Source organism: Lycium barbarum, chromosome 6, assembly GCF_019175385.1.
Source record: "Lycium barbarum isolate Lr01 chromosome 6, ASM1917538v2, whole genome shotgun sequence".
NCBI lineage: Eukaryota > Viridiplantae > Streptophyta > Magnoliopsida > Solanales > Solanaceae > Lycium > Lycium barbarum.
Window position 1 is genome coordinate 114363524 of NC_083342.1, and position 63772 is coordinate 114427295.

At 33.6% G+C, this 63772-nt stretch overlaps 1 protein-coding gene across 2 annotated transcripts; it reads right to left on the reverse strand.

The window, feature by feature from the left end:
* Positions 1 to 45622: 45622 nt before the first annotated feature.
* Positions 45623 to 50825, reverse strand: LOC132645640 (MADS-box protein SOC1-like). Of its 2 annotated transcripts, none has more exons than XM_060362736.1 (8): positions 50617 to 50825; positions 50166 to 50362; positions 47128 to 47212; positions 46969 to 47030; positions 46773 to 46875; positions 46630 to 46671; positions 46235 to 46276; positions 45623 to 45985 (listed from the first exon to the last, which is right to left on the reverse strand). In XM_060362736.1, the coding sequence occupies exons 2-8, from the start codon at positions 50345 to 50347 to the stop codon at positions 45857 to 45859; spliced, it is 645 nt and encodes a 214-aa protein (XP_060218719.1). In that variant the 5' UTR covers positions 50348 to 50362; positions 50617 to 50825; the 3' UTR covers positions 45623 to 45856. The 2 variants fall into 2 exon arrangements, with proteins under 2 accessions (XP_060218719.1, XP_060218720.1); XM_060362737.1 differs by lacking the exon at positions 50617 to 50825 and adding an exon at positions 50473 to 50560.
* Between the last annotated feature and the right edge of the window lie 12947 nt (positions 50826 to 63772).

Consider the following 63772-nt stretch of genomic DNA (forward strand, 5'->3'; position numbering starts at 1 on the left):
GGTAGGATTAGAATCCATATTCCCTTTAAGTAATATAAGTAGAAGCATTAATGGCCTCAACACCATTTATGGAACAAATTTCAGCTTAAACTTAGGCCAGGAGTAGTCAAAGCTGGTTTCAGAAATGCACCAATGGAAATGCTAGCAACAATGGCATTATCACGTTTAATTGAACAGAGAAACAATTGTTCACTGAACCCTAAAGAAAGGGAAACACCGGCTCAAGTGGTATAAACTTGGATTTAATTCTAGAATATAAGTCAGTTTCTGTTCAAAGAATACAGTGGAGTAAATAAAATTACAAACTCTTTCTTACCCTAATAATTGAGCGTAGCTCCAAGCAGAGGGAAATTGGAAAAGACATCGGAAACTGAAAAATGCGGTATAGAAGAGCTCATTGGTCACACTTAAATTATAGAGATGTGACCACTGACCAGTCTGTCGAACAGAAGGCAAGATAAAAATCGTAGATCAACTGTACTGCTGCTTTCCTTTTAAATAACTTATAATAGTGAAGTTACTGCTAATTAATGAGAAATAATAACATTAAAGCTTACTTACTAGGTGGTTATTTTCAATCCACAAGTAAAGTGGATAAAGAGAAGTATTACTTTGAAAGTACATATGTCACAAGCCATTACATTTAGGGTCGTTTGCTACAAGAGATAAGGATAAATAATCCCGGGATTATATTTGAGATGAATTTATCCCACGTTTGGTTGGAATAAAATGGTGGTATGACTAATCCTGGGATTAGTTATCCCGGGAATGTAATGTTATTTTATCTCTATGGAAGGGTGGAATAACTAATCCCCGGATAAGTTATCCTGGAATAACTTGTTTCAAGGGTCGTTTGGTTCAAGAGATAAGGATAAATAATCCTGGGATTATATTTGAGATGAATTTATCCCACGTTTAATTGGGATAAAATGGTGGTAAAACTAATCCCGAGATTAGTTATCCAGGGATTGTAGTGTTATTTTATCCCTGTGGGAGGGTGGAATAACTAATCCCAAAATAACTAATTCCCGGATAAGTTATCCTGGAATAACTTGTTTCCAACCAAACGACCCCTTATTCTCTTAAAAAGGTTAAAGTATGTATGAAGAACAAAAGATATACTGAACTACTAATATCTAATGGATTGTGATTAAACTAATGTTTTTAACTTACAATGCAAAGAGATATGAAGTTGTATAAATCATAAAGCTGTTGAAGTACGAAGTACGTAACTACTTGAAACGAAAAGCTTTATTAATGCACCAACAAAATTTTATACACATATATATACGTCGGTAGGCGTAGGGGTGTATGCAGCGAAAGACGATGGCATAAACAGACCATGATATACCGCAAGTTGCCATTCAGTGGTGCATTGATAATGACAGGGATAAATTCATCTTGGAACTGGATTAATTCTATGATTGTGGTTAATATGTTAAAGGGCAATATTTCACCTCCTTGGATGCTAGAACACAGTATTATGAAAATGAGAAGAAACCTGGAATCAAAACAGTGTATCATTCAGCACTGTTTCAGAGAAGCTAATCAAGTTGCAGATGCTCTTGGCAAACATGGTGCTATTACTCCACTTGATCAAGCTACTACCATTTATATATCACAGTATCCAAAGCCTTCCTATACAGCCTATTGGTCCTATCAGAATGGATTCTTTTGGCATACTTAGTTTCAGAATTAGACTGGCCAACTGTGACGGAATTAGGATTTTTACTAAGGGGGCCAAAATATAAAAAAGTAAATATACGACGAAATTAAGGAGGTTCAACACATACTATATATACATAAAAACGTTCTTTTTATGTATTTAAATAGTGTAATTTTTCGGCGAAGGGGTGTCGATTCGACACCCCTTGGATGCATGTAGCTCCGCCACTGCTGGCCAAGAGGAACTAACACCATCACCTCAAATGGTTAATATGATGGCACAACATCTGATCTGGGAACTTCAGTCCCATCTATTGTTATATAATGCTATTTGTGTAATTAGTTTAAATGTAGGACCCAACCTTCATAGTTGCAAGGTAAACACTTATTATGACTTTTGTGAGCCAAGCTTTTGTAAAGGAATTTGCTTGATAAATTCTAACATAGGTGTAAGGTGCTATTTCCCACTCCTACATGTTTTTACACATTGAATTCTAATATACAAGATAGGGGACATTGCCAAACACCCCAGCACCAACCTTAACCTGAGGTGAATCTGGCTTAAAATAAAAAATAAAAAAGAAGTTATTATTATTGTTAGCGTCTATAAATGCGAGAGAAAAAGTTCAACATAATCATTATAATTTGAACAGAAAAAAGATAATTTTATAAAAAAAAATTGTATTTTCATTTTAAATTTGTTAAGTGTAAAAATGAAGGTTTTATTACGTATAAAAATAAAGATCTTTATAAAATTTGACATAAATTTTAATAGTCCCATGCTGTTTAATATATTTGCTGTTTTAACCCAAATAAAAAAGATTAATACCATTTATTTTAGCTTTAATCTCATCTGTCCATTAGGAAAAAAAAAAAAAGGCATAGTAGTGGTAATACTTATGTATTTGATTGGGTTTCTAAAATTGAACAGTAAAGTCTTGCTCAAAATTGGTCCCCCACAATCACAAAATCTTAGCACAAAATCAGGAAAATAACATGCCAAAAGTAAGTGGACCCAAACAGGCCGTAACCACAGGGGGACGCTATACTTAGTGGATGGTGGTGACAGGTGTCGGCACGCCAGCTTTATTTTAAATAAGCTCGTTTATTACAATAGTTTAGTGTACTATACATCCTTTATACAGTAACCAAAAACACTTTATTTCTATAAATTAAGAAAACAATCATCTCGAGAAGCCATCATGCTTGCTAGCCAGTGCATTTGTGTCTATGTGTTTTTTAGTAATATTTGTTTTAATTTTAATTTCTCTTTCCGGGACCAGTCGATTATATTAATTGTCCAAAATTAGGGGAGTGTTTGACTAATTTAATTCCTTTTAAGGGAGGATTGCAAATATTCCGTGTGCGTACCCTTTTTGGAAACTTATCACCTTCAATAGGCTGGTGAAAACTTTTGAAAGATTATTTTACCCTCTTTTTCTTTAACTCCTACGTTTTCTTCTTTCGTCGAATGAAAAATTGAAATTCTTGAGGAATAAAGTGTAAGCACCCATTTGTCCATACTCCATAAAAAAAATTCACTTCTTTCGGAACAAATTTTAAAATAACGTGTAGTTATGCATTGGATTGGATTTTTTATTTTTTTTTTGAAGAAAAAAATATTAAAGACGAGTTTCAAATTTAAAACCAATTTTCAAGTGAATTTTATTTTTCCATGCACAAAATTTCAACATTTTTCAAGTTAAATGAATATCGGAACACAACTTGATTTCCAACTACCTTTCTTAACTTCTTTTTTTCAAATTTTTTATCAAATACCTTGTTTTTTTAGGGAAAGTAAATAGAGCGGGTTAATAGATTCAGGATGTGTTTGGTACGAAGAAAAATATTTTTCAGGAAAAATATTTTTTGACAAAATAAGTGGGTTTCTTATTTACTTTCTGGTGTTAAGTAAATAAGCAAAAAATATTAGCATTTTTATATAATCTAGCGAGCACTATTGAGGTTTACATGGGGCCTAGAGGTGTGAGGATGGTGGGAATGGCTCGAAGTTGTGATGGGTATTAAATAATAAATGTGAAATGCCACTTATGAAATTTATTTTCCCTAATTCTACTAGAGAAATCATTTTCTTCTTTTGTAAGGAACTTTTTTGTCTGAGAGAAAAGGTTTTTTCAAAACTTTTGACCAATCAAACGTAAAAAATTGAAAAGCATTCTCCTTCATAAGTTTTTTTTATTATTTTCTTTTTGGAACCTCCAGGGAAACCCGTAGCCGCTAGCCTTCACGTGCGCATTGGGTAACCTGTTCACTTTGTAATAGCTCGTAAGTCATACAAGAGATGTAAACCGCACTAGGCAAGCCCGATGCGAGGAGCTCTAGCTGAGAAAACTGCTGGTGAGGGGAATCAATCTCAAGTCTCCCATATGAGCTGAGGCGGATCTAGGATTTGAAGGTGGCGGGTGCCGCAATTTTCTTCATTGTACATCTTGTTAGGACGTGTATTTAGGTCGGGTCCATCTCTTTTTAGTTAATTCAGGTCAACTTAATAGGCTTTTTTTATTTGCAAATTTGAAAATTACATCTCAAAAATTAAAAAACGAACATAATTAGCATCTTAAACAATGAATCACACCCATTAACAACAGAAGTAAAATTCACGTTTTCAGCAAGGGACTTGCATCTCTTATGTATATTAAAAAACGAATTTGCACAAGTAAAATAACATCTTCAATAAGGGGACACCAATCAAAATAAGAAAAAAAAATAGAAAAACTCTTTAATAGGTAAATACATCCCATAAGTAAATGTAGAATTAGTTAAACTACAAGTTCTCAAAAATAAATCATAAATTTTATGTTTTTTCTAAGCAGTGCTTACGAAATTTCCATCACAATTTAAGTAGTAAAGCAATTTAAATTGAATTTAACAATTATAGAATAGCATAAATTTTTATAATACACTCCCTCCGTCCATTTTTATTTGTCCATCATACTAAAAAAATATGTCCACTTTTACTTGTAAGTTATATAGTTTGAAAAACCAAGACATAATTTACAATTTTATACCTGTTTTATCCTTATTATTAAGTACCCCAATTCATTTCTCATTTTATTTATTACTTATTAAGAGTATCCCAAGTCAAATATAGACAAGTAAATATGAACGGAGGGAGTAATAAACAAAAAAAAAAGAATTTTGATGTCAATCCAAAATTCGCATTGAGAGCCAAGTTTTTCAATTTAAATATTTAGAGATTTGAGATTAAGAGAAATACTTAATTTAAGAGATTTTGAAGTTTCTATTTGTGTGTTCTCGCTAGAGATCACAGATAAAATAATAGAAAAGAGGAAAGACAATATAAATAACAAAAAGATAAATAGAAAATTGGGAGAGTCGAAAAGGGAATTATTGGTACAAAGGAAGTAAAAAAACACAAAGAAAAACGAGAGTCGGAAAATGTTCAAGATAGATTCAAACTTGTGTCTACCAGCCGTGGCACCCAGGGGCCGATCTAGCCTATTAAGTGGGGGTTCAATTGAACTGCCAACTTTCAACACAGAGTATAAATTTATGTGTAAAAAATTATTAAAATTGTATATATAGTAGGTATGAACCCATAACTTTTAAAATATAATGAGTTCAATACTAAAATTCTTAAGATTGAACCCACAGAATCTAAATTCCGCATCTGCCTCTGGTGGCACCTTTATCTAATTTACGACTGGAGGCGGCAGGATCAAATATTTAACCTAATTTAAAAAAATTACAACATAAGTATATAAAAAATTTATTAATCTAGGAGGTGCCGTGCCACCCCCTCCGCCCCTGCATATGGGACACCCCTCACCCAACCAACTCAGCCAACCCTTGGGATGCCTTCATAAGCATTGCCACGTAACATTCTTATATTATTATACATTGCATAAAAAAAATTGTATTACACATAATTTTTGCATAATTGGAAAGTGCATCAAAAGGGACTTAATGCGCAAATAGGCAGGGACGAAGGCAGAGGGCGTGTGCAAAAGGCTTCAATATTAATTGATTGAATATAGCAAAATTATACTATATAAAAGAGCAACAATATATTTTTATATATATAAGTTATTGAATATCCTTATGATAAGATATTTTAACAAATATAAGTATCCTCACCCAAAAAACTCTGAGGAGAAAAATGAAGGTAACGTGGAGGATTTAGTGACAAAAACACAGAAATATCTTCTCAAAGCATAGGGGTCGTTTGGCGGAGTGTATAAGAATAGTACTGAATGTATGCTGAAATATTTTTATTCACTGTTTCGTTTGGTGTATTAAGGGCATTTCTGTCTTTAACCATGCTTATTCATGTATTAATAATTCTTATATTGCTAATATCGTTATTTGTTATTAATAAGACTAGTACTGAATAGAGTATTAATACATGTATTAGATATATATAGGTTGAGACTATATCAAATAAACAACTATAATAATACCAAAGTTACTACATGTATTATTTTTCCATTATTACATTCTACCAAATGACCCATAGTGATTTGTGATAATCGTACAAGTAGTGCATCTTCCGAAAAGATTCTCAACGTGTGTTTTAAAGGAAACAACCCTAGAGTATGGTCTTCCTAAGCGAGACAGTCTTAGCTTTGAAGTTTGCATAACATATTTACCACTTTAAACAAATCAAGAAACTCAGATTTATTCTGACTTTGTCAGTTAAGCACCCCCTCAGTTTATTAACTTTATCAGTTGATTGTGCTTTATTATAATCAAGTTCATGGGAAACAATGACGATTATGACAGTACCTTTTTAACTCTAAACGGAGAATATCTAAGTTGGTGGTCGGATAATATTTGCTTGAAATTGAAATGAAGTATTTGAAAGTGGAATAAAACACTTAAAAGATTATTTATGAATGAAAGAATCATTATTCACCTTAAATAATACTCCATTTTTCTTGTTAGATGTTTGAACCAACTTGTGCGCAGTGACACTATCTACTATGCCTTTTTTCATCAGCACAAAGATTATGTCACTCTACCCATCAAAATTTGAGTACTAAGTATGTTTATCACCACACTAGCAAACTATGCCCGTGCGATGCACGGGGTCAAACATGACTAATTTGATTACTTAATTTAATTAGTCTTTATGATTTGTATATTTTGCAAAGGATATTGCGATTCTCCTTAGTGAGTCTTTATTTTTTTTCTCTTATTTTTCCTCTTAATTTCTCAATTGTTGCTAAAATTTGTCTTATTTTGGTTATCTTCGTCTCTTTTTATATTTAGTAAGTTTTCAATTCAAATATCCTACATGTCAAGTTTATAATCACAAGATTCAAATGATATTTTATTATATTATACACATTTTTAATTTAGAACCACAAGATTCAAAAGTCTATCTTTATTTCTTAAACTCCGTGTCTAGTCAAACATAGACACTTAAATTGAGATAGAGGGAGTATATGCCAAATGAAGGAAATGAAAGGACAATTGAGACACTGCGGACATGTGGGTACTTAAAAAGTAAACACACAAGAGGTAGTATTAATGTTCAACTTCTAAAATGAATACATGTTAGTCCCGGCTTACAGTACAATTTCAGTTGCTTTTTGTACAACTTATTATTGTTGTGTTCGTCCACCTTGGGCTTTTATATAGAATATAAGAAAAATATAGAATAGAAAAATAGACATATATTTTTAGTAATGTGACCAAGTAATATGGGATGAAGAGAGTAATTCGTTTATTAATTCTTAAAGAACGTGAAAAGTCAAGTGTAGTAATGTGACCAAGTAATATGGGACGAAGGGAGAACTTCGTTTATTAATTCTTAAAGAACGTGAAAAGTCAAGTAATATGGGATGGAGGGAGTACTTTATTTATTAAATCTTAAAGAACGTGAAAAGTCAAAATTGAACAAGTAAAAGTACACGGAGGAAATAAATATGTGTCGGAGAATTAAAATTGAAGTGCTCAAATGTATACATGAGAAGAGAATAAATATTCAGCAAGGACATAAAAAGTCAAAAGTGAACAAGTAAAAGTGCACAGAGGAAATAAATGTGTCGGAGAATTAAAATTGAAGTGCATACACGTAATGAGAAGAGAATAAATGTTCAGTACTATGAAATATGTCCATGTAGGATTTATTAATTCTTAAAGAATGTGAAAAGTCAAAAATGAACAAGTAAAAGTGCATGGAGGAAATAAATTTATGTAGGAGAATTAAAATTGAACTGCATACGTCTGTACATGAGAAGAGAATAAATATTCAGCAAGAACGTAAAAAGTCAAAAGTGAACAAGTAAAAGTGCATAGAGAAAATAATGTGTCGGAGAATTAAAATTGAAGTGCATACATCTGTACATGAGAAGGGAATAAATATTAAGTACTATGACATATGTCCACGTGGGATAAAAAAGTAGTTGGTTAAAGTGTACAAGTTATATAACTTTTGGTACAAGCATTCATTGCGTGCACAATTTATAAAGCTTTTGGTACAAGCAGTCAATGCTGTGTTGGTCCCTCTTCCACACTTAAGGTCAAAAGTGAACAAGTAAAAGTGCACGGAAGAAATAAATGTGTCGGAGAATTAAAATTGAAGTACATACGTCTATACATGAGAAGAGAATAAATATTAAGTACTATAGCATATGTCCACGTGAGATAAAAAAGTAGTTGGTTAAAATGTACAAATTATATATCTTTTGATACAAACATTCATTGCGTGTACAATTTATAAAGCTTTTGGTACAAACAGTCAATGCTGTGTTGGTCCCTCGTCCACACTTACATATAATAGAAAAGTGTTTGAAGTAGATCCCATGAATTCTACGCCATTTAATTTATTAATACCACTAAGCCACACTGGTAAATGTATTTCACTTTAAATATTCATCAAACAAGTTTATCAATATTTCACAGGTACTTGCAAAATATAGATAACCAAAGTAGTATTTGCAAATAGTATAGATAAAATGAGGAGGCATATATATATAGCTTCAACTTCAACCTTTTTTCTTCTTTTGATAAGTAGTGATAATATTTGAGACAATTAGAACCTTTGTCCTAATTAACATATCAACATTGTTACCGGTTTAATTACAGCTTGAGTACGTGAACTTGACTTGTATTGAAACTTAATTATCTGTTGTGGTCATTTAAAAATCTTTTAACCAGGGTTAACTTGCTAGATGGACAGTATCAGGCCCTTCACAAATTACCTTGCTAGCTTTGGTTATCAATATATAGTGCTTAGAAAGGATGTCTTCTTTAATTAGATCACAAGAGAAGTCATTAGATGAGATATGTTGCAATCTGCAAGATAAGATCACACTCCAGGACTATATCTTCTGTCCCTAAACAAACTCAATCTAGACGGTACCCCGTTGAATTAAAGATAAGTCAAGTGTGTTGACATCAAAATACAATATTTGATGTGTGTGTGTGTGGGGGGGGGGGGGGGGGGTTGATTATGAGAGCCAAAAGATGAAAGGGTAACTGAGATAGGTGCAAGTTTTCATTGATTCTCAGCCCAATCAGCCAAAAATTTCCTTATTCAGGTATGACTCTCTCCCTATCAGCCTATCTCCCTAGTCTAGTCCCGTTACCCCCTCTGCGGAAAAAGTGTAAAAATAAAAATAACAGTTAATAAAATAAGTAAATAAACCTTTGTGTGTGTACTATTTTGGTGACATCATTACTAATGGAAAGGTCAAAATTGCCTCTCAAAAAAAGTATTCGACGCATGTCGGCAAACTGGCCCAACCTCTATGTCCTTCAAAACTGTCGGACCTCCACGTCTATTTTTAAAATTGGAAAGGATCAAAATTGTCTCTTAACTATTGAAATTAGAATAATTATGTCCTTCATTTGATTCTGATCCCTCTCACTATTAGCCAACTAATCGAATAGTCAAGCCCTTTTTTTTTTTTTGACTAACTCTTTTTAATATTTTGAAGTATTACCTGTATCGACTTATACTACTCCTTCTGTCCCAATTTTGAAAGTCAATTTAATTAAACTTTGAAGTTAAATCGGATTAGATTAACATTAAAACTTATATATTTGAAAACTGTATGAAAAGTACTATAAATTGTCACTTTTCTTATATCAATTTGATAAAAAAAATACATCTTACAATGATGGTCAAAGTTCACACAATTTGAATCACGGGAAGCGAAAAGTGTCACATAAATCGGGACAGAAGGAGTATTACTTTTCATATAATTTCCAAATTAAATATATAATTTTATTGGGACAAGGCACTATTACCCCCCCCCCCCCCCCCCCCCTCGAATTATACCCGAAGTTGCTACGACACACCTTACCTTTCCCTAGGTCCTATTACCCCCCCTAAACTTATTTAAAATGGAATAATTATCCCTCTAAAATTATTTTAAATGGAACAATTACCCCCCCTAACCAGCACATGGCAAGGAGAGTGTGTTTCGCTCTCTTTGAGAGAGTGAGAAACATAAAAAACGGGAAAACTTAATTTTTTTTCTTAAAAATCTGTATTTTCTAAAAATATGAAAATAAATCTAGTTTTCCAAATTTAGTTTTAAAAAACGGGTTTTCCACATTCTAAAAAAATAACTAATTTTTCCAAAATTTTATAAAATTTCAGTTTTTTCACATTTTGACAAGAAAAACACTTTTTCCAGATTTTATTTGAAAAATAAAAGTGTCATAAGAAAATGAAATCATTAAAATCAAGATTTTTTAAGACATTTTAAAAAAATAATCAAGTTTTCCATATTTTTAACAAATCCATTTTTCCATATTTTAAAAAAATTCATGTTTTCAGTTTTGTTTTTAAAAAATTTTTTCAATTTTTCAATTTAAAAAAAAAACGGGTTTTAAAAATTATATTTTTAAAAGTAAATTCAGTTTTTTAATCCATGTTTCAGTTTTTTTTTTAAAAGGGTTTTAAAAATCACTTTTTTTTAAAGAAAATTCAATTTTTTTAAAAAACAATTGACACGTAAGCCGAAAAAAAAAAAAAAAAAAAGAGAACAAATAAATACACATGTGGCAAGGAGAGTGTATGTCACTCTCCCAAATGAGAGTGGGCATCCGGGTTTATGGGGTAATTATTCCGTTTTAAATAAGTTTAGGGGTAATAGGACACAGGAAAGGTAAGGTATGTCGTAGCAATTTCGGGTATAGTTCAGGGGGTAATAGTGTCTTATCCCTAATTTTATTCAAAGAACTTGCATAATATATGTTCGAATTCACTCTAAAAATAGGTGATTTGACTCTCTTCGAACCTCTTCACATAAAATGACATACAATGAGTAATAATTTAGTTGAAGACCTCCCACCTCATCCTTTACTATTTGCAGAGCCAAGAAATTAAGACAAGACTATGTTTGGGGTTAGAAGAATGGAGGGTTCATATAGTGTTCGGAAAACATCAAGGATTACGTGCCAATGAGAAATCGAAAACGAATTTGTTCTCTCATGATATTTTTAGTGTACCTATATTAATGTAACTGTTTTGTACTTTCAAAGATTCTGTTTTCCTTCCTTTTTTGTGGCTTGTGGAGGTGAAGAAGAGTCTACTTGTAAGCATGTAACGTCTCAACATTAATGGCAGACATTTCTTGATTTCATGAATCAGCTGTCAAGAATCTTTTTTGTTCTTGAAGAAATATCCTGTTATAGGGTGTAAGGAATCTTTTTTGTTCTTGAAGAAATATCCTGTTATAGGGTGTAAGAAATGCTAGTACGAAATATTTGCATTAACATTTAACAGTAACATAAGAGGTTCAATTATGTTGTCTAAAATGAGCTCCCTAACTTTAGTTCCTAATGCTAGTACCTTATTATCGTATAAAAATTCTTTAGTTTTGCTTAAGGCTATTGGAGAGAAGTGATAAGTTTATCATATGGTGCAAGATGTGAGCCTCTTAATATGAAGACGGTACGAGTGGAATGATTTGGATAAATTGTATGTTTTAATTCATAAATGAAGGATTTGGGATTCGGCTTCTCTCCATTTTCCCAAATTCTTGCTTGGATGAGTGACACATATTATGGGGCTCCCTTCTTACTGGCAGAATCCAAGTATGAAACAAAGAGGAAAATGTGGAGCTAATTAGAGGAAAATGTGGAGCTAATTAGAAGAAAAACACCGGAGATAAATTTGGAATGACTTAAAATTACCATAAATAATATAATGTACCAAGGTATAATTAAATTATTTTTTTTTATCATGTAATTCTTGGAGTTAGTAAAACAAATAACATTATTACTAATGTAGAAAAATAAACTCTTATACAGTTATGTTAGGAAAGTTATAGTATGATTTTATATTCAGAAATTCAACTCATATGCAATGCGTAAGGAACCAGAAGAAAAAAAAAATCTATATGTCATCGTTTTTTATTTGTTAAAAAGGGAGTCTTTATACTACTTATTTCTTATGTTATTGTATTTCTCACACATTCAATCTTCCACCCTCCCCCCCCCCCCCGCCCCCCCCCCCCCCCCCAACAACCTTAAAAAAATAAAAAATAAAGGAACAACGGCAAAATTGAACCCTTTTACCCATGTTTTGGAGCAAGCGTTAATAAGAAGAATAATTTTCGTCTATTTGGCTAGTTGGATGGTATTTTCGAGCTAGTTGACTAACGGCAAGAGCGTTTTTAGCCAAAAACGTAACAAAAAGTAAAAATTAACCTATTTCAAATAGTTCAAGAGTATTTTTGACTCTTTTTCCTTGTCTTTAGTTGCTTGAAGATAAGCCTCCTCCAAGCACTCCTACGTCTTTAATTTAGCAATAGAGCAACCTACTATGAGATACATGCTCTCTTCTATCAATGTTCCTGAGATCAAACTCCTAAGCAGGACATCCTTCTCTTCCTAATCTTCTTCACTACTACTGTCAGCAATTTTCTTAGAACTAGTTTCACTTACCTTCTCAGAACTAGCTTCAGCAGTTTTTCTAGTAGCTTTCACAGATGATGGTGCATATGAACTTCTTTGATACGATATGTCAATCAGATAATTTGTGGGCTTAAGTTTGATAGAACTTTAGGAAATGAGATGGTGTAGTGATGAAGTTGAGAGAGTATTGGTAGTAGGTGTTGTTGGAGCCATTGTACAAGAATAGAAAAGAGACCGGTTTTGAGATTTCACAGTTTAAGCAGCGAGAAGAGTTCTCATGCTATGATACCATGTAGAATTCTCAAGCTAGCTTAGGGAAAACTTATGTTATTTATTATGAACTGAAGACTCCATTTATAGGAGTGAATACATGAGAAGCCTTAGCTTACTACAAGTGTAATAGAAGAGTTCTATTCTAGTTGAACAATACTAGTCTTAGACTCATCCTTAGCATTACAAGAGATTGAATACAATTCCAACGTTGGTCGAAAATCACTGTTTTTTTAGTAGTTAACTCAAGTAACCAACCCTAGACTAGGACTTTGATCCGAAGATGGATTCTGCAGATTCTGTATCCTGTATATTAGGTATAAAGTCCTGATCTCTTTCCACAAGACTCCATACGTGTGTTTGGAATGAATGTACATATCCTCATTATATTACAAATATTTATACTTTTAAGTCTATGGCCATTCTGATTGTATTCGTAGATATAACATTCTATGTATAGATTACTTAAACCTCGTCATCTGACTAATTCTCTATGACAATGTGGGATTCGTGATCTTGTTTGAGGCAATATATAGTATAGTAATTAGTAATCACCGTTGCAACGTCTGACTTTGTCCATGGACTTAAGTTATGTATATATTATACTGTAAAGATTTTATTATACGTTTAATCTCGATGGTTTGACCAATATGTATACAAAGTCTTATGCCAGTCGTGAGTAGTTCTTGAGCGTGCTATGTCAACACGCTGGACCTTTTTGAAAAATAAAGGTTCCCAGCTATAACACACGTTGGACTTCCTCGTTAAGTCTGACCAAGTACTTGAGAACACAATCACTAATTCCAATTCTTATAGCGCTTTCTTTGATTGAAGTCGTCCTCGGACATATAATCAAATCAATCAAGTCAACCAGGGAGGACCTAGTGTATTATTTACGAATTCGTCCAATAACTTTGATTCAAATTTTATATATGCATGTGTTGTAGAAAAATCTACTAATTAAATTTAAGTGTTAAATAGACTTCAAACGCGAAGTCATAAAATTCAAATCTTGCATCCAACTCTGGAGGCAATTAGCTACATTTGATATGCCATAGTCCTTGTCTATGGTTTATTATTTTCATGGACGTGCTTATATCTAGCCTTCCTCTTGCATCGTGTAAATTAATAAGGGGTGTCACTTTGCAGGACAGTTTGATTTTGTCCACTTCGATTTTTAGAAGTCTTTTGGAAAAGCAATTTTAAGAATACTGCGAGGACAATACTTGTAGCACCGGGATATGAAGATAAATTGTACTGCCAAAATAGAAATAAATACAAAGATAGTAATGACAATTCAAAGCATCCTGTTTATGTTTTGTTTATTCGCTCCATATTTTCATTTTATAGGTTTGAAGAAAACCAAAAGACAGAAAGTTAAACATAGTATTGACATGACATATATCACATCAAGCTAATTAAGACACCTCACCTTCTTCTAATTTGAGTCGCCTTATTTCGAATTAAGACATCTCACCTTCTTCTCATACTTATTACTGTATGTCCTGCACACTTTGTCTATGAATTCTGATTAAATAATTATATATACAAACAGCGGAGCTTTGTAGAAACGTACAGTCCGGTGTGCTTGACAAAGAAATGGACCTTGGGCGCTACTGAATTTCAAAAGATAGCTCATAAGGAGTCCATAAGGTCCATATCTTAACACGTATCAAACACCACCCATCCCAATTCTTGTTACTTGATGCTAGACCCCCATACTAAAAAAATTATCCACGCTTGAGATGTTCAGCCTTAATGTGAGGAGGAGGGGCGTGGGGGTGGGGGGTGGATAGTCTCTTTATATGGTTAGACAATCCTCTTCTTAAGTTAGCTTTTGTAGTTGAGTTAGGCTCAAGGTCCATATATTAACAATATTGTATTGCATCTGCATAGCCAATAAAAAAGATTGCAACCATGTAACCTAACAAAATATAGCTCAGATGCACAAAACTCTATTTTTTCCAGCTTAGTTCTTCTTGAAATATCTCTAGAAGATATGCCATTGTTACCCTACACTAGCCAAATGATAACAAAAAACGTTATATTCCGATTTTAGCATTTGTGTTAAGGACAGAGCAGTACATTTTCATGGGGGAGATATATGAGAAACAGAAATGGGGCAACAGCCACTACAACAAAATATGCTTTTAGCGGCAATTAATTTGCGGTAATAACTTAATTGCCGCTAATTATATTCTAGAATCAATTATTACCGGCAATATCAAACTTTAGCCCTAACAATAAATGTTGTTATAGGCTTTAGCGACCTTGGATCTAATGGCATTAACCAATTGCTGGAAAATATTTTTTGTAGCAATAAATATTACCACTAAAAAAAATATATATTGTCACTAAAAATCTCTTTTGATGTAGTGAGCCCATGTTAACTCTCTCCCATTGCCATAGATGATGTGACATATATGCAAATATATCACATGGACAAATATGTGCTGACTACGCAAAACTCTATTTTGCACTTTGGATTATTTGGTACGGAAAAGTTTTATCTTTCAAGAAATAGACTAATTTGTCTTGCATTTTGTTCGCCACGAAAACACAAGAGATATATAATCATGGGTATCGCAAATTCGAATTAAGGATACGAAAATCTCACACTGCACGTAAAATTAGTTGCCTACTAGTCTTATCTTATCCTGGCATGATGCTCACACTGTGCTTGGCTTTGTTAGGGTTGTAGTCTTTTCTAACCAACCAATAAATTAAAAAAAAAAAAAAAAAAATTCCGAGAGAATTTATTTTACAAGAAGCTTTTAGGCCTCGTAAATTAAGTAACTTTTTTATAATCTTTTTTTTTTGGGGGGCGGATTGCCCTTCATTTCGGGTGGTCTTTAACTTTTGTCCTTCAAATTGGTGGTCTTTAAAATTTTCCCTTCGCCAATACCCCGAGGTTGTGGGTTCGAACCACAACTCAGTAAAAAAAAAATTGCAAATTCTGCCTACCCATGCAAATTCTGTCTTAAGGCAGAAAGCAGAATTTGGGCCTTAAGGTAGAATTTCGCAGACTGAAGGGCAAAAGTTAAAGACCACCATTTTGAGGGGCAAAAATTAAAGACCACCCCAGCGAAGGGCAATCTTGCAAATTGCCCTTTTATAATTCCCCACTAGCTAAATTAATACGTGATTTAAGTTATATTCACTGAGAGTATAAGGCCCAAGATACACAATTCAGCTCAATTCTAACCTGTCTCAAGTCCAGTTTAATGTAATGTGTTTGGAAAAAAAAAACTAACTAATGCATGCGGTAGGATTAGAATCCATATTCCCTTTAAGTAATATAAGTACCAGCATTAATGAACAAATTTCAGCTTAAACTTAGGCCAGGAGTAGTAGTCAAAGCCGGTTTCAGAAATGCACCAATGGAAATGCTAGCAACAATGGCATTATCACGTTTAATTGAACAGAGAAACTATTGTTCACTGAGCACTAAAGAAAGGGAAACACCGGCTCAAGTGGTATAAACTTGGATTTAATTCTAGAATATAAGTCAGTTTCTGTTCAAAGAATACAGTGGAGTAAATAAAATTACAACTCTTTCTTACCCTAATAATTGAGCATAGCTCCAAGCAGAGGGGACTTGGTACAGACAACGGAAACTGAAAAATGAGTATATTTGACTCACAGGGGAAGAATAAAGAATTAGGTGGCATTACACGAAGGAGACAAGAAAAATTCGGTATAGAAGAGCTCATTGGTCACACTTAAATTATAGAGATGTGACCACTGACCAGTCTGTCGCACAGAAGGCAAGATAAAAATCGTAGATCAACTGTACTGCTGCTTTCCTTTTAAATAACTTATAATAGTGAAGTTACTGCTAATTAATGAGAAATAATAACATTAAAGCTTACTTACTCGGTGGTTATTTTCAATCCACAAGTAAATTGGATAAAGAGAAGTATTACTTTGAAAGTACATATGTCACAAGCCATGACATTTATTCTCTTAAAAAGGTTAAAGTATATATGCAGAACAAAAGATAAACTGAACTACTAATATCTAATGGATTGTGATTAAACTAATTATGTTTTAACTTACAATGCAAAGAGATATGAAGTTGTATAAATCATAAAGTTGTTGAAGTACGAAGTACGTAACTACTTGAAACGAAAAGCTTTATTAATTAATGCACCAACAAAATTTTATACACATAAATATACGTTAGTAGGCGTAGGGGTTTATGCAGCGAAAGACTATGGCATAAACAGACCATGATATACCGCAAGTTGCCATCAGTGGTGCATTGATAATGACAGGGATAAATTCATCTTGGAACTGGATTAATTCTATGATTGTGGTTATATGTTAAAGGGCAATATTTCACCTCCTTGGATGCTAGAAGACAGTATTATGAAAATGAGGAGAAACCTGGAATCAAAACAGTGCATCATTCAGCAGTGTTTCAGAGAAGCTAATCAAGTTGCAGATGCTCTTGCCAAACACGGTGCTACTACTCCACTTGATCAAGCTACTACCATCTATCACAGTATCCAAAACCTTCCTATATAGGTTATTGGCCCTACCAAAATGGATTCTATTGGCAGGCCTAGTTTCAGAATTAGACTGGCCAAGAGGAACAACACCATCATCTCAAATGGTTAATATGATGGCACAACATCTGATCTGGGAACTTCAGTCCCATCTTTTGTTATATAATGTTGTTTGTGTAATTAGTTTAACTGTAGAACCCAACCTTCATAGTTGCAAGGTAAACACCGATTATGTTTTTTTTTTTTTTTTTTTTTTTTTTTTTTTTTTTTAGCCAAGCTTTCGTAAAGGAATTTGCTTGACAAATTCTAACATAGGTCCAGTGGAGGTAAGGTGCTATGTCCCCCTCCTACATGTTTTTACACATTGGATTCTAATATACGGGTCATTGCCAAACACCCCAGCACCTACAGGGACCTTAACCTGAGGTGAATCTGGCTTAAAAAAAAAAAGTTGTCATTCTTGTTAGCGTCTATAAATGCGAGAGGAAAAAGTTCAATATAGTCATTATAATTTGAACAGAAAAAACAATAATTTTATAAAAAAAAACTGCATTTTCAGTTTTAAATTTGTTCAAGTGTAAAAATGAAGGTTTTATTACGTATAAAAATAAAGGTCTTTATAAAATTTGACATAAAGTTTAATAGTCCCTTGCTGTTTAATTTCTTTGCTGTTTTAACCCAAATAAAAAAGATTAATACGATTTATTTTGGCTTTAATCTCATCTCTCCATTAGCCAAAAAAAAAAAGGCATAGTAGTAGTAATACTTATGTATTTGATTGGGTTTCTAAAATTGAACAGTTAAGTCATGCTCAAAATGGGTCCCCCACAATCACAAAACCTTAGCACAAAATCAGGAAAATAAAATGCCAAAAGTAAGTGGGTACCCAAACAGGCCGTAACCTCAGGGGGACCCTACAGTTAGTGGATGGTGGTGACAGGTGTCGGCACGCCAGCTTTATTTAAATAAGCTCGTTTATGACAATAGTTTAGTGTACTATGCATCCTTTATACAATAACCAAAAACACTTTATTTCTACAAATTACTAAGAAAAAAATCTTCTCGAGAAGCCATCATGCTTGCTAGCCAGTGCATTTGTGTCTATGTGTTTTTTAGTAATATTTGTTTTAATTTTAATTTCTCTTTCCGGGACCAGTCGATTATGTTAATTGTCCAAAATTAGGGGAGTGTTTGACTAATTTAATTCCTTTTAAGGGAGGATTGCAAATATTCCGTGTGCGTACCCTTTTTGGAAACTTATCACCTTCAATAGTTTTAAGGCACAAATTGACATCTATATTCTAATAAGGGAAATGGGTCAAATTTACCCTCCAAGTATGGTTTATAGTTTAAATTTGCCCTCCGTCAAAATTTGGGATCAAATTTGCTCTCCCTGTTAGGATACTTGATAAATTTGCACTTATATATATGAATGGAAGTCTGACTTGGACTCCACAACACAAAAAAATTAGCCACGTCGGATCCATGTAGGCTCCACTTAGACTCCCAAACCCAATTCTCTTTCTAACGCGTAACCTGTTTCCAATCCCAGTTCTCTTAATCCGTTTCCACAACCCTAGTTCATTTTATTTTAGAAAGAGGGGGAACTCAAGAGAGAACAGAAGGGGCAATCAACAATAGTGTTCTCCATCGAAAAGGGACATTAGTTGGTTTATAAATTATTGTCAATTTGGAGTCTTGGAACATCTTTTTTCATTTTGCTAATTCGTATCAACATGAAAATGTAGTGAATATGACATATTTATATTGACCAAGACATCTATTTACCTATGCCTTTATTATAACATAAATTACTGAATATTTTCAATTGAAATGTGGCAAATCAATTAAATGTTTGTTGAGCTTTTGGGATTGTTTTATAGGACCAAATAGCGCAGGTATCACTAGATGGTATTACAAAACGGTTGATGAAGTCGTGCATTTCTAGGTAGGGTATGTTGGAGAAGAATTAGAGAAGAAATGGGAAGATAGACTCGTCATATATATACGCTACCAAGATATTATGCCATCTGTGAAATCAAAAGGTAGAAGCAATAAAAAATGTCTAATTGTTCATTTATGTGACGCAAGAAGAGTTCCTTGCCTATGAGTAACCCCATTTATCATAGCACCAGTAGCATAGCACCATTGGCATAGAAAAACCATAACACCAGTAGGGTTGTGGAGATTGGCATAGAATTGGGATTAGGAAATGGGTTAAAAAGAGAATTGGGTCTGGGAGTCTACGTGGAGCCTATGTGGATTCGACGTGGCTAATTTTTTTGTGTTGTGGAGTCCAAGTCAGACTTCCGTCCATATAAGGGCAAATTTATCAAGTATTGTAATGGGGAAGACAAATTTGATCCCAAACTTTGATGGAGGGCAAATTCAAACTATAAACCACACTTGGAGGGTAAAGTTGACCCTTTTCCCTTCTACTAATCGACTAATAGGTTGGTGAAAACTTTTGAAAGACTATTTTACCCTCTTGTTCTTTAACTCCTACATTTTCTTCTTTCGTCGAATGAAAAATTGAAATTCTTGAGGAATAAAGAGTAACCATACAACAATTTCACTTCTTTAGGAACAAATTTTAAAATAACGTGTAGTTATGCATTAGATTGGTTTTTTTTTTCCTTTGAAGTAAAAAAAATTAAAGATGAGTTTCAAATTTAAAACCAATTTTCAAGTGAAATTCTTTTTTCCGTGCACAAAATTTCAACATTTTTCAAGTTAAATGAATATCCGAACAGAACTTGATTTCCAACTACCTTTCTTAACTTCTTTTTCTCAAATTTTTTATCAAATGCCATGGTTTTTTAGGGAAAATACATAACTACCCTGTGTCTGTGATGTATTTTTCACCCTTTTTTTCAACGTCCAACCGCCCTATTAACTTTTTTTTGCCTATTTCCCCTTTCTTTGTTTTATTGATAAAAGGAGTTCAATGATCTTGACGTGAAAAAGTACCCCTTATTTTGACGAGCAGAGTAAAAAGGAAGAAGAATTTTGTTTTCCTCTTTATCTTTCTCTTCTCTTGATGTTTATTTTCTTTTATTTTTTTGTCATCTTTTTCTTTTTCTGAAAACTTTGACCAGGAGAAGATCAGTTGCAGCAATTGCTTTCCTCTATTATAAACTTTCATACTAATAATAGCATGTAAGAGCGCCATATTGACATGTCAAAGGCTAATTTAGGGTTACCTGGTATTGAGGGAAAACAAGTTTTGAAAAATGTTCTTAAAATTTTTTATGTTTGGTTGGTCAAAATTTTTGAAACAATATTTCTCTAGGAAAACAAGTTTTTTAAAGAAATGAAAAAAATAACTTGCCTATTAAAATTAGGAAAAACAAGTTTCATAAACAACATTTCATATTAATTGTCTCTTTCCCCTCCAACACATTCCATGAAAAGGGTTTCCATGAAATAGATTATATCTTCATACCAAACACACTCTTAATTGAAACTTGAGACATTACCTATCTTGCAATTTGGTAAGACAGAAGTTGAAAGTAAAAAGAGCGGGTTAAAAGATTTAGGGTGCGTTTGGTAAAGAAAAATATTTTCACGAAAAATATTTTTTGAGAAAATTTATGGGTTTCTTATTTATTTTATGGTGTTTAGTAAATAAGCAAAAAAATATTAGCATTTTTATTTTTATATCATATGGTGCAAGATGTGAGCCTCTTAAGATGAAGACGGTACGAGTGGAATGATTTGAATAAATTATGTATGTTTTAATTCATACAATAAATGAAGAATTTGGGATTTGATTCCTCTTCATTTCTCCAAATTCTTGCTTGGATGAGTGACACATATTATGGGGCTCCCTACTTGCTGGCAGAATCCAAGTCTGAAACAAAGGGGAAAATGTGGAGCTAATTAGAAGAAAGCACCGGAGCTGAAAAATAAAGGTGCGGACCATGCTTTATTTGTGCAGATTCACATAACAAGGCAGAACTAATGGTTTCTGAACTCACTTATGTAGTACAAAATTGTATGGTCCGCACAATTTGGCTAAGAGATGAACTTTTGTGGCCGCATTTTCCAATTACAAGACAATTTTGTGAGGGCAACTAATTAACTTGTCAACCCTAATTTTAATTTTGTAAAGGGAGTAAGTGCCAAAAATACTCCTGCACTATTCAAAATAGGTCAATTTTACCCTCTATTGTATTTTTGACTAAAAATGTCATCGCCATTAGTGAACGAGCTCATAATACCCTCTAACTAGTCAAATAGCTCAAAAATATCCCTCATTCTAATAGTTAGTACTTCAGAACAAGGGGAAATGAGCCAATTTTTTCCTTGAACTATTTGAAATGGAGCAAGTTTGCCCTTCATATAAAATTCAAGATATGTGCTCTTAATTGTAAATACTTAGCAAAAAATTATATGGGAAACTATGAGATTACGTTGATTATTTTAAGTGACATTTTTTACACAAAGTTAATGTTATGTAATATAAAATTTACTTACCAACATTAACTTTTCAATTAAACGATTATTCTATTGTTTCCTCTCAAAACTATTAAACCTTGACTGTAATTTGTAATGACTTAAAACTACCATAAATAATATAACGTATCAAGGTATAATTGAATTTGATTTTCTTATCATGTCATTCTTAGAGTTAGTAAAACAAATAACATTATTACTAATGTAGAAAAGTAAACTCTTATATAGTTATCTTAGGAAAGTTTTTGTGTGATTTTATGTTCAGAAATTTAACTCATGCAATGCGTAAGGAACTAGAAGAAGAAAAAAAACTATATGTCATCATTTTTACTTGTTAAAAAGGGAGTCTTTATAGTACTTATTTCTTATGTTATTGTATTTCTCACACATTCAATTCTCCACCCTCCCACCCCCCAAAAAATAAAAATTAAAGGAACAATGGCAAAATTGAAGCCTTTTACCCATGTTTTGTAGCAGCCGTTAATAAGAAGAATATTTTTTTGAATTATTTGGCTAGTTGGATGGTATTTTTGAGCTCGTTGACTAACGGCAAGAGCGTTTTTTTTTAGCAAAAAACATAACAGAAGTAAAATTAACCTATTTTCAATAGTTCGAGAGTATTTTTTACTCTTTTTTCTTTTGTAAATTACCCGAGATTCATGAACTCCATGAACATTGGGGGTGGGGGGTTGAAGAAATGTTACAACACTTTTTATTCCAAAAATAATTCTCTCTTCCTTTTGTTCATTCTAGCATGCTATTAGGACAAAATTAGTAAATCAATCATAGCATTATTCCAATTTTATCCGGGAAACAAACCTGTTATCGGAAAACATTTTCAGAATGTTATGATATGCTATAGCAAATAAAATAAAATTTGATGAAAATACTAGTACTGTGTGGTCAACTAAAATTTTAAAAAGTCATGCTCGAAAGTGGTCCCAAAATCACAAAGCCAATAAAACCTTTGTACTGAAAAAAAAAACAATATAGTACTATAATTAATAACTAAAGAAGTTTTTCTACTGTGAAAGAAATAAAAATAAACATTTGTACGAAATCAGAAAAATAAATGCTAAAAGTTAGTGGATACCCAAACAGGCCGAAACTTTCTGGTTTATGGCGACAGATGCGTGCACTCAGCAGTACGACTAAATTAAGAAAAGCCTAATTTACTTATGGGGTTATTACTATTAACTAACGAAATGGTCCATAAAATATATTTTCTCTTCCAATTATGAGAATCGAATATAATTTCTTTCGTTGTAGATAATTAAATAAAGGTATGTGTATTATGTCTAAATTTAGTTTAAAATATTGTTTCTTGCAAGGGAAAGGAAATTTTACAATATAAAAGCATAAAAATTAAAACAAACATGCTAATAAAGAGAAAATGATAGACTTCAAATTAAGAGAAAATGATAGACTTACTCAAAAGAAAGGAAATATGGACTGAAAAGGAATAAGAATATAACATGTGTTCGTTAGCCTTCGACCTCTCTCTCGTGCATCGACTAGATGCCAAAACAAAAAAAATACAAAATTTTGAAACACGAAAATAAATAAATAATTTGCAATTACAGAAACGAAAAATAGAAAAAGAATAAAATAATAAAAAAATAATTTTACTTTCAATAATGACTAAGAGCCCGTTTGGATTGGCTTATAAGTTGCTTATAAGCTGTTTTCAGTTTTTTTGAGTATTTGACCGGCCAGCTTAAAGTCATTTTGTGCTTAAAATAAGCTCAAAAAAATAATTGAGCTCATTTGATTTAACTTATCTAAAACAGCTTATAAGCTGAAAACAACTTATAGACATAAGTCCATCCAAACAGCCTCTAAGATCACTATTTAGGAACCTATCAAAATTTGTTGAAAACCTCATAAATCATTCGGAGTGTAGTCTTATGCCTTACAAACTTCTACTTGTCTTCTTTTTATTGCTCTTTCTATTGCTTTACCTGGCTATCTACACATTCAACATCATCATTTATATACCACATATATTAATGTAAAAATATTCATCTTCAACGAAATTTCAGGTATGATATACACACAAATTCCAGACATACTAATATCTAACCAACAATAATCTAAGGAAGGCAGTTAAATGAGACACCAGAAAGAAAAAAAGGAACAAAAAAAAAAAAAAGCAGAACAACTTAAAAGTAAAAACTTCGTTATTTAATTCTCACAATTGACTTGACTCCTCAAATACAAAAAAGTTACTAAGAATTCCTCGTCTACTTGAGTAACTAACATAAGTAAGAATAAAAAGAGAAACATGAGATCTCAATAAAAAACAATAAAAATAAGCTTTATATAACTAACTTAATAGGAATGTTGATATTTATTTATCTTCTCGTTTGTCTTTTGTTGGCAGATTAGCGCATAAAATGCAAATTGATTTTACCAAAAAAAAAAAAATGATAATGAACCCTTACTATCGATTGCATTCATCTGGTAAAAAAAATTCAAAAACCAATCAATTTAATATCGAGAATACCTTCATGTGACCTTCAACCTCTTTGTAGGGGATAGAATGTCCGAATCAAACTGAAACTATGAGTTGAAATGAGAAAAGCCAGAAGTACAAAGTTGAATTTTTGTCTTCATTTATTTTATCAGTCAAACAACATACATCATTTTCTAAATTCAAAAAAGAAAAACCAAATAAGAGAAGAATATAACAAAGTAAAATATAAGAAATGAACTTCGTTTAGGATTTAGGGTATATATAAAATACAAGTCGTGTCGCTTGACGATTAATTCGATTAGATAAATCACAAATCTTCCTAACGTGGCATGAATTTGATATAGAAAATCCACTTTTTTTTAGCAAAATTTCAGGAAAAGGACAATATTCGTACTATATAGAAACGTCAGTTTGTATATCATCGTCGTCCGTTCCATTTTCGTCGTCCATTCCATTTTAAAAAAAAAAGGTGTGGCCCCACCAACCAATATTTAAACTTTTATGAAAAAAAGGTAAAGAAAAATAAAACAATATATGCTACATAAGATTAATTTAAAGAAAAATAAAACAATATATGCTACATAAGATTAATTTGAAACATTTGTGTGCGTGTATAAATAACAAAGAGAGAGAAAAAGTGAATATTTTGTCAGTGAAAGTGTCACGACCCAGCTAGGGGCCGTGACGGGTACCCGGGGCTAGCCACCGAGCACCACTCGTTCTAATACTCATCTTACTCATTTAATGCCCTTTTACCAATTTTATACACGAATTGTAGGAAAATCATATTTTATATAGAAACATAAATACTTATATACATTTGCCTCTCGGCCATCAAAATAATATATACATAATAATAACATCTTGTGAGACCATCTGACCCACACTGCGTATCTACGAGCCTCTACTGACATACTAAACATATAGACGGAACAAGACTCTGTCGTGCCCAAAATATGCATATATACCAAAAGAAGAATCATAAGCACCTCCGGACAATGGAGTGCTCTCAATCAGCTGACACCTACTAAGGGTCTGGACCAAGCTCACCTCCCTGTCTACCTGTGGGCATGAACACAGCGTCCAAAGAAAACGGACGTCAGTACGAACATTGTACTGAGTATGAGAGGCATAAATAATAAAGAAAGACAGTGTTAATATAATGTGAACATTAATATGAAACATCTGAATCTGAATGACAATCATAAAAGAAGTAATGCATGCTGTCTTACTCATACTCATCATAATTTCATATATGCATAATATGCAAGCTGCCCGTCCATATCGGAACGGTGTAATAATCAATAACATTAGCCCGCGTCCAGGCCTCCCGCGTCCGGGGTACCATCTCATGCCGCCCACTAGTGATGTCTGCCCATGCCAAAAGGTCATGGTGTATCCGTATAGCTGCCCGCCTTGGCGGTGACTGCCCGGCCAACTAGGCGCGGTGTAATATGATCATGACATGCTCATAAAAAATACTTGTAATAATATACTTATCATAATATGCTTATCATAGTACATGCATAAGACTCAAGATCAACTATACTCTGTCGGGGTGGCGTAAGGTCGTGATCCCCCGATTTCATTATGGAGCAATTATTGACATTCTGCCTCACCTTGAAGGAATTAGTACATAAGGTGAGTGTAAGAAATAAATAGCATCATTATCAATATGGCATCATCATATCATATCTCTTATCTCTTATCTTATATAGACATTTATGGACTTAGGCTTCTAGCTTTCCGGAAAATAGGAACTCATGAAGAGGAAAATAACTTATGCTATAGGATTCATGCCATTAGAAAGAAAGGACTAGCCTCACATACCTTTGTCGTTTAGCTATGTTATCGTTCACTTGCTCTTGCCCAATGTCACGTCGTTACCTTCACGGGAGAATTCATATTAACATTAGTTAATAGATTATAAGGACGCGTCGTAAATTCTAGAGAAAATTGGGCAGCATTTCCCCTGTAAACTTAACAATCCTCGAAATTCCAACTTAGCCAAACATCAATCAAAATACCAACAACAACAATACCAACAATTTCATATCAAACTAGGATTAAATCCATTCTTAAATTACTCCCAAAACAGCCCAACATGCATTCGGATGCCAATGCTTGTATACACTTCTTTATTTCCGTATATCCATAATATAATAACAACAACTACCGCCAATCCCCCGATATTCCAACCCACAAAACAGTCCATAACGACCATAAAACAGTCCCCAAAATATCATCGCAATACAACCATAAATATTATACCAAATAGTTCCAAAATACAGTCATAAAATAGCCACGAAAATTACATAAAACAGCCCCAAAATATTGTCACAAAACAGCCACGAAAATTACATAAAACAGCCCCAAATATCGGCACAAAACAGCTCGGTGTACGCTTTGTATACAATATCTTTATACACTTTATTCTCTCAAATTCAAGAACAACAACTTATCAACAACATCAACAACAATATCAACAACCTCATATAGCAATATAAGCACCTAGAAATCTCTCAAAGTTCCAATCAAAAACAACCCTCAAGGCAACCATATCAACCAACTAATCTATGACTTCATAACATAATTCCCTTCACTTTAAACTAGGGAATTCTCCCATGAATAACTTAATTAACAAGAATAGAGTTTATTAAATACCTTATTGCCCAGAAAACTCAACTAAAATCCTAGCTCCAAGCTTCAATAATCAACCACACATCAAGCACCAAATACTATAATCTTTTCCTAACTAGTTTCCAATTTCCTAAGATGAAATCTTGCTTTGATTTGGAGGAATTCAACTTGAAAGATTTAGAGAGCTTTTAGGAGGGTTTGGGAGGGTTTAGAGAGAGTTTAGAGTGAGAGAGAGAGAGGTAGAAAATGAAAAAAATCAGATTTTTTTTCGGTTTTTAATTTCTGATTTTTACTGTTCACCGGATACTGTTCATCCGCGTCTATTGTTCATCTGTGTCTACTGTTCACCCGCAGAATTATTTCATGGACTCAATTTTTTTTTCTAAAGTGTAACATTCTTCCCTCCTTGGGAACATTCGTCCTCGAATGTTAAACTATTCGGGATTCTACGAAATTTCGCCATATATTTTCCTTTAACTGACTCAGAGTACCATGACCACACTGTTCTTGCTTACCTCTTACTCCTCTTTTTGAGTACCCACTTGGTTTCATCGGCGACGCATAAATACTTGCAAGTTACACAATCATTTTTGCATGATTCGTGTACATACATTTCTATACATATACAAGTATCTACATTCGTATTCATATTCTTATTCGTAATCGTACTCATTTACCCATCATTAGACTTATTTCTGCACAACTCTCACTCTTTGTTTTAGAGTCTATATCTGTCACATATTGGAGTCCATCATTTCAATCTCTATACTTATATTATCTTTACTCGCTTCCCACCTTTTAGGGTTCTACTTGTACCATTCTCAAATCTCTCGTCTCACCTTCAAATCTTTACTTCATATATCCCTATTTCACTTACCACATAAGTCATTTCAGCAATGTGTTCACATTCATTATAGCCCTTCATATTCGTATCTCTATCTCCGTGATGCTGTTATTTTATTTTGCTAATAAACTTATCGTATTTTACTCGTGCTTATACATCCAATTGCTACTCCAGTATCGTACTCTATTAGAGTTACACTTTATCCTCCATGTCATGTTTTAGTGCTACTAATCTCCTTTGTTCACTCTATCATTTCTCTTTACCGTATCAATGCCACTCTTATAACTGCCATTACTATCAATTCAATAGTATCTAACTCAACTCTTGTAGTCATTAACGATACTCCTAGCTTAATCTCATTCTGCCATTACTCTTTTGCACATCATCTTTTCTTGTTAGGACATATTACAAGCTTATATCTTATCTCCTTTGGATTCTAGGAAAATTTCGGCAGAATTTCCTCTATATTTCTTACTATCCCAAAACCTGTACGCAGAAAATACCAACAATGCCTCACAGGGCCAAGATATATACATATATATATATATATAGCATATCATAGCCACACAGGGCTCCCAAAATCAACAACTGTATGGAAATAATGAACTTACCTCGTATGTCCAACTCAAACTGTATCTGTTATACCTTTTTTTTTCCTTTCAATCTTTGGTTGTATTTCAATCATACCTGCAACATTCATACCATATCTAACATATATTCTGCTTACCGTTACTGATTCCTTTAGCTTCTTCTGTGGGCACCTTATAACTGAACTTATCAACAATACATATATATATTCAATCCATTTTTTTTCTTACTATACTTACAGTAACTTACCTTGATGATAACTAGTTTTCCATTCTGTATATACAAATTTTGATACATAACCTCAATGAAATATTACGCTCTGTAACTTCTAGTAGCATTATTTACCTTCTCTTGTCGACACCACTCTCCTGCTGAAATCAAAGATCAGCATATAAGGGATATCATTTCCTATCTTTTAGCTCTATCGCACGATCTAGATTAAGAAGGAGAGGTAACATCCTAAATGTCCTGTAGCTTCCTGTTTATAAATGTGGCGCGCAACACACCATAAACAAGACTCTACTAGACATGGCTCGTAGACACTTCCTAGGACTAAACTGCTCAGATACCACTTTTGTCACGACCCAGCTAGGGGCCGTGACGGGTACCCGGGGCTAGCCACCGAGCACCACTCGTTCTAATACTCATCTTACTCATTTAATGCCCTTTTACCAATTTTATACACGAATTGTAGGAAAATCATATTTTATATAGAAACATAAATACTTATATACATTTGCCTCTCGGCCATCAAAATAATATATACATAATAATAACATCTTGTGAGACCATCTGACCCACACTGCGTATCTACGAGCCTCTACTGACATACTAAACATATAGACGGAACAAGACTCTGTCGTGCCCAAAATATGCATATATACCAAAAGAAGAATCATAAGCACCTCCGGACAATGGAGTGCTCTCAATCAGCTGACACCTACTAAGGGTCTGGACCAAGCTCACCTCCCTGTCTACCTGTGGGCATGAACACAGCGTCCAAAGAAAACGGACGTCAGTACGAACATTGTACTGAGTATGAGAGGCATAAATAATAAAGAAAGACAGTGTTAATATAATGTGAACATCAATATGAAACATCTGAATCTGAATGACAATCATAAAAGAAGTAATGCATGCTGTCTTACTCATACTCATCATAATTTCATATATGCATAACATGCAAGCTGCCCGTCCATATCGGAACGGTGTAATAATCAATAACATTAGCCCGCGTCCAGGCCTCCCGCGTCCGGGGTACCATCTCATGCCGCCCACTAGTGGTGTCTGCCCATGCCAAAAGGTCATGGTGTATCCGTATAGCTGCCCGCCTTGGCGGTGACTGCCCGGCCAACTAGGCGCGGTGTAATATGATCATGACATGCTCATAAAAAATACTTGTAATAATATGCTTATCATAATATGCTTATCATAGTACATGCATAAGACTCAAGATCAACTATACTCTGTCGGGGTGGCGTAAGGTCGTGATCCCCCGATTTCATTATGGAGCAATTATTGACATTCTGCCTCACCTTGAAGGAATTAGTACATAAGGTGAGTGTAAGAAATAAATAGCATCATTATCAATATGGCATCATCATATCATATCTCTTATCTCTTATCTTATATAGACATTTATGGACTTAGGCTTCTAGCTTTCCGGAAAATAGGAACTCATGAAGAGGAAAATAACTTATGCTATAGGATTCATGCCATTAGAAAGAAAGGACTAGCCTCACATACCTTTGTCGTTTAGCTATGTTATCGTTCACTTGCTCTTGCCCAATGTCACGTCGTTACCTTCACGGGAGAATTCATATTAACATTAGTTAATAGATTATAAGGACGCGTCGTAAATTCTAGAGAAAATTGGGCAGCATTTCCCCTGTAAACTTAACAATCCTCGAATTTCCAACTTAGCCAAACATCAATCAAAATACCAACAACAACAATACCAACAATTTCATATCAAACTAGGATTAAATCCATTCTTAAATTACTCCCAAAACAGCCCAACATGCATTCGGATGCCAATGCTTGTATACACTTCTTTATTTCCGTATATCCATAATATAACAACAACAACTACCGCCAATCCCCCGATATTCCAGCCCACAAAACAGTCCATAACGACCATAAAACAGTCCCCAAAATATCATCGCAATACAGCCATAAATATTATACCAAATAGCTCCAAAATACAGTCATAAAATAGCCACGAAAATTACATAAAACAGCCCCAAATATCGGCACAAAACAACTCGGTATACGCTTTGTATACAATATCTTTATACACTTTATTCTCTCAAATTCAAGAACAACAACTTATCAACAACATCAACAACAATATCAACAACCTCATATAGCAATATAAGCACCTAGAAATCTCTCAAAGTTCCAATCAAAAACAACCCTCAAGGCAACCATATCAACCAACTAATCTATGACTTCATAACATAATTCCCTTCACTTTAAACTAGGAAATTCTCCCATGAATAACTTAATTAACAAGAATAGAGTTTATTACATACCTTATTGCCCAGAAAACTCAACTAAAATCCTAGCTCCAAGCTTCAATAAACAGCCACACATCAAGCACCAAATACTATAATCTTTTCCTAACTAGTTTCCAATTTCCTAAGACGAAATCTTGCTTTGATTTGGAGGAATTCAACTTGAAATATTTAGAGAGATTTTAGGAGGGTTTGGGAGGGTTTAGAGAGAGTTTAGAGTGAGAGAGAGAGAGGTAGAAAATGAAAAAAATCAGATTTTTTTTTGGTTTTTAATTTCTGATTTTTACTGTTCACCGGATACTGTTCATCCGCGTCTATTGTTCATCCGTGTCTACTGTTCACCCGCAGAATTATTTCATGGACTCAATTTTTTTTTTCTAAGGTGTAACAGAAAGGCAATGAATAGAGGGAATACGTGGTTAGTTGTGGGCCTTGTGATTAATGAATGAGTGATGAAATATGACATAAGCAGAAGGGCAATTTTGTCAAGACATACAAAAGTCAATACAATAGCTACAGTAACATTCTATTTTGGCCAATTATGTTGTTCCATTTTAACTGAAATTACCAAATTACCCCTTGGACAAAGAACTAAAATAAATAAAATAACAAACTTAATCCACATTTATTCTAAATAATATAATGTTAAAAAAATGAGTGCAGACTTTGTATTCGTAGCAAACACTAATATAATAAAGTTATTTTAGATACGGAGCACAAACTACAATATTATATTAATCGTGTTTTGAACATAGTATGTGTATATATATATTATATGCATAAATATAGTACAAACTAATAATGTCCAAAAAAAAAAAAGGGCACCCCATAAAGGGTGGACCCTATACTAAACAACATTAAGCAATATAAAAAAAAAAGTGGAACTCACCATCTCTAAACTCACGGTAAAAAAAAGTGGGCCCATATTAACAAAATCAAGTAATATCAAAAAAAAAAAAGTGAACCACATATTAAAAAAAATGTCAAAAAAAGTGCAGACTTTGTATTCGTAGTAAACACTAATATAATAAAGTTTTAGATACGTAGTACAAACTACAATGTTATATTAATCGTGTTTTGAACATAGTATATATACTAGTTATGTGAGGCCCGTGCTAAGCCCGGGCCCAAACTTAAGATATAAAAGTAGATATTTTAACTAAAAAAGTATAATCTGTGTTAGTACAAGTGTACAACAACAACAACAACAACAACCATATACTCATTGTAGTCCCACAAGTGGGTAATTATATAAAAGCAAAATTTTCATTCCACTGCTTTAATATTTTAACTTCCATTTTGATAAAATTATTTACTTCAAATCAAATGCGGAGCCAGAATTTGACATTTATAACTTATGTATCCTAATTTTCTGAAGTAATTTAGTTCTAAATAAATAATCTATACATAGTTAATGAACTTTTAAGACAAATACATAATTTAACTTGTGCAGCGGATGGAGCTGCTCCTCTCTTAATTAGGGATTAGGGGTTCGAACATGGATATGGAAAAAATCTTTGGAGGAAGTGTTCCCTCCGAATAGGCGCGATACAGTGCTAATTATCTAGATTAATTGGGCTTAAATGCGGATATCGAGCACGAACCAGAAAATCAAAGAACATGAAAAATGAGGTAGAAGGTTCGATAGCTTTTGAAAAGTAGACCTTAAAAATAAAAAATAAAAAAAATTGACTTAAATAAATAAGATTAGGACCTAAAAGTAATTAATTATTTTTTTTTTAAAAGAATTAGAAATTATTGTGGACTACAAAAGTCCCCAGGTTCGATAGCTTTTGAAAAGTAGACCTTAAAAATAAAAAATAAAAAAATTTACTTAAATAAATAAAATTAGGACATAAAAGTAATTAATTAAAAAGTTTTTAAAAATTTGGGAAACTCTTGTGAGGACTACAAAAGTCCTCACATTCCCTCTTATATTATATAGTAATATGCATAAAAATAATGCAAATTAATAATGTCCAAAAAAAAAATTGCACCGCATATTAAAAAATCAAACAATATTCATGTAGTTTCCAAAGTATCTCATTAAGTCAATAATGATGGATTCATTGCCACGTGCGTATCAATCCATTAGTGGGAGCAAATGAAATTGCTTTTCTTCAAAAGATTAAGTAGTCAAACCATACAATTTTTTTTTATATTAGCCTGAGATCTAATCTAGATATTAAACTGTTGTATTTGTTATTCCGCCATGTCATTTATTTGTTATGTTTACTAAAATAAATATACTTAAAATATTTATATTTTAAAATAAGATGGAATTTAATTAATTTTCGTGTTTTGAACATAATATATATATATATATATATATATATATATATATATATATATATATATATATATATATATATATATATATATAATCACTATTCAAAGACAATTACATACACATAGATGCACTATAATCTAAAGTGTTGCGCACGGGCATAGGCCGTCTAGTTCTAACTATATAGAAGAGTGAGTTTTACTCACTTTTGTTGTCTGCTTCGTCGTCATGGGTTTAAGTGGGATAGACGACATACCTAAGGGCAATTTCGAAATTTCATATTTACATGCTTTTTTGTTATATCCCGTAATTTTATACGTCGAGTTATTCGCAAAAGAATCGACTTAAGTTAAAGACGGGATCATTTTCGGGCACGAAGTAGAAATCTTTAATTTCCGGTCTCTATTAGAAAATGAATTGTTTAAAAAAAAAAATTACCTAGTGTAAAAATATTAATGGAAAGTTGGGATTAATTTATCATGATTAGATTATTAAGTGGGGATTAAAATTTAATTATTCATTAAACAAGTCACTAGTGCACTAAGTGGGCCCCACCAAGACATGTGGCCAAATTTGATTGGCTCTAGCCTTGAGTGGGACACTTGTCACTCTTAGGGGCTGCTATATAAGGGAAAAATCTGCACTAAGGAACCATTTATCATCTTCAACATTACAAGAAAAGAAAAACCCTAGAGATTGAGAGAGGTGCTCACGGCTATGGTGGAAAAATCAAGTTCACCAAGCTTGATTCAAATTAATTTTTCATGGTGTTCTAAATCAAATGAAGGTCTATGGTGATGTGAATTGGTCCTTGAGGGCAGCAAGGGTGGCCTTTAATTGGAGCCATTAAATTCAGAAAATTAAGGAGCCAATTTGCTAAGGTAAGAGTTGATCATTTCCTATATGTTTTAGGATGAATTTGCATGTGTTGTGGATGGTTTGAACGTGTCATGGTGTGTAGAAATGAAAGGGAATCATGAAATTATGTATCTTGATGTTGAAGCATGGTTGAAGTCACGAAATTATGTATCTTGATGTTGAAACATAGTTGTAACTTGGTAACATGAATTGTACGAATGTTGGAATGTTGTTGAAATGTTGTGGAATGCCGTAGGGCTATTTTTTTTTAATTGAAATTTGATGGACTGTTTTGGGTTTCCTATTGAAACAAAAATTGAAGTAATTCTTGTACATGGATGGTTGTTGTTATTAATGTTATGGATTATGTAAAAGGTGAAAGGAAAGTTTAAATCATGTTAGAACTTGTTGTGAAGTTAGAGCAGTTTCCTCGCACATAATAGTTGATGTTGTTGTTGTTGTGGGCTGTTTTGATAAGGTTTTTGGTGGAAAATCTCATGTGATTATATGGCTATTTGAGGTTGTCATTGTTATGATTAAATTGTAGTTAGGGGCTGTTCTTGAGGAATTGAAGAACTAAGGATAGTTAAGATTTGTATTGTGACGTTATAATGGGTGGGGCTGTTTTAGAACTTGTTGTAATGTTACGATAGTTTTCTTGCATATAGAGGTTGATGTTGTTGCTGTGTTGTTGCTGATGTGAATCATCAAACTTGGAGGAAAGAAGCGTATAAAATATCGTATGTGGTAACTAAGGGCTGTTTTGTGATGAATTTCATGGCTGTTTTGTGATGAATTTTGTGGCTGTTTTGGGGCTGCTTGTTATAAATTTTGTGGCTGTTTAGTAGTGACATTTTGGGGGTTGTTTGTTGTAATTTTCGTGGCTGCTCTTGTTGAGTCGAAATGCAGGGATTATAGTTATGATTATATACAATATATGTAGTATATTTGCTGGAGTATGGGTTGTTCTTGATGGTTGGTCTAACATTGTTAAAGGGGCTGGATAAGCATAAGGAATTAGTGTATTAATCACTTTGTTGTTGTGATTGTTGATTTGGCCGAGCTAGATTCTCGGGGTTGGCCTATTTACAAGGGAAATGCTACCGAATTTTCTGTAGAATTTAACGTTAGTTTGGAATAAATGGCTTAAGTGCCCTTAGCTAATGTTTGATATTTGTTGGCGTACTTGTAGACCTTGGGGAGCCCGAGGCGTAGATTGGGATTAGCTTTAGTCAGGTTAGCTTAGAGTGCGTACGAGGTATGTAAAGCGCAACCCATCTTTCTTTTGGCATGCCTTAGTTTTCAATAGGCTATATCACGAGCTTCGAGGAAATTCTAAATTCGAAATCCGAGTACGTTATGATCCTTATATATATTTCTTGGCATTCTTATGTATGTTGTGATGAAGTATGAACCATTATGTCTTCGAAAGCATTGATTTCCAAACTTTGTACAAAAAGTTGTTTTAAAGAATTCCGTAACTACGAAACGCCGTAACTTTCAAAGAAAGGCTCGGATTGCTCCGATATCTTCGTAGGAGTTTGCATGGCGTATGATAAATATGTTTTCCATAGGCGGGCCCGACTCGGGTCAATACCCGTCCGTGGGTCCCGCGACTTTCCTTTACGTAATTCGGACGACTTTTGAAAGAATTTGGTATGATTATCATTTCGAATTTCAAGTATGGTCATTTACTTATATTTGAGTCTATGATAATGATTTTATGCATATGGTTACTCATGACTCTGCTCGTGCGCTCTGTTATATCTTTCGCCGGTTCTGTTATCGTGCGCACTTTGATATACTCCGGTATTATATTGTGTTTATGGTTCACCGAGCTACTCGATAAGAGGGTCGGGTTCCACTTATATTTGGTGTTATGCTGTGTATGGCGTTATGCTGTGTTGTGATATGTGACGGGGATACGGAGATTTGAAACTTTCTGGTGTTATGCTGTGTTATGGCGCCATCGACGGGCGGGCGACCATATTCTTCTGTACCCTACGCATGACTTATGTTTTAAAGTAAACCTTTTGATATGTTGGATTTATACTTATGTTCTGTACTACTATTTCGTTTATGCCTCAAATTTGTTTCTGTATTTTCTGCTTTGCATACTTAGTACATATTTCGTACTGACCCCCCTTTCTTCGGGGGGCTGCGTTTCATGCCCGCAGGTACAGACGCACAGTTTGGTGATCCACCAGTTTAGGGCATCTCCCTTCTGCAGTTTGGAGTGCTCTTTTCATTTTGGAGCCTACCTTTTGGTATATGTCTTAGTTTGTTACATATGTATATATTTGTTCAGGGGTACGGCGAGGCCCTGTCCCGCCATATGTTTCTGTTGGTCTGTTTAGAGGTCTGTAGACGTATTTGTGAGTGTGTGTGCCTACTTCTGTACAGATGTGTTTGTATGACCCTGTTCGTTATGGCAGCCTTGTCGGCGTGCACTTTGTATATGTTTTGGGCCGTTGCGCCATCTGTTATCCTTGTCGGCTTTTGATTCATCTGTTAGCCTTGTCGGCTTTTGATACATTTGATAGCCTTGCCGGCTTTTTGATATATATATATGTCCGCATACGGTTGCGTTGAAATTTGTTTGATACAGTTTGATATAGTTTGAGACGGCATATAGTATTTGTGGCCGTATATGCTATCTGTATGTATTCGATTTGGATAAGTGTGTTACGATTTGATATGTTTGTCTGTCTGGGTGTCCAAGTAGGGCACCAGTTGCGGCCCACGGGGCTGGGTCGTGACATTTTTAACCATTGTACTTTATGGTATTCTGTAGGTACTATTCCTTTTAAAAGTATGGGCCCACTTAATTTCTTTACTTCAGAGGCTTTTGCAGCCTTTTTTTTTCTCCAAGAGTTCCATCCTTATGATGGAGGAGTTAGGCATGACTCCAACCTGTATATTTACCAAAAATCATAATTGCACGGAGGAGGACATAGACCTTAGCCTCATTTACATAGTGGAGGTTGGATAAATCCATCCTATTTCCTATTTGTATACTAATATTAAGCTGGAAGTGGTGATTAGTATTGCCTCTACTGTTTGGTTGAAACCAACAGTAAAAGGATACTAAGTACATCAAGAGGTGCCACAAAAATTCAAAAAAATCAGCTACCATTCGATAGGAATTTATTTCTTTTGCTTCTAAATTTGAAATTTGGGAGCCCATCAAGTTCTAGCTTCATTGAAGCTCTAACCTTAGCAGGAAGGATGGAAGCTTCAGTGAAGATAGTAGAAGTTTTTGAGTCTTCTCCCAAGTTAGCAAGTAGGTCCGCTGTAGAATTTCCCTCTCTGTATATATGTTTGAACTCAAAATCACCGTATCTAGTTAATCTCTGAATCTTAACAATGATCTCAGTTAGTTGCCAGGGTGGTTTTAGCTTTTCTTTGATCATGTTGACGACCATAAGAGAATCAGATTCCACCATAACATTCCGAAAACCATTATCCTTACATATGTTAATCCCTTTCCAAATGGCCAACGCCTCTGCCGTATTGTTGCTGCATTGCCCATAAAATTCAACAAAGGCATGACTCATTATACCTCTGTGATCTCTTATGATGCCTCCTCCTCCAGCTGAACCTGGATTTCCTTTACTACAACCATCCACATTGAGCTTGACCCAATTAAAATTGGGTTTATACCAGTACACTGCCTGAGAGTGAGTTACAGGTCTGAGCTTTTCCACCAAATTACATTTCTCCAACCAAGAACTAGGAAGTTGTAGATCAGGGAACTGTGCTTTGAGAATTAAAGAAATAAGATGGTTGACTTGTTGAATAATGTACCAAGATGACATCTTCTTTTCTTCAAACCTGGCCCTACACCTGCTTTTCCAGACTTCCCAGCATATAGCAATTGGTATACACTGAAGAATGCATGAGTGAACATCATTCCTGCCTTTAGCTATCCACCATTTCATAGTTGACAATCTTATTTGTCCCTGAACCAAACCAATACCACATGTGTTGCAAAAGAATTCCCATACTTGTTTGGCAATCTGCCCTTCACTCAAGAGGTGTTCAGTGGTCTCTATTTTATGAACTAGACAACAATTACAAATAGAAGGAAGGTAGATTCCAAACCTTTTCACTGCATCATCCGAGGGGATCTTATTTTGCAAAGCCCCCATTAAGAAGAATGAGATCCTAAAAGGAACTCTTCTGTGCCAAGTCTTTGAGCTAACAAGTGTTGATTCTCTTTTCCTTCTCACAATCTGCCAAGCAGTTTTGCTGCTGAATTTTCCTGTAAGATCAGGAGTCCAGATAGGCAAATCCTGTCTCTCAGTGTTAAACTCAATGGTGATAATAGAGTTGATTACACTTTGAGGTAAAATCCTCCTGAGTTTCACAATATTCCAGGTATTACCCCTGTGGAAATGCTTGACCATAGTATTTTTGGGAGTTCTTTGATTCTGAACTAGGTTTGCAATAGGACCTAGATCATTCCATTTGTCCCACCAAAAAGATGTTTCTCCTTTGCCGATTTTCCATAGAATGGAGGGTTCCACCACTTTTTTGCTATCCATGAGCCTCTTCCATATGTGAGATTGTCCATAAGCCCATTTCTTAGCAACATGGTGATATCTTTTGCAGTATTTGGCCTCAAGAAATGATTTTAAGATAGTATCTTGAGTCCTGAATCTCCACCACAATTTTGCTGAGAAAGTATTACAGATATCCCTAAGGGATCTGAAACCTGCACCTCCTTCACTGATTGGGAAACATAAGTCCTTCCAAGAGCACCAATGTTTTTTTTTCTGTCTCCATCCATTCCCCAAAAAAAATTGGCAATGATCATCTCTATCTGTTGCAAAACAGTCTTGGGAGGATATACAGCAGATAATAAATGTAGAGGAAGAGCCAGGAGCACTGATTTAATAAGGACTGCCTTTCTCCATAAGAAAGAAGTTTTCCTTGCCATCCTTGTAGCCTTTTAGCAACTTTTGTCACCATAGTATTGAAATAAACAATTTTTTTCCTCCCAACATAAATGGGGCATCCGAGATAGAACATAGGGAACTGGAAATGATTAAAACCAGTGATCCCTTTAATAATATTTATCCTGGGGTCATCTTCTTTAAAAGTGATATAGAATCCAGATTTTCTCTTGTTGATAAGTTGTCCAGAAACCTCTTCATATTTCCCCAATTTATTCATCAGCAACTCTAGAGATTGGGGATCACATGATGAGAATAAAATAGTATCATCTGCATAGCATAAATGAGAGATATTAGGGCCATTCTTATCCATGGAAAATGGAATAAAATTTGATTGAGTTAAAGAGTCCGTCATTTTAGAAAACAATTCAGCTCTTATAATAAAGAGAAAGGGGGAAAGAGGATCTCCCTGTTTGATGCCTCTAGTGGAGTTGAAAAAACCATGTCTAGTGCCATTAATATTGACAGAATACCAGACATTAGTGATGAGTCTCCAAACACTGGCAATCCATCTCTCAGAGAACCCAAATTGTCTAAGTATTCTACAAAGATAATCCCAGGAAACCCTGTCATATGCTTTAGTCATGTCTAGTTTAAGCACCACATTGCCATGTGAAGAGGTTCTGTTGATGTTATGAACCATCTCTTGAGTTAACATGATATTGTCAGAGATTGATCTGCCTTTGATGAAGCATGTTTGATTAGGTGAGACCAGCTTGTGCATGAGGCAACTGAGTCTTTGATTAACTAATTTTGAAAGGATCTTGACTGAGAAATTACTAAGACTAATAGGTCTTAGTTCAGTAAAAGTCTGAGGATTGTCTACTTTTGGAATAAGTATTAGACAAGTATGAGTGAGGGCCTTTGGAATCTGATTACCTGCAAAAAAAATCAAGAACCATTAGTAGCAAATCTTTTGCAGCCATTTGACAAATGCTTTTTGGCCATATGGGCTCCACTTGACTTTGCAATTTTGGCTATTTTCTAATGCTAAGAACTGAAATATACGGATTACAGTTCAAATAAATTACTACTTTATTTTATTTTATATCATTTTGGTGCTTCCTCTTTTAACTGTTAATTTTCTTTATGCAAGGGCTACACAATGTTCCTTTTTCATTTGGCAAAATTTAGTTCTACATTAACAATATCTGTTTAGTAAATCCTTTTTATTTATTTCAAATTCGTACTTATAAATAATTGAATTTAGAAAGAGATGATGACATGAAACTCGGTAGGAGAAGGTGTATTTCAAATCTTTCAATTGCAGAACCAAACTAAGAAAGTCATATATGGGAGAAGCAAACTAAGTAAAATAATTTATTGATATTTTCAATTAATTGAATTATAATACTTTCTATAATAAAAATTCCATAATCATATTACTAAGAGGTACTCTCTTTGTCCTAATTTATGTGATATAATTTGACTAGGCACGAAGTTTAAAAAAAAAAAAGAAACATCTTTTAAAAAGTGTGGGCCCCACCTAAACATCAACCAATATTAAAAAAAGTGTGGGCCCCAACTAAATCAAGCAATATTAAAAAAATGAATCCCATATTAAAAAAAAAACAATGTAAAAAAAAAGTGCATCTCATATTAAAAAATCAAACAATATTTATGTAATTTCCAAAGTATCTCATTAAATCAATAATGATTGATTCATTACCACATGAGTATCAATCCATTAGTGGGAGCAAATGAAATTATTGTACATCAACATACTTAAAATACTTATATATTAAAATAAGATAGAATTTAATTACTTTTTCATTTTTATCCTTACTCTAATAAATGTGAAAAGAGATTAATATCAAATGGAGATCAAATAATGAATAAGGTAAATTAGTCAAATTATAATTCTAATTCACGTTTCCTTAAAAAAACATGCAAAAGACAACATGACAAGTAAAATGAACTAAACCGAGAATATTTACCAAAAATTAAAAAATAGCATTTCTTCGTTTAAATAGAAAATCAATTTCTATTTTGTTTCGTTTCAAACATTGAAAGTATTTTACAAGTCTTTAATTTAATCGAATTAAAATTGAAAGTATCAATTTATGCTTAAATATCGCTATTGTTTTATCTCAAAGAGAGGAAAATTGTTTTCTTTTAGACAAGTCTTCTCTTTTAAAAAGTATTAATAAATTTTCGTAGCAAACACGAATATAATAAAGTTTTAGATACGGAGCACAAAACTCATGCTTCGTGTGTATATATATATATATATATATATATATATATATATATATATATATATATTATCACTATCCAAATACAACTACATATATATAGATACACTATAATCTAAAGTGTTGAGCCCCGTGCTGCCCATGCTTCGTCGTCTGTTTCCCCCGGAAAAAAAAAGTGTGGGCCCCACCTAAACATCAACCAATATTAAAAAAAGTGTGGGCCCCAACTAAAAACCAACCAATATTAAAAAAAAATGGAACCGCCATCTCCAAACTCACGGAAAAAAAGTGGACCCCATATTAACAAAATCAAGTAATACTAAAAAAAATTAATCCCATATTAAAAAAAAAAAACAATGTAAAAAAAAAAAGTGCATCCCATATTAAAAAATCAAACAATATTTATGTAATTTCTAAAGTATCTCATTAAATCAATAATGATAGATTAAAAAAGTATACCCCATATTAACCAAATCAAGCAATATTAAAAAAATGAATCCCATATTAAAAAAATAAACAATTAATTTCTAAAGTATCTCATTAAATCAATAATGATGGATTAAAAAAGTGGACCCCATATTAACAAAATCAAGCAATATTAAAAAAATGAACCCCATATTAAAAAAAAAAGTGCATCTCATATTAAAAAATCAAACAATATTTATGTAATTTCCAAAGTATCTCATTAAATCAATAATGATGGATTCATTGCCACATGCGTATCAATCCATTAGTGGGAGCAAATAAAATTATTGTACAGCAACATACTTAAAATACTTATATATTAAAATACGATAGAATTAATTACTTTTTCATTTTTTCCTTACTCTAATAAATGTGAAAAGAGATTAATGTCATAAAAGAATCAAATAATTAATAAGGTAAATTAGTGAAATTATAATTCTAATTGACTTTTCCTTAAAAAACCGTGCAAAAGAAAACATGACAAGTAAAATGAGTTAAACCAAAAAATTTACCAAAAATTAAAAAATAGTAGTTCTTCATTTAAATAGAAAATCAAATTTCTACTTTGTTTCATTATAAACATGTAAAATTAATATAATAATTTGAATTAGAATTATCCAAATCAAAATTTGATAAAAAAATAATAGGTATTGTTTAGGCCCAATCTACATACATTAGCAATAGAATATTTTACACTTTTAAATTAATCGAATTAAAATTCAAAATATCAACGGTTTCCTTTTGAATAAGTCTATTAATAAACTTTTGCCAACTTTGTATTCGTAGCAAACGCTAATATAATAAAGTTTTGGATACGAAGCACAAATTATAATGTTATATTAATCGTGTTTTGAACAATATATATATTACTTTACTACTATATAGAAGAGCCAGTTTATAAGCAAGATCGTCGTCCGTCCTTTGGTCCCACTTTTTTATTTAAGGGCAAAAAAATGACATTTTATACTTTATATTACCAACTCTTTTAAAAAGTAGATAAAAATACTTTATTATATTTCTATTTTTCTACTATATAGAAGCATCGGTTTACCCATGCTTTGTCCTCGGTCACTCTTTAAAAAAAAAATTGCTTCTATAAAAAAAGTGCTTCTATATAGTTATTTTTAAAAAAAATGGACCCCACCCTCTCCAAACTCATTAAAAAAAGATTGATCCCACCCTCTCCAAACTCATAAAAAAAAGTGAATCCCATATTAAAAAAAAAAAAGCAATGTCAAAAAAAAAGGTGCACCCCATCTATTAAAAAATCAAACAATATTCATGTAATTCTCAAAGCATCCCCATCAAGTCAATAATAGTGGATTCATTGCTACATGCATTAATGCCCATTAGTGGGAGCAAATGAAATTATTGTACAACAAAAAATATGGACCCCATATTATTGTTTTTCTTCAAAAGGTTTAGTAGGCAAATACATACAATTTTTTTCTTTTCTTATATTAGCCTGAGATCTAATCTAGATATTTAATTGTTGTATTTGTTATTCCGCCATGTCATTTATTTATGATTACTAAAATAAATATACTTAAAATATTTATATTTTAAAATAAGATAGAATTTAATTACTTTTTCATTTTTATTCTTACTCTAATAAATGTGAAAAGAGATTAATATCAAATGGAGATCAAATAATGAATAAGGTAAATTAGTCGAATTATAATTCTAATTCACGTTTTCTTAAAAAAACCATGCAAAAGACAACATGACAAGTAAAATAAACTAAACCGAGAATATTTACCAAAAATTAAAAAATAGCATTTCTTCGTTTAAATAGAAAATCAATTTCTACTTTGTTTCGTTTCAAACATGTAAAATTAATTTGATAATTTGAATTAGAATTATCCAAATCAAAATTTGATAAAAAATAATAAGTATTTTACACCTTTAAATTAATCGAATTAAAATTGAAAGTATCAATTGATGTTTAAATATTGCTATTGTTTTATCTTAAAGAGAGGAAAATAGTTTATTTTTAAACAAGTCTTCTCTTTTAAAAAGTATTAATAAATTTTCGTAGCAAACACGAATATAATGAAGTTTTAGATACGGAGCACAAAACCCATGTTTCGTGTATATATATATATATATTATCACTATCCAAATACAACTACATATACATAGATACATTATAATCTAAAGTATTGGGCCCATACGCAGCACGGGCATAGACCATCTAGTATGTGTATAAGCTCTGCAAATGCCCTTGAATGGATGAACTCAAATAACGTCTATAAACCCAGTATATATATACCAATGGCAATGATGATCAGTGATAGATAATACAACTACTTTGCAATTGTAAGTACAAAAAACTGTACTCACTAGTCACTTCCCTTGAGACAAAACTGATCAAGGATTAAAATTATCAAGGATCCTTTCTGTAGGAGGTTGCCGACCATTTCATTTCTTCCCGGAATGATAATGCTTAGAAATAAGAGAAAATCTTCTTTTAGTTGTTTACTAATAGGTCACTTGAACTTTGCATATTTTATTTGTAACTAATGTAACTTCAATGGAAAGTGAACGGATCTTCACAAAGTCCACCATCATATCACAAAAGAAAAAAATGGAGAAATGAAGCAGAACAAAGTAACGGATTCTTTCACTAATTATACATTAATTAAGTAATGAATATAGACAATTATAGACTTATTGATAGAATAATCTAAATTTTCAGCAAATATTTTGAGGGAAATATATGAGAAACAAGGTTAAAAATTTGAGAAAAAAAATAAATATGAATGGTGGTCATAGAGAGGCGTCACATCACCTTGTCTATGCCTAAATTTATATTATATATAGATTTCCTTATCCTTTTATAAACTAATCCAAAACTATTTAGTTTATGATAAATATCATTTCGAGAGGCTACATTAAAATCTGGCCAATTGTTTCAGGGATACCACATGCCTGCTAAGCTAGTGCATTTGTACTTTGTAGCTAGTATGCACTGGCGGAATCAGAATTTCTACGAAGGGAGTTAAAAAATATAAAGAAATAAACACACGAAAAAAGCAAGGGGATTTAATATCTACTACGTATATATACATAAAACATAATTTTAACCTTGTATATACAGTATAATTTTTCACTGAAGGGGGTTCGGATATTTCCTTGCCCAACTAGCTCCGCCCCTGTCACCATGTTATGGAACAACTGAAATCTCTCTATCCATAATTGAAAATTTCGAATTTAAATTCTAATAAGAATAGAAAAATCTTTGATTGGGAGTGATTCCACACTAATGGATCTTATGCATGGGGCGTATTTGGATTATTAGGCCAATAAATATTGAATATCAAATAATTATACAAAATAATTGCATTTGTAACATTTATGTATGTGATTGTTTTGATTAAAGATTTCAATTCGATCTCCGGGTCCAATCACGACGGTTATGTTGATTGCCTAAAATTAGATGAGTATTTGGCTAATTTAGTTACGTTTTTTTTTCAAGCTAAAGTAACTGACCTCGTTGTTAGAACTTTAAAAAGTTAGCGTTAGCTGGATTTATTAATGTATTTCGTTCTAATGTTTTTTAAATTGTTCGATTTTTTTAAGCTAAAGTAACTGACCTCGTTGTTAAAACTTAAAAAAGTTAGTGTTAGCTAGATTTATTAATGTATTTCGTTCTAATGTTTTTTAAATTGTTCTATAAAGTTAAACAATAAGTTCAAATTTTATTTTAACTCTTGCATATCATAATTTATAGAATTCTAAACAGTTCAAAATATTTGCTAAATAGAGTAAATGAATATTCATTGTATTTAAATTGTTTGTGAAGTTTGTGATATTCTCTGAAGTCGTCGATTTGTTAGTTGTGTAATAGTTTAGGAGGCTATCGCCTATCAGCATGTGTTGTATTTTCTTTCACCTTTCTCTTTTGTTTGTAATGTTTTGAAAGCTGACTGAACGTCGTTATTGACCAAGGGGAATCCTTTAACTTCTATGCATATTTTGTTGGAAGTAGAGAAAGAAAAATATAATATGAAAGTTTGTTGAACATCATAAAGAAAAGAGCTCTATTATAATTATTTAATAATATGAAAGGAAATGTACTTAATATACATTCCAAGTACACAAGTTGCATCTCAGAAGGTATCGAAGTTAAATTCCATCTGAAGAGAGAAAACACACACCATATATATTGCTTGCTTGAATGCAAAATCATTTAGCAGATTGATCAAACTTTATACATCTTTTTAAACTGCAAAAAAGGGATAGTTGATGTATGATCAATTCAGCTAGGGACGCCTTATTCTGGATTCATGAGGTGGTCCGATAAACAATTCAGTCTCCACATCTGATTTATCGCTACCGCCTTCTCCATCCTTCTCCCCACTTGATTTTTGTCTCTGTTGAAGCCCTCCAAACTGAAACAAACGTAGAAGCCAAATTAGGGTGAATTGCACTGATACTGACTTTTAGGACCTTTATTTAAGACATAATCTAAGTTCATAATTTTTTGCAAGTTTAACCGTTTAGAAATCAACTTCAGCTTTGCGAGTCTGAAGTTTGATTTGGCAGTCCAATTATATGTACAACTCAAAAACCAGAGAACAATATATAGGTGCCCTCAAACTACATTTGCCCACAGTAGAGGAAAAGGAAAAGATACATACCTTCTCCCTCAGCATTGCATTTTCAGCTGCAAGGGCTTTCTCCTGGATATATTAGCAAGAAAGCATGAAACAAACAATTAGAGCAAGTTACTTGCAAATTCTTGGAAATAAGCATAACAAGAACAAATATCCAGTACTGGAGGCAGGACTTTCACCAAAGGGGTTTATCATCTACTATATATAGTACACAAAAAAATTGACCCTATATAATGTAATTTTCTGATGAAACCTCTCTTTCTCCCTCTAGGTCTTTCCTTGTTGGCATATTTAAGAGTCTGAGCAACATAACATATATAAGTTCTTTAAAATTTACAATCGCAGTTGTCTTGCAATATTCACTATCAACGCGGTTGCCATCATGCATCCATGAATTGTAACATTGCAGCTTGTCTTACCTTTTCTTTCAATCTTTCCATCTGTTCCCTAAAGACTTGCATCTGAAAAGAAGAATATAACCAAATCCATGTCAAAAATAATGCCCTAAATTTCATAAGACATATCATTGCAGCTATTAGGCAATTGTCTGAAGAAATTGAACCTTTCGAGCCCGGATGATGCTGAGACTGCGCTCCAACTGTTTCTCTATTTGCTGTACTGCTTCAAGGCTGCACGACCCCAAACCTTCTCCCAAGAGGAGCTTCCTGTGTTGCAAATTGCATTTAGAATATTGAAGGGCTTTCAAACTTGCTCTGAATGATAAAAATGAAATAAGTAGCAGTTGCTTTATGGGGAACCTTTTAGATGATTCAAGGAGCTCTATCTTCTTCATCAAACTTGCTGTCTCATGCTTCGTATGCTGCATATATTATAGTGTAAGCCAAAGTAAGCCTTTATTTACCTTTTGCAAGAAACTAAGGCCATATTAAGTAGACATAAAGACAAGGCATAATTACCTGCATATTCACTTCCGCAGATTGATTTTCATGTTGAACTTTGTCTTTAGTATGCCTCTTATAGCGTTCGATTATCTCCTGCATGCTGCCAATATTGAACAACATTTTATCTTAATTAATATGAACATATGTAAGCAACTCTCACACCCGTCAGGTGGTTGATGATTGGGATACATTTTCACAAGGAGGCCAAAATTCTATCATGGATTTGTATAAGATATATACACTAACAATGTAAAAGATTTTATATACAACCTATGTAATTTAATCTATAACAGTAGTGAGTTAAGTTACAATTCTTATCCTGTGAAGGAAATGACTGAACCGCATGCCAACAACCCGTCTATTCTTTAGTTCTCTCATCGTGCTGATCCAATGTGATTGAGGGTCACTACAAAAGTTTATCCCTAGATATATATGTGCAAGGGGCTCTCCAGTTTGACACAGAAATGGATCTAACTATGATCTTTACGAAGTTTTCTGTAGATTCAAAGGAAAAATAACCCAAGCTATGATGTCTAAACTGGACCTGTGAGAGGAGCATATACAATGGACAACGTTAGTCTTCGCTAACTTTAGAATTAGAACACAAAGAAAAAAAAAGTTTTAAGGTTTTTGAATATCAAGGACAAAAAAAAAAAGTTAAGGTTTTTGAATATCAAGGACTCTTACATCAAATCTACATATGGTCAGCATACCTTTTTGTGACTTTATATGTATATAAGGGTGTCCCCCTTAAGTAGTTTGTTGTTTGAGCTGGAGGTAAGGTTTGTGTCCTTGCATGTTTAATAATAATACTATACAAGGTAGAAGTTTAAGCTAAACCTCTCAACACTATAGGAGAGTGAAAGCCTGAGTGATTGATTTAATATTTTTAAAAAGGAAAAAAAGGTCCAAGGCCCGGTCTTTAGTACTACTCCCTTTGTCCTGATTTATGTGAAGGGATTCGAAAAAAAATTGTAGTCAAAGAAAAAAAAAGTTCGACACCCAATCAGTAGCACCTTCAAATGAAATTGGATAGTGGGTATTATATTGTTATATAAGTTATAGGAAGGATATTTTGTTTCTTTATTTTTCATACACTTTGTTTAAATGAGGTAAGCATCTTAAAATCACATAATTTTATCACCCACCGGAAAAACAAAAGGTAATAAATATTCCGTAGAATTAATTGTATTAGGGATCAAATTTTACCAAAAACAACATAAAAGATTGGTAGACGGAGTCAAAATTGCCCTTTACTGATGGGAGATACTTCCTCAGTCCTAATTTTTTTGACACTTTTCGCTTTTTGAGAATCAAACGAGTTATTTTTTTACCATAATTTTTTCATATGTCTTTTAAATATTTTAGATCATTAATTATGGTAACTTATAGTACTTTTTACGTAGTTTTCAAATATTTAAATTTTATTTCAAAAGATTAAAAGATTTTATTTTCAAACACACGGTCAAAATTAAAAAAATTTGACTCTCGAAAAGCGAAAAGTGTCAAACAAATTGGGACAGAGAGGTAGTAAACATTAGTTAGAACAATCGCAAGCCCACACTACAACCACCATTTTATAGAAAAAATAAAAGGACGGGACAACTACCAGTTTGTTTCTTTGTTTGTAGTTAGGGAAGCATGCCTTTGGGGTAGGTACATTTATTAGGTTCGCAATGTTAATGTTTCCTTAACATTGTTTAAGGCTACAGTAAATAGTGGATAATAACATGGGTATTATGCTCAACCACTGAAATAGTACTAGTAATATAATGAACGAAGAAGAAAAAGAAGACAGAATATTTACTGACAGAGGTAGTAATATATTGACAAGGCACATAGTGATTTGGGATCTGCAAGAATGCAACGTTGAGTATTGATCTCCGTACAAAATTACGTCTGCCCAAAAGATTCTTAAGGTGTGTTATAATGGGAACAGACCAAGAGTGTGTAGCCTTTACTAAGCATGAAATCAACTAGTACTAATTTGACAACTGGCTCCCATACTTAAACTTTGAAGTGCACAAGACATCTCTTTACCATTTATTGTAAACAAATAAATCAGGTAGGCTTGGCTTCCGTTTGCCTTTGTCAGTTAATTAATTACTCTAATCTTCAGTTTATTAACTTTAAGTCAGTTGATGAATGTTTATTCTATCAAGTTTATAGGGAATTAATAACTTCGAAAACACTCGGGGTCATTTGCTTCAAAACCAGGATATAGGATAGATAATACCAAGATTTTGATATAAAATTTATATTGGTCGGCATTAGCTAATGATGGATAAATGCAATTCCAAATTCAATACCGAGATTAGTTTTAATTTTGAAAATAATTAAGTATTTAGACTTTAAATCCCGCATCAGATGAAGAGCGCAGATAGAATTTTTACTAGTACTCCCACTGCAAACAAGATATTGTACTCTCTTTCTGGTGTCTTCTAATTACTCAACAAAAACTTGGATCCTAACACATTAAAACTGTCTTCTTTTTTAGGTTATAGAAACAACAGTACCATGGATAAATGAATACTACTATATGATCGCTATGTTTTAAATAAAAGGTCATTCAAGAAGAATCTTTTAATTAGGGTTAGGTTGCTAAATGGAACCAAGCTCTTCATGGGAAGTGCTACTACTTAGCTTGGAGAAATCAAGTGTAGTACCTCTTTTTGAACTAGGAGACGAGACAGAATGTCAGTTAACTCAATATTACTTCCCAAAATTTGCATTTCACTCTCTTGTTTACGCATTAGGTAAGAACAACTGTAGTAATTGAAAGGGCTTGGATCTACTACATCTATGTATATCTAGGTGATGAGGAAAAATATCTAGATCATGTACATCATGAGATCTGATGCGATCTACAAGAAAATCACACTACAGTACTGTATCTTCAGCCCCAAAAAACAAACTTGCGAGAATGCAAGATCTTCAACAGAAAAATGCTTCTTTGACCATAAAAAGCAATCTTTAACATGAAGGCTGATGTAAAAATGAGATGAAAAACTAGAAACACATCATAGAATTAAAAGGAAGAAAGATAAAGTTACCTTGAGCTAGTAAATTCATAGAGTTTTCCTCTTGGAGAAAAAATAACCAATCCAACCTCAGCATCACAAAGAACAGAAAGTTCAAAAGCTTTCTTGAGCAAACCATTTCTGCGCTTTGAGAAAGTGACTTGCCTGCTTGTGGCGTTCTCTATACGCCTCAGCTGAGTCTTCCCTCTCACCATCTTCTTAATTCAACCCTTTTCAACACAAACACAAAAAAAAAAAAAAACAAGATCAAGAAAAAATTGAAGAAGCAATCGCCTAGAAATAAAGAATTTAAGGTAGTGTTATAAGTACCAATTAGTACCAATATATATAAACAAGAAAGGATGTTTTTGAAAGTTTAAGGAAGACAGAAAACATCAAATAGAAGAAGTGAAACAAGACAGAGTTTTAAAGAAAGAGAGGCAAGAGGTCAAACAAGTACATATGAGTAGCAATTAGGACTTACAAATTTAGAAAAAACCTTGGTTGCAGGTGAGAGCAAAGTGACTACTGAAGCTAAAAAGGAAAGACACAAATGTGATGTGTGTAAGAGAGAGAGAGGACTAAAAATGCTGAAAGGCATACAGTGCAAAGTTTGTTGCTTGATTCTCAACCCCAATTAATGGTATATATCATCAAAAAGCAACAAAGGGCCAAAGCCACAGACTTCTATTTCTTGCCTTATTCTTGTTTACTCTCTCTCTCTCTCTTTCATTTTCTTGAAGTCTTCTTCATGGGGGGCCTTACCCCACTATGAAAAAGAAAAAGATCTGAACGAATATTATAATAATTTAATGCAATAGTACTACCAAAACCCTCGTCCTTAGCTAGTTTTGGTCATTACAAAGTAAACCAAAAACAGAAAAATGAGATGTAAAAGGAAATTAATTAAAGAGTGGTAAAGATAAAGCCTTTATACTCCATGAAGAGTATAATGGAGTATAAAAGTGGAAAGTTGGTACACATGTTTGAAACAAGATAATGAGTACGATCCAATCCGGCAATCAGATATCGGAAACGCATTGCTTCTCTGAGTCCTCAATGACCCACTAAGTGAATTTGGGTATAAAAAATAACTCATTAAAAAAAAAAAAGTGATGAAAGTGTCTTTTGCGCACTAAATACAGTTAGTTCCTATTGCGCACTAAATTAGTGCGCAAAAGGGGTTTATATAAATCCCAGCTGGTCATTTTCAAGTCATTCTTCACCTCCATTTTCACTCTTTCAATATACTCCCCCCCCCCCCCCCCCTCATTAAAATCATGTCTCAAAGCTCCGAAACGTCAAACTTTGCTATAAAACCTGATGTTTGTGAATGCGGTTATTATTGTAAGCTAAAAATATCAAAGACCCAAGATAATCCGGGTCGTCGTTTTTGGCGTTGTAAAGTGCTCGAAGTAAGAGTTTTTACAAGTTTTTAGGGTTTAATTTTATTTTCACATTATCTACATATTTTACTTTCAAAAACTGATTTTCTTGTAATGTTTATAGGATATGAATGGTTGCAAGCATTTTTTATGGGAAGATAGCATTCCCGTGGATAAAACGGTGGCGGTGAAGTTTAAAAAGCCTCATGTTGATAGAGATACCGCGATCTCACGTACCACTAAAGATACCGTGAAGTTTGACTTGCAGTTTAAGCTTATGGAAGCTCAAGAAAAATTGACCTTATGGAAGTCTTGCTTAAAGAATCCAAAGAAAAACAAAGTTTTTTCAAGGCTAACCTTAGAGACACTCAACATGAGAAAAATGCTTTGAAAGAAAAACTGAAATTTTGGAAGATTATTTGTGTTATCTTGTTGTTGTTTATTATTTCTATGTATTTTGTTTTTTAAGTTCATTACTTCTATGTATTTTTTTGTTATTTTTATATATTTTGTTTTTACTAGTTGTACATTTTCACGTATTATGTAATCGGCACCTTTTATGTACTAATTTATCTGTATTTTTTTAAATTTGTGAATTGTTGAACTTTTTATGTATTATTAACTCCAAGAAGCTTATATAAATTAATAATAGACGATAACAATCAAAGAAGATTAAAAACATACTAAAAAAAATTAAATTGATGACTTCATAATATATTAAAAATACAAATTAATCTCATGAGTCCGAAACTTAAATGACCCACAAACTAAGATACTAAACCAAAATAACCCCTAATCATCATCAGAATAGAAGTCCTCAATATCGTCCTCAGAACAATATTTTGGATTTCTTAAGACATATCTTCTTTCTGTAGATGTTAGTTCTCTACCTGTTGACGATGCTTGTTCATCGGCCAACTTTAGCATGTAAAATCTACAACGTCTTGCTAGTATTCTGTTGTTTTCTTTTCTAATCCTTTGTACGGCAAGCTCGCAAGTGTGTGTACCTACTCGAGCATGGTTATTGAGAACCTTATTGGGATTTGAGCGTTGAGATTTTCCAAGTCACGAACAAGAAGTTCTGATTCGGCTTGTCGATATGCCCATTCTCGGCGTAATCCGCAATAATATTCTCATGGATCTGAATATTTCACGGTGCAAAAATCGTCATTACGCTCTATTAAAAGGTGGGGCTTCAAATCGTCTAGCACGAATTCATTGTTATCAAGAAAACTCGATTCATCGGAATAGCTGCTATGATTTGAACTTTCATCACCACTGCTATTCGAATCATTTGGAAGGAATACCGACCAATATACATTTCTACTATTCGACATTGAATATGCTGTAGTTTAATAACAAATGAAATGTTACTTATATAGTTGAAAAACCCCAAGTACACTTCGGGTCCTCCTTATAACCCTACCTACTTACTTTATTATAAAAAATATTAATAGGATCACGGGGATTCATCTTCATCAGACATCTCACAGTCTGAATCCCACTTGGATCTAAATCTGACGTAACCTTATTGACTATATTCTACCCTGAGGCAATATATTTTCATCCGATTGTTCTCTTCGCGAAAACAGTTAAGAGCAACATTGAACTCTTGTGGTGTACCACGAGGCATTGACGCAGCACGACTTTTTGGACGTTTGAGTCGGAGTGCCCTCAAGTTTTGTTCTAGCATTTCAACCTCCCTAACACACCAATTCCACTCAGCTCTCATTGTACTATTGTATTCTTGATTGTATCTGTGGTTCGGGTTATTTGGGTATTTAAAATCATCCTTATCCAGTTCTCATGTCCCACCATTGCTTCGAACATGTTTACTGGGGTAAAACATGTAATAGAACCAATATCATAAAATTGGTTCCAAAATGCCATAATAACTTGTTTTACTGTGAATGTTAGTTGTTTGTCATTCTTGTTTTATACTACTCCTTGATGTGACAACACCATATATGCTCAATTTCAGACGCTTTATATGACACACTTATATTGTGCAACATTTATATACCCAAAATATTGAGATTTCAGATACTTGATGTGACAACACCATGCTCAATTCTAGACGCTTTATATGACACACTTATATTGCGCAACATTTATATGTGCAAAATATTGAGTTTTCACATACTTGATGTGACAAAATCATGCCCAATTTCAGACGCTTTATATGACACATTTATATTGCGCAAATCATTGAGTTTTCACATACTTGGTGTGACAACACCATGCTCAATTTCAGACGCTTTATATGACACATTTATATTGTGCAACATTTAGATGCGTAAAATATTGAGATTTCAGATACTTGATGTGACAACACCATGACACACTTATATTGCGCAACATTTAGATGCGCAAAATATTGAGATTTCAAATACTTGATGTGACAACACCATGACACACTTATATTGCGCAACATTTATATGCGCAAAATATTGAGATTTCAGATATTTGATGTGACAACACTTATATTACGCAGCATTTATATACGCAAAATATTGAGATTTCAAACGCTTTCAAACGCTCAAGTTTTTTTTATTTAATATTATTTTTGGATGAGGTAAACACTCATCCATTTCATAAGTTTAAGTCATCTTTTTTCACATTCTTGATAAAAAACCAAACTCCAAAGTTCTTAAAAAAATGTTTTCTCTCCCTTCAACTGTTAAGGTTTCTTTATTTTGGGATGGAGAGATATTTTGTGAAAATAATATTGTTCGTTATAGTAATAAACCAAAAGCCCATGTTAAGTTTCCAACTATGTTGGATTACCAAACATTACTCAATGCCTTACACAGAAGAATGAAAACTGATCGTGAATGTGACTTATCTGTAGTAGGCAGATACCCAACAACCATTGCAGCACAAGGTTTAGTGCTTTATGGTGAGTGGACTATCGATGATGATGACTCTTTGACGAACTATTTGATGGTGCCGGAAAAATATAGGGGGTTAGTCAACATCAATGTTCTTGAAATGTGTTACATCCGGCATTTTTGCTTATTCGAAAAAATTGAGATAACTTGACTTGTAAGGAATAAGGCCATATTTGGACCTTACTTGGTATGAATGTGTCGATTATGAATACGTTGGTGTGGAATTACGAAAGGAGGCCAAGGGCAAAATTGGAATTTTGGAAGCTTGCTTCATGAATTACAACATTGAGCCACCAATTGGACTAAAAAAAAAAGAGAATAAGGCCCAACAAAGGGAGGCCCAACCGGCCACTTATGGCCCAAGTCCATGGAAATTAATTAATTTCCATGTGATATTATATATGGTCATCTATATCCATAGAACCTTCAAGAGAAAGCAAGAACAAACAAGAGAAAAAGAAAGAGAGCATTTCGGCCAAGAGAGAAAGAAAGGAAAGAAAAGGAAAAAAAATCTTGGAGCTAAATCCTTGGTTCAAAAATCCATTTCTTGTGGGATTATTACTAAGTGCAAGATCCTCCACAAAGTGATATAAGTATCTTGGCAAGAAAGTGACTTGGTGGCAAGTGAAGAACTTGAAGGAAAGGTAAGAATTTTATGCTTTTGTTATGTTATGGGAGGTGTATGTATGATGTAGTAAGTGGAAATGAATGAAAAGTATGAAAATTTTGTGTGTTGGGATTGTATGCATGTTGGCCGTATGTATGTATATATTGCATGTATATGATGACTTGAATTCATGTTGGAATCTAGTTGTAGTTATAGTAGAAATTGTATTGGAAGTGAAAGTTGAATGAATTAGTGAAAGTTGGAAATTATAATGTGTGGTCGTGTGGTGCTATGTGTAGGATGGAATGTGAATTAAATTCCGTTAGTATGTTAAGTGTGTTATGGTGAAGTGAATAAAAGAATAATGGTTCTTGTTGTTATGGAAAAATGGTTGTTAAGTTGTTGTAGGAAAACATGCAAGTTTATCGTAACTTATGTAAATATGGAAATGAAGGTAATAAGAGGCAAATTATGATTGTCATTGATGAAGTTGGAAGATATGAATATGTCATGAACATGTTGTCTAAAAGATTGGAAGTTGTGGGTAAATTATGCCCTTGGTAGGAAACTTGTATATTGTGTATACTTTATGAATATTTTGTGAAAATGGTATGATATGCCTCCGAAATATGTTGTAATGACCTTGTTAAGTGATGAATATGAAAATGGTAAGATTGATTTGGAAATGTAAGGTCGGAATGAAAGATATTGTGTTATGTCGGAAAGATGGCTAGTTATGCCACATTGTATATTTTGTAATACTTGTGTTGTTGTTAATGTTGTTGATGAATTGTTGGGTTGCTGTGTTGATATATTAAGCCGAGCTAAGTCTCGGGGATGTTATATATATAGGGGAGATGCTGCCGAAATTTCGGTAGGCAATTATGTGATTAAGTATGGAATCCTAAAGGCTTGAATTGACAATTGGCAAACTTGACCATTTGTAGATTCTGGACGAAATTGAAAGTGAAGCTAAGCGAGCAGAAGGCGCAATTGAGGTATGTAGAGCCTACCCCTTCATTCTTAGGCATGTTCTGAACATAATAGGCTCGGCCGCGAGCCTTAAATACGACTCCGTCCCTCGGAATTCGAGATAGAAATCCGCTCCAATTCCTTCAGTAAGATTGAATCCATTTCCTTATAACTTGTCTTCAAAGTGAGCTTTAAGTATGCAACTTTCCTAAACGGAGTCGGAATACTTCCAAATGATTATGGACGACCTCATAAGGTCTACTATCTGTAATTTACGTACGCCTCCTCGGGTTGGTCCGAGATGGGCCCACAAGGCCCGATACTTTCTGTATAACCTTAACTACTTTGTTTCTGTCCGATTTTCTCAGACAACATCTGGATTAACATTCTAATCATGATATGACGATATTTTTCTGTAAATCTTACAAAATGATTTTGACATCTGAGAGTCTTATTCTGGTAATAATCTGTCGTGCCTTCCCAAGTGATATATAGGCGCGTATTATAAATACTGTCCGGATACTTTGATTCGACCTGCCATTTGGCCTATTTCAGTTCCATTGAGTTTGTATGATGATCTGTATGTCTGTTCGTGGATGCCTCAACGCTTCCTTCACTGCGCCCGGGCCAGGTTCTGTTATCGTGCATATTCCTCTACATTGTTCACCGCGTCCCTCGGTGTGCGGGCCGGGATCTGTTTATATCTGTGTGATATTATGATTTGTGTATGGGGATGGCGGCCAGGATGGCATATGATCTGATTCTGTCTGTCCACCGCGTCCCGTACTAAGAGGGCCGGGTTCTGTTACCGCGTCCCTCATGAGAGGGCCGGGATCTGTATGTATGTATGTACATGCTATCTGTATCTGTATAAGCATATGACTCTGTATGACTCTGCATGCATGATTCTGTCCGTCCGTTTGGATCATACTTCTGTCTGTCTGTATGGATTATGATTCTGTCTGTTCGTCTGGACTATGATTCTGCCCGTCCGTCTGGACTATGATTTTGTCTGTCCGTCTGGGTTATGATTATGTCCGGTACATTTCTGTCTGACCGTTCGGATTATGGCTCTGTCCGGTATTCTTCCGTCTGTCTGTCTGAATTACGACTCTGTCCGGTATACCTCTGTCTGTCCGTTGGATTATGATTCTGTTCGCTATACTTCTGTACTTCTGATTCAGACTATGATTATGTTGTTATATTTTCGCTTTACATACTCGGTACATTTTTCGTACTGACCCCCGGTTCTTCGGGGGCTGCGTTATATGCCCGCAGGTACAGACGCACTCGGTGATACGCCGCCAGTCTAGGGCACAGATTCTGCTAGTTTGGAGAGCTCCTTTGATCCGGAGCGTGTACTTTTGGTATATATCTTCTGACATCTGTATATTCTGTACGTATGGTAATTCTGGGTACGACGGGGCCCTGTCCCGTCATATGATTCTGTATGTCTGTTAGAGGCTTGTAGATATGTGTGTGGGTTACGGGTTGCTACGATTCGGGTAGGTACGTACGATTTTGTGACTCTGTCCGTTATGTTAGCCTCATCGGCTTATGTGTAAGTTTCAGTGTGCTTATGTATGTATATATTTCGCGCGCGCCGTATTTGTGTGGGCTTGAATCTGTGAACAACTATTATGAATTCTTTGTCTGGTTCGCCAACTCTGTTAGGTAGGTACGTATGGGTACCCAGTTAGGGTACCAGTCGCGGCCCACGGGGTTGGGGCGTGACAAAATGTATGTTAAAAGGATACCTCACAGTCGTCAGGAATTCCCTCAAGTCCAGTCTACTCATGTTAACACTTATACGGACCTGAGTTCTTATAGAAACATTTTGAGTGGTCAAGTGCCACTGGAAACTCTAAGCCAGCAATTTAATCAAAATTATGGTGAAAATTAGTAAAAATCCATTTTCAAATTATAATTTTGTGTATTAGCACATGTTTATTTTATTATATTTATGGTAATAGTAATGTTTTTTGTCTTTTTTTAAGGGTTATACACTTGATATAAGTAATATTGGGCAATCCCCTCAGTTCGGAGCTGCTGATTATTGGTATACTTTTTATTAATTAAATAACGTAGGTGTTTTGATGTTTAGTATTTACAATACTTGAACTGTCTCTGTAGTGAAAATTACACACAAAACTCGGCAGTGGCACCAAATGTTGATTTCGGTGCAGTTGTTCCTTCTTCAAACCCTGACAATATTGAATACTATCGGTAGGTTCATCACCTTGATATTAAATAATCCATATCTATTTTGATGTTGGTATTTAAAATATATTGCTTATTTTTCGTGTAGGAAGAGCCCTTTACTTGATGGCAATGATTATCCTAATTATATAGAAACATCATCGAGTGATAACGATGATATACCGAATGCAGAGGAGTCTGACGGTGATGATGATGATGAGGTTGTTGGTAATCCTAATATGCAATAACTACAATTAGTAGAAATGATGCAAAGTCGGCCAAACCAGCAAGAACCGATGGCTGAAAGCTGAATTAACCAACAAGAACTGATGGCCGAAAGCCCAATGCAGTGGCATTCTGACGTGATTCCATATCTTGACAATCTTCAAGGTCGTCCTGATGCCTACGTCTACACCAGAGAAGATGATCTAATTCGCCATAAATTGTGGAAAGAACCGATCGATCTTGTAAGGGATAAAGTTGACCTTGCAAAAGGCATGATGTTCGAATCCAAAAAGGCATTGCAAAGGGCGGTCAAAATTTATAGATACCAGGGAATGAGGGAGTTTAAAGTTGATGATTCAACCCGAAAGATCTTGAGACTAGTTTGCAGGCGACAGTATCAAGGTTGTCAATACATGCTTCGTGGTATTGTTAAGCATGATAGGATGTGGATTATCACAAAATTCTACCCATGTCACACTTGTGATATGGGAGAGAATCAAGCAGACCATTTTAATTTAGATACAAATATGATTGCTCAAGTGTTTCTTGTTCACATTGTCGAAACCCCAAGGTAAGCTATTCGACCAAGTTCATTATAATTTTGGCATCAATTAAATTATCATATCATGCTAAATGTTATTTGTAAACTTCTCCAGGTATCCATCAAAGATTGCATTAGAAACGTTAAGGAAATATATCGTAAAACAATAAGCAAGAGAAAGGGATATCTCGGACCGTAGGCGGGCTTTTGAGATGATTTATGGTATATAGGAAGGCTCTTTCCAGTAGTTGTCGAGGTATATGGCAGCTCTACAGAAACTCAATCCTGGTACTGTTGTAGAGTGGAAGCTCGTTGCCGGTAGTATTTTCAATTTTGTGTTTTGGACATTCAAACCATGCATTGATGGTTTTGCTCATTGTCTGCCAGTGATATCCATAGATGGCATGCATGTGTACGGGGTATACGACATCAAGCTACTGATTGCAGTAGGGATGGATGCTGATGGATTGATATTCCCTCTTGCTTTCGCCATTGCCGCTAATGAAAGCAACGACACATGGGGAATTTTTTGACACATTTGAGGCGATATGTTATTAAGGATCCTATGGGCATATGGGTGCTATCTGATCGACATCAACCCATATTACGCAGTATGTCTAATTTGTCGGGGTGGCAGCCTCCCTTTGCTTACCATCGATTTTGTTTAAGGCACATAAAAGCAAATTTCCAAACAAAATTTGGAAACAACACACTGAACAAATTGATGTGGGCGGCTGCAATGGAGCATCAACACAAAAAGTTTCTCAAACGGATGGAGATGATCAAGATAGTGAATCCAATAGCTTATAATTGGTTGAAGGATATTTAGGTTGAGAAATAGACATTACATGCAGATGGAGGCAGGAGATGGGGGATGCTAACAACAAACAGCTTAGAGTCATTCAATGGTTTGCTAAAATCTGCTCGGGGACTGCCCGTTACTGCAATGGTGAGAATGACTTTCAAGCAAGTTGTGGAGCGATTTGCCACTAGAACAGAGCCATATTAGCAGATGGTGGGAGATTGATGCCAAAACTTGCACAAATGTTCGAGCATTATAGGAAAAAATGTGAGCTACACCATATGGTAGAGTATAACTATGCTGAACGTGTGTATGAAGTCCGAACGAGTTATTACCAAGGCCGAGGAAACCTTCATACCGTTTATGAGAGAACGAAAACGTGTAGTTGTGGTAAGTGGCAATCATACCACATGTCATGTTCTCATGCCATAAAGTGTTTCGAGGCAATGGAAAAACGGTATCCACTTATGTGGCATCCGAATACAACGTCGAAAATTATCTTAAAGCATATGCCGGAGGTTTCTACCCACTTGGTGATCAATCTTATTGGCCAAACGATCCATTTCAATGATTGCTAACAAGGAGTATATCCATAAAATTCATGTTAACGCACGAACTCGGATTCCTAATAAATGGATGTTCTGGATAGGACATACTCTCGAAGGTGCTCGACGTGTAAGGAGTTTGGCCATGATAAGCGTTTGTGTCACCTACGGGGCCGTGGTGGTGCAAGTACCTCTGGTGATGGAAGAACCTCTCGTAGTGGAAGAGCCTCTCGTGGTTGAAGATTGTCTTGAATTATGAATGTATTTTAATCCTTCTTGATGTATTGGAATTGCCTTGAATTATCAATGTATTTTAATTCTTCTTATTGTATTCGAATTGTCTTGAATTATGAACGGCAAAAAAAAAAAAAAAAAATCTCGACATATTCTTAATAATGTAATGCCTTGACTAAATAATAAAACGCTTATATCAAAACCTTATAAAATAAAACACTTTAAACATAAAGATAACAAGTTTCCAAACAAACAAAACTTACTTTGGGGCCCTTTACAACCCCTAAAACGACGATCCAAACATTTACGCATACTTGATGTATTGAACGTACATTATTGTTCGCAGAAAAAGATATCAGGTTCTATATAAAATATTGATATTCCGACGTTTTGAAACATGACTAATATTTGGTCAAAGTATAGAAAAAACGTAAAATTTCAAAACTTTGAAATTACAGAAGTGTGGGGAAAATGAAACAACCCCTTTTGCGCACTAATTTAGTACGCAATAGGACCTAACTGTAAAGTTACAGTTTAGTCCTATTGCGCACTAAATTAGTGAGCAAAAGGCACTTTGGTCACTTTTTTTTAATGGGTTATTTTAGTACCCAAACCCACTTTTTGGGTCATTTAAGTTGCGGACTCTTGCTTCTCTTATATACTGACTCAGTTTTAGTGATGTGAAAATTGAGCTAATTCCTCAAATGACCATTAAATTTGTAAAAAAGTCTTGCTAAAGTTTTTTTTGACAATAATAAGGTCATCAAACTGTGTTCTTGTTTTCAATAAAGTAAACCAATCCATTTTTAGACATGAGGCCCCTTAACCCATATATACATTGTAAAACCCATTAAATGGGCTCAATTTTTCGATACTCCAAAATTCTTATTCAAATTAATATTGTTCATGTTATAACAATAAAATAGCAATATTCAAAGTAATATTTCAAGCTATAATTATAAAACAGTATAATCATTCAAACTTTAAGTATGCTATAAGGTTTTCTTTGTTACATCAACTTCTTTTGAATTATTTTGATATTTTTCGATTGCTCAAAGCTGGAAGTTAAACATTTTATTGTATGAAAGTGCTTGGACATAATTGAAACAAATGAGAATATATCCAGTTTGTAAGAAGTAGAATAAGCTTCCTTTATTGGTGGAATATTTGCATAAATTTTCTCAAGGAAAAAAATCGTGTTGGATAACTACTTTGTAAAAATGAAAATATTTTTACAATTAGCTATATATATGTTTTCAAAAAATATAAAATGTTTATATTAATTGTAATAACTTATTTATAAAACTTAAATTAATTCAAAATACTACAAGTTCATCTCCAAGAAAATAAAAATAAGAAATATTTCTCTAGATAATTGAAAGATTTATATATCGGGGAAAATTATTTACAACCAGTTAAAAAATCTACAGTTAAGCACCGTGCTTAGTTCTACTACCATTCAAATTAATATTCTTCACATTTTGAAAATAAAGTAGAAGTATTCAAATGACTTTTATAATTTAAAAATGGGTTAAGGGGTCTTATGTCCAAAAATAAATTATTTTTTCCATGAGCATAGTTTGAAAAAATTCAAAAGTTAATTTAGTGGGACTTTTATATAAATTCAATGACTATTTGAGAAATTGACTTGTGAAAATTCTGGTGTATTTAATTCCTTTATTGTGGCTTGTGGAGGTGAGATAAAAGCGTACTATTTCTGAATATGACCAATGGCATATATATATATATATATATATATATATATATATATATATATATATATATATATATTTTTATGGCATACATTTCTTCACTTCATTAATCATCTACACATATACTGCCTTTTTTCTGTTCCTTTTTCTCGAATATATCCTCACTATGAAAAGTAGGGAATGCTATTTTTTTTCAGAGATAGGAACAGAAAAGTTTTATTGGGGTATTAGTTCTATTTTTGGCGGAAAGATATTTCTAAATTTAGACCCGAAGTAGGTTAGTACTTATACCCTATGTTTGATTCTTTACCTTTTTTTTTTCTTTGGCACAATTAGGTCAGGAGAGATTGTTATCACAAGCGTTGCTAATTTATTAAAGTTCGTAACCAGTTTAACTGGTGATTTACGAGAGTGATTTTAAAGATGGGTGATCTTAAACTTTTGATTCATGAACAAAATTTCACGTTTAACAAACATTGCATGCAATTTTTTTTTACTTTGGACCTTTAAATTTTGGTCAAGTGTGGGTTAACATTTGAATAATTTGATTTTATCCACCGTAAAAGCAGGGAAAAGATGTCACCATTTTATCCTTTTGTATTGAATCCGCGACTTTTGTAGGACAAAACAAAAAAGTTAAACCAAACTAACACAGGAAAAAAAAAAACATAAGTAGGTTTCACGCACTAATTTAGTGCGTGAAAGGACCAAACTGCAAAAATAAAAGTTTGGCCTTTCACGCACGAAATTCGTGCGTGAATGAGGCCAACAAAAAGTCATGCAATATCTGCCTCTTGTTATGGGTTGACCACAAAATATGTGCTTTCTATTTTTCCAATCCGATTACAATATCTAAAGCATTGTACATTTATACCTGCTAATGTCATTTTTGTATAAGACGGAACACAATTTTGATCAATCTCTATACTTTTCTCTCATACACAGCTACGACGTTAGAAATTTCACTAAGAGTATTCAAATTTTAATATTTGTTTTGCTTAAGAAGACATATTATTTATAAATATATTAACTCGTCATTACAAGATGTGGCACTTTCCTCAGCATATTTGTAAATACAGCATAATTTTTCGGCAAAAGATGTTCAATGAACTGTCTCTTTGCCGGTTATAGTTCCGCCCAAGTAGGGGTGGCAAATGGGTGGGTTTGGTTGGATTTGATTTGGTTGAAAATGGTTTGAACAAAAGTGGGCTAGGTTTCAAACCGCCCATATTTTATGTGGGTAAATATGGGTTGGGTGATAAATGACTGGGTTAGTTATGGGTTAACCCATATTATGCAAGTGTAATATTATTTCAAGTGTATATTTATAATTTTTTTCTTTTGTCAAGTTAAATTAATTTTTTCATATAAATTTCAGGGGTGAGGGGTGGGGTGGGGGTAAGAATTTTTTTTTTTCATTTTTTATATTTTTTTTATAAAAGTAAAATATATGAAATTGATTTTTTTTTGGGGGGGGGGGGGGGGCTGTGGAGGTAGGGGAGGGGGTGGGGTGGGGGACCAGAAATT

Excerpts from the sequence above, each read along its gene's own strand:
- LOC132645640 (XM_060362736.1), bottom strand. The coding sequence starts at position 50,347 with ATGGTGAGAGGGAAGACTCAGCTGAGGCGTATAGAGAACGCCACAAGC. Across the intron at positions 47,031-47,127 it reads CTGCGGAAGTGAATATGCAG|CATACGAAGCATGAGACAGC; the intron begins GTAATTATGCCT and ends TAATATATGCAG. Across the intron at positions 46,876-46,968 it reads CTCCTTGAATCATCTAAAAG|GAAGCTCCTCTTGGGAGAAG; the intron begins GTTCCCCATAAA and ends TTTGCAACACAG.